Here is a 72,089-nt window from a genome sequence, read left to right on the forward strand (position 1 = left end):
GGGCTCAGCACACAAGGTAAAGGAGCTGTGTACCTGGGAGCATTTTATTAAGTCCACTGCAGTGCCCCCTAGGGTGCCCCGATTGCTGTCCTGGCATATCAGGGGGACCAGTCTACTAAAAATGCTGGCTTCTCCCATGTCCCAATGGCTTGACTTTGGACGTTTTAGACTTGGACATCTTTTTTTTCAAAAATGGCCAAAAATCAAAAACATCCAAATCGTAGGACGTTCATGGTATTTTCGAACACAAAAGATGGACGTCCATCTTTTTCGAAAATGACCTTATCTCCACTTCAGAATTTGGACGTCTTTGTAAAACGTCCAAATTCTGACTTAGACGTTTCTTTCAAAAATACCCCTCATGGACTCCTAGCAGCTGATGGCAGGTAGTCCAGATTATTGGTTATTAAATAGAATCTTTGCCTTATTAATCTCTGGGCTATATGCTCAATCTGATTGATCTTCCCACCAGAAACATGTCTGAAACTTCGCGAAACTACCTCAACCTACATTACCCCAATTGCAAAGGACTCAAGTACAAAACCTATCATGGATCCATCTTCTCCTTCTTAGGCAGCCAACTCTGGAATGCCCTCCCTAGACCTATCCGATCAATCAGCGACTATCTACCCTTCCGGAAATCATTAAAAACCCATCTGTTCAAGCAAGCCTATCCAAATGACCCCATCTAATTCTTTGAACCCATCTACCCAACACATATCCAGAAGACAGCGACAATGACTCAGACTACATCTCCCACTAAACTTCCCTATGCTTTTCCCGTGTCCCTTTCCCTCTCCCGCCTCCTCTACCCCTCCTCCAATGTTCATCTACCCCTTGCTCCTACCTCTCCTACTCCCTTCACTCTTCCCATCTCTACCTACCTATCTTTTCTATTATTCTAATATGATTAACCTATATTTTCTCTTTCAATATTCTGTATTCCATATTATTAATGTAAGCCGCATTGAACCTGCTTTGAGTGGGAAAGTGCGGGGAACAAATGTAATAATAAATAAATAAATAGAAATTAGCTCGGGTCAAATTTCCTCACCAATAAACGAAGCTGTGGCCTGTTTTCACTCCACCTACTTGTCTAATTCTTAAGTAATGGCATATATATATATATAATTACAAGGGCAAGTGCTGTTTATCTATTCTTTGTTTGGCTATGGACCTGAGGGGGTGAATTGTCTCATACCCCCCTCCCCCATTAAATTTTGTGCATGGAAGAGGCCACTACAAAGTCACCTGACAGACTAGCAAGATTCCAAAAACTGTGGAAACCTATTCTAGACACACCCCACCTGCTGTAGGACAGAGGTGCTGAACAGAGAAAGAGATTTTAGAGAATGGCACCCCTCCCCCTCCCCAACTGGTACAGACTCAATATATATAGCCTAGGCATACGTTGTTAGCTACGAGAGTAGATAACATATAGGTCCCCCGTGTGAAAATGAAGGGTTATGTACAACAGCAATATAACAAAAACTGTAGAATTTGTTGCCAGAGAATGTGGTAAAGGTGGTTAGCTTAGTGGGGTTTAAAAAAGGTTTGGATGCCTTCCTAAAGGAAAAGTCCATAGACCATTATTAAAATGGACTTGGGGAAAATCCACTGATTATTTCTGGGATAAACAGCATAAAATGTTTTGCACTTTTTTGAGATCTTCCCAGGTATTTGTGACTTGGATTGGCCACTGTTGGAAACAGGTTGCTGGGCTTGATGGACCTTTGGTCTGTCCCAGTATGGCAATACTTATGTATGAACCATGCCCCCTTTTTGAACTTGCATATAAAATTTAGGCACAGATCCCACACCTAAATTTACACATATATATTCCAATTAAATGTAATTAGCACCAATAATTGCTTGTTAGCAAGCCAATTATCAGTGCTAATTAGCTTGTTATTCAATTAACATATACCCAAATTTGCACAAGCAATTTTAGCTACTTTTATAGAATAATGGGGTTAGTGCCTAAGTTTTAACACTCTTTACTGAATTGAGCCTTATGTGATTTACTGCCTTCTGGTGACTGCACCCCAGCTCACTGCTGTTAATTTTTGTGGGTGTTTTCTTCTCTCACCCCACAAACAGTGTTTCTGCTCCTTGCTCTGTTCTGACAGGATGACATTACTGATTCTGCAGAAATGGAAAGTTTGTAGTTTAAAACTTCAGAAGAGGAACCAATCTTCTGGGAGCAGTTAGATTCTTTTTTCAGCAAGAGAAAACTCTTATTTTCAGCATGAATCTAGACTCTGTGGTTTGCAGACAGAAGCTTGTTTTGATAGTTTTCCTGCATTTCTAGGCATGAACACTTTACAGTTTTCTGTTTAAATGACCCATTTCTGAGAGCGGGAAGCAGTGACCAGTAAGCGCTCCAGCCCCTCTGGATGCATCCGGAGTTTACACACCATCCCCACCGATCCGTGGTAGTTAATGGACACTTCTGCTACTCAGGGGGGCTAGAAAACTGTTCCAGGTGACTACCATCCTGGTCTGGAGGCAACTTCAGTCTCCAGAGGTTGAGAAGACACGTGAGGATGAACTCCATGTTTCTCTTGCACAATGACATTGATGAATGAAAGAATACATTCACTTCCTGCTGTGGAGCAATGCAGAGTTTAGACAGTCTGCTGGGAATTATCTGTTCAAGAAAGGACCTTAGTACCAATGTCTGCATTAGGTAAATCATGATTTGTTTATTAGACTAATCAGAGATCAACCTGACCTGACTGGAGCGTGGTCTAAGTGACGCCGATTTTTAAAAAGGGCTCCAGGGGTGATCCGGGAAATTACAGACCGGCAGTGGCGTAGCCACAGGTGGGTCTGGGTGGGCCGGGGCCCACCCACATAGGGCTCAGGCCCACCCAACAGTAGTATACGTTTAGCAGTAGCTAGTGGGGATCCCAATCTCTGCCAGCTGAAGACTTCCCCCCCGATGGTAACGAAAATGCTGCTCTCCACGATACTGGCACCTACGCATGCTCAGTTTTCAGTTCATGTCTGCTGCAGACCACCAAGGTGGAGAGATGCATTTTTCCACCAGCTGAGATATTTTTTTGGTGGGGTGGAGAACACTTGGTGCCCACCCACTTCTTGCCTAGGCCCACCCAAAATCTGCTGTCTGGCTACACCCCTGCAGACCGGTAAGCCTGACTTCAGTTCCGGGCAAAATAGCGGAAACTATTATAAGAATAAAATTACGGGACATGTAGACAAACATGGTTTAATGGGACAGAGTCAACATGGATTCAGCCAAGGGAGGCCTTGCCTCAACAATTCGCTTCATGTCTTTGAAGGTGTGAATAAACATGTCGATAAAGGTGAAACGGCTGATGTAGTGTATCTAGATTTTCAGGAAGCTTTTGACAAAGTACCTCACGAGAGTCTCCTGAGAAAATTAAAAAGTCATGGTATAGGAGGCAATGTCCTTCTGTGGATTAAGAATTGGTTATTGGACAGAAAAACAGAGGGTAGGGTTCAGTGGCATAGCCAAGGGTGGGCTTGGTGGGCCCAGGCCCACCCACTTTGAGCTCAGGCCCACCAGTAGCAGCACACCTATGATGTGGCCGGCAGAGATTCCCAAGCTGAAAACTCCCAACAACTGTCCCTCCTGCATACCTTATAAATAGCAGATCTTCGCCTGCAGGAAGCAGCGATTGATACATACTGCTTACACCAGCCCCACAGCCTTCCCTCTGACGTATTCCTGCCTATGCAGAAACAGGAAGCTGCATCAGTGGGAAGGATGTGGGGCCTACATGAGTAGTGTGTATTAGTTGCGCCTCACTGAGAATCTGAAATTTAAAAGGTGTGCAGAAGAGGAGGGACATTTGAGAGACCATATGGCATGCAGGCGAGAAGAAAGACCAAATCACCTATGGGATGGGGTGGGGTTCTTCTGCCCACCCATCTTGGGCCCAGGCCCACCCAAAATTGGGTGTCTGGCTACGCCCCTGGTAGGGTTAAATGGCCATTTTTCTCAATGGAGGAGGATGAATAGTGGAGTGCCGCAGGGATTTGTACTGGGACCAGTGCTATTTAAGATATTTATAAATGATCTGAAAATCAGAACAATGAGTGAGGTGATTCAATTTGTTACATTCTATAACCAGCACCCAGATTTAGGCGTGATTTATAGAATATGCCTAGTGAGTTTATAGAATACGCCTAGCGGTCATGCCTGCGTCTAACTCTAGGAGCATCGATTTACGCCAAGTAAAACTTGGTGTAAATACCAGCACCTAAGTTAGATGCAGAGCAGGTGTAGTCTACAACCCTGTGTGTAAATTTTCGGAATGTCCACGACCCGCCCATGCCATGCGCCCTTTTTGGCAGCGCGCATTAGAAGTTACATACACCACTTTACAGAATAAACTTAGTAAGTTGTGTGCATAAATTCTAATTAATGCCAATTAGTATTAATAATTGTTTGTTAAGTGGCAATTATTGGCGCTGATTAGCTTGTTAAATAATTAAATTGCACGCTGCAAGTCCGCTAAGTTAACCGCCTTAACCACCTTTTCGGGCAGCAAATTCCAGAGTTTAACTACGCGTTGAGTGAAGAAAAATTCCCTCTGATTCGTTTTAAATTTACCACACTGCAGCTTCATTGCATGCTCCCTTGTTCTAGTATTTTTGGAAAGCGTAAACAGACGCTCCACATTGACCCGTTCCATTCCACTCATTATCTTATAGACCTCTATCATATCTCCCCTCAGCTGTCTTTTCTGAGGGGAGATATGATAGAGGTCTATAATGAGTGGAATGGAACGGGTCAATGTGGAGCATCTGTTTACGCTGTCCAAAAATACTAGGACAAGGGGGCATGCGATGAAGCTGCAGTGTGGTAAATTTAAAACGAATCAGAGGGAATTTTTCTTCACTCAACGCGTAGTTAAACTCTGGAATTTGCTGCCCGAAAAGGTGGTTAAGGCGGTTAACTTAGCGGACTTCAAAAAAGGGTTGGACGGCTTCCTGGAGGAAAAAGCCATAGAACGTTATTGAATGGACGAGGGAATAATACAGTATTTCTAGGATGGGCGGGACAAATTGCTTGTTCTTTTGGCCGCTGTCGGTGACAGGGTGCTGGGCTCGATAGACCCTTGGTCTGTCCCTGCATGGCGATGCTTATGCACTTATGTACTTACGCCTGCCAAAAGCTGTTATAAATGCTTGCACCCAACTGATGGCAGTTAGGCGCAGAAATGCAGGTATTCTGTAAGTTCATGCCTAATTTCTGGGAACGTCCCTGACCCACCCATGTCTTTCCCATGGCCATGTCCCCTTTGGAGAGCGTGCTATGAAATTGAGGTACACATGTTCTAAGGACATAAGCGTTGCCATACTAGGACAGACTGAAAGTCCATCAAGCCCAGTATCCTGTTTCCCAGCAGTGGCCAATCCAGGTCACAAGTACCTGGCAAGATCCCAGAACAGTAAAACAGATTTTATGCTACTTATCCCAGAAATAAGCAGTGGTGTAGGGCAGATGCCTGTGTAACTCCTAATTACCGCCAATTAAGTGCTTGTTAATGCCAATAATTGATTGTTAGCAGCTAATTAATTATTTACGTGTGGAACTGGGATCCATGCCCAAATCTGGGTGGCCTATACATAATCTGGGGGGGGGAAATTGCATGTGTGTTGACTTGTACGTTAATGTACAGTAAACCAATTTTGTGCTTGCTAAGGGTTTCATTTGCTAAAGTGTCATAAGGTTTTGCAGTTACCTTGATTTAGTTGCAATATTAAAGCACAGTAACTGCAAAGCCTGCACTGTAGCTGCTAGGGGAGTGGCCAGCATATGCCCATGCAGTTACTACATGTTACTACATGCATTTCTGATAGCGTGGTTGTATCCGTGCTCTCAGCAATGCACTAAGTGCCCTTATTCGATAAAGGTTATGCTCCTAAATTTATGCTGCTAAATTACGAGCATAATCTATTTTGGAGTATAGAGTATGCTCGTAATTTAGAGCATAAATTTTAGGAGCGTAAATTTAGTAGCATAACCTTTATAGAATAAGGCCCTAAGGGGCCAAGAAGCCAAATAGAATCCCCCAACAGTCCCCGGACATGCCTCCAAGTGCTCTACCACCTCCCAATGGCTCCACAGCATTCTTCAATTACTATCCCATTCTCGATAACCCCTGGCACTCTTTCAAGTATGCTCCCACCTCCTGCTGACATTCCTTCAAGTATCCTTCCACTCCCTTGATAGCCCTTCGCCCCATCTCTTACGGGGGGGAGGGGGGGTCCCATTAATAAGCCTGCTGCTATAGGTCCTATTTACTAAAGTGCAATATAATTTTGCAGCTACCAAATATTGATTGCAAAAATGAATGCCTGGTAACTGCAAAGCTTCCACGTTCCTTATCAGGGACCTGCCCGGTATCTGTGAAGTCTTTCTACACCAAGGAAGTCCTGGGACTCAGTTCTCCTTTCAATTTGCTACATGCATGACCTCACTGGTCTAAGGCAAACATGATGCATTTAGGTTTTGGACCCTACCTCCTCTCACACCCAGTCATCTGCTTGTATTCTCACTCTCTCTTGGACTCCAATCCGTCTCCCTCTGTTGGTTGTGAAAGGAGTGGAGGAGTGGCCCAGCGGTTAGGGTGGTGGACTTTGGTCCTGGGGAACTGATGAACTGAGTTCGATTCCCACTTCAGGCACAGGCAGCTCCTTGTGACTCTGGGCAAGTCACTTAACCCTCCATTGCCCCATGTAAGCCGCATTGAGCCTGCCATGAGTGGGAAAGCGCAGGGTACAAATGTAACAAAAATAAAATAGATACTATTGAAGATTCTACATGGAATGTTGCTATTCCACTAGCAACATTCCATGTAGAAGCCTGCGCGGCCACATTGGTGATCTGCAAGGGCCGACTTCTACATGGAATGTTGCTAGTGGAATAGCTCAAATAGTAGCAACAGTGGAGGAGTGGCCTAGTGGTTAGGGTGGTGGACTTTGGTCCTGGGGAACTGAGTTCAATTCCCACTTCAGGCACGGGCAGCTCCTTGTGACTCTGGGCAAGTCACTTAACCCTCCATTGCCCCATGTAAGCCGCATTTAGCCTGCCTTGAGTGGGAAAGCGCAGGGTACAAATGTAACACACAAAATAAAGCAGCTTTACCCTACTACTTCAGCAGGATCTTCCCTCCTGATCCCATTTCTCCTTAGCTTAGGCTCAAGTATAAACCCCTTATGTCCACATTCCACTATGATGGGAAACAACAGACATTCCAAGTTACCCAGTACTAGGCTGGTGACTTTGTGGCCATTTCTCAAATTGAACTTGCACCCCAAAGCAGTATGGGATTTGTAGTGTCCGATACTGCCCATTGAAATCAGTTGTGCAAGTCTCATAATTCACCAGGGTGGTGTGGTCTGAAATCCAGGACTGTCTCAAAATCTCCAGTCTGGAACTGGGTAACTTGGCATTTCTGAAACAGGCCCTGCTCCTGGCCTTTCCTCTTATCCTCTCCCTTGGCCTCTGAGGTAGAAGACCAAGGTCCTTCAAGGATTCCTGAATGAGAAGCTCACTACTTCTCCTCATACATTTTAACCGAACACTGAAAATCAGTGTGTACCTTCTGCTCAGTGTGCTGCTGCGGCTCGGAAAGTGAATAGAATGTTGGGTAATATTAGAAAAGGTATGGAAAACAGGTGTGAGGATGTTATAATGCCGTTATATCGCTCCATGGTGTGACCGCACCTCGAGTATTGTGTTCAATTCTGGTTGCCGCATCTCAAGAAAGATATAGTGGAATTGGAAAAGGTGCAGTGAAGGGCGACTAAAATGATAGTGGGGATGGGACGACTTCCCTATGAAGAAAGACTAAGGAGGCTAGGGTTTTTCAGCTTGGAGAAGAGACGGCTGAGGGGAGACATGATAGAAGTATATAAAATAATGAGTGGAGTGGAAAAGGTGGGTGTGAAGCGTCTGTTCACGCTTTCCAAAAATACTAGGACTAGGGGGCATGCGATGAAACTACAGTGTAGTAAATTTAAAACAAATCGGAGAAAATTGTTCTTCACCCAACGCGTAATTAAACTCTGGAATTCGTTGCCGGAGAACGTGGTGAAGGCGGTTCGCATGGCAGAGTTTAAAAAGGGGTTAGACGGTTTCCTAAAGGACAAGTCCATAAACCGCTACTAAATGGACTTGGGAAAAATCCACAATTCCAGGAATAACATGTATAGAATGTTTGTACGTTTGGGAAGCTTGCCAGATGCCCTTGGCCTGGATTGGCCGCTTTCATGGACAGGATGCTGGGCTCAATGGACCCTTGGTCTTTTCCCAATGTGGCATTACTTATGTACTTATGTTTGAGCTCAGACATTCCCTGAGCTAATTTTCAAAGTGGAAGCGCAAGTACAGTATATTCTTGTTTTGAAAATTACCCAGTACCTGCGCAGGGAAAGAAATGCAAGTACTATCAACACTGGAACTGAATTCCAGTATTAGTCCCTTGGGTTTTTAAGGATCCTGGGCTGCTGATATTGAACAAATATCTCGAAAAAAACCCAGCATGTTTTTGCTGTTCTGCAGTTTCAAGGGAAAGAGAAGATCTTTAGGAAATCCTGTCTCTTTCTTTCAGCTGTTGGAGAATGAAATCAAAATGGTTGGATGGATATGTTGATATGTTTCCATATTCACCAGATCTCAGGGGCCTAAAGGAAATTCTTGTGGTATGGTTGAACTTCTCATTAATTGGTGAATGCTCTCCACGGAGCTGAAGAAATGTAACAAAAATTGCAGTGATTGCTTGACTTTGCCAAAAGCAAACACAGCAAATTCCTTCGGATTCTTTTTTCTTTTTTTTCAGGTAGAATTCTGTTTTTAATTCCCCCCCCCCCCCCCCCCCCCCCCCCCACTAATAATGCTTAGTTCAGCTTCTTGCAGCACTGGCTTCTATGGTTCAGCTAGAGGAATAAAAACAGATTTTTAAGGAGAAAAGCACTGAGGGCACATCTCATGATTAGGTCAGCTGTTTAAATTCTTTTTCCAAGTCCTGAACGTCTCCAGTTGCTGCATGAAATAAGTTGTTTTCCTGTGTATTTCCACTACAGATGTGGACAGGTAAAAAAAAAAAAGTTTTGTTTCATTTTGGGATTTTTCGGAATTTTTCCTGATCTGGGGCTGTTTCTTTAGTTTGGTTGAGACATTTACTTTATGAATATTTTTTATGTACGTTGGAACTTTTTAATGTGTGCAAATTTACTACTACTACTGCTACTACTATTTAGCATTTCTATAGCGCTACAAGGCGTACGCAGCGCTGCACAAACATAGAAGAAAGACAGTCCCTGCTCAAAGAGCTTACAATCTAATAGACAAGAAATAAAGTAAGCAAATCAAATCAATTAATGTGTACGGGAAGGAGGAGAGGAGGGTAGGCGGAGGCGAGTGGTTACGAGTCAAAAGCAATGTTAAAGAGGTGGGCTTTCAGTCTAGATTTAAAGGTGGCCAAGGATAGGGCAAGACGTAGGGGCTCAGGAAGTTTATTCCAGGCGTAGGGTGCAGCGAGACAGAAGGCGCAAAGTCTGGAGTTGGCAGTACATAAGTACATAAGTACATAAGTAGTGCCATACTGGGAAAGACCAAAGGTCCATCTAGCCCAGCATCCTGTCACCGACAGTGGCCAATCCAGGTCAAGGGCACCTGGCACGCTCCCCAAACGTAAAAACATTCCAGACAAGTTATACCTAAAAATGAGGAATTTTTCCAGTCCATTTAATAGCGGTCTATGGACTTGTCCTTTAGGAATCTATCTAACCCCTTTTTAAACTCCGTCAAGCTAACCGCCCGTACCACGTTCTCCGGCAATGAATTCCAGAGTCTAATTACACGTTGGGTGAAGAAAAATTTTCTCCGATTCGTTTTAAATTTACCACACTGTAGCTTCAACTCATGCCCTCTAGTCCTAGTATTTTTGGATAGCGTGAACAGTCGCTTCACATCCACCCGATCCATTCCACTCATTATTTTATACACTTCTATCATATCTCCCCTCAGCCGTCTCTTCTCCAAGCTGAAAAGCCCTAGCCTTCTCAGCCTCTCTTCATAGGAAAGTCGTCCCATCCCCACTATCATTTTCGTTGCCCTTCGCTGTACCTTTTCCAATTCTACTATATCTTTTTGAGATACGGAGACCAGTACTGAACACAATACTCCAGGTGCGGTCGCACCATGGAGCGATACAACGGCATTATAACATCCGCACACCTGGACTCCATACCCTTCTTAATAACACCCAACATTCTATTCGCTTTCCTAGCCGCAGCAGCACACTGAGCAGAAGGTTTCAGCGTATCATCGACGACGACACCCAGATCCCTTTCTTGATCCGTAACTCCTAACGCGGAACCTTGCAAGACGTAGCTATAATTCGGGTTCCTCTTACCCACATGCATCACTTTGCACTTGTCAACATTGAACTTCATCTGCCACTTGCACGCCCATTCTCCCAGTCTCGCAAGGTCCTCCTGTAATCGTTCACATTCCTCCTGCGACTTGACGACCCTGAATAATTTTGTGTCATCGGCGAATTTAATTACCTCACTAGTTATTCCCATCTCTAGGTCATTTATAAATACATTAAAAAGCAACGGACCCAGCACAGACCCCTGCGGGACCCCACTAACTACCCTCCTCCACTGAGAATACTGGCCACGCAATCCTACTCTCTGCTTCCTATCTTTCAACCAGTTCTTAATCCATAATAATACCCTACCTCCGATTCCATGACTCTGCAATTTCTTCAGGAGTCTTTCGTGCGGCACTTTGTCAAACGCCTTCTGAAAATCCAGATATACAATATCAACCGGCTCCCCATTGTCCACATGTTTGCTTACCCCCTCAAAAAAATGCATTAGATTGGTGAGGCAAGACTTCCCTTCACTAAATCCGTGCTGACTTTGTCTCATCAGTCCATGTTTTTGTATATGCTCTGCAATTTTATTCTTAATAATAGCCTCCACCATCTTGCCCGGCACCGACGTCAGACTCACCGGTCTATAATTTCCCGGATCTCCTCTGGAACCTTTCTTAAAAATCGGAGTAACATTGGCTACCCTCCAGTCTTCCGGTATTACACTCGATTTTAGGGACAGATTGCATATTTCTAACAGTAGCTCCGCAAGTTCATTTTTTAGTTCTATTAATACTCTGGGATGAATACCATCAGGTCCCGGTGATTTACTACTCTTCAGCTTGCTGAACTGACCCATTACATCCTCCAAGGTTACAGAGAATTTGTTTAGTTTCTCCGACTAGTGGAGAAGGGAACAGATAAGAAGGATTTATCCATGGAGCGGAGTGCACGGGAAGGGGTGTAGGGAAGGACGAGTGTGGAGAGATACTGGGGAGCAGCAGAGTGAGTACATTTATAGGTTAGTAGAAGAAGTTTGAACAGGATGCGAAAACAGATAGGGAGCCAGTGAAGCGACTTGAGGAGAGGGGTAGTATGAGTAAAGCGACCCTGGCGGAAGATGAGACAGGCAGCAGAGTATTTGGACTCATTTATAGTTTAATGACGTGTCCAGTCATCTTTGTATGCACTAAGAAGCCCTTTTACTAAAGCTTAGCATGCGCTAACCCTCGGGTTCTATATAGCATGACTTAAGTTGCACGTGAAAATCTAGGGGACCTTTTACTAAGGCGTGCCTAAAAGTGACCTGCGCTGGAGTATGCGCGTGTTTTGGACGTGCGCAGGTCAATTTTTCAGCACACCTGGAAAACAGGCATATTTTTGTGCACTGAAAATGAATGTGTGGCAAAATTAAAATCAGCGCGCGTCCATTTTTGGCCTGAGACCTTACTGCCACCCACTGACTTAGAAGTAAGGTCTCGCACGCTAACCGGGCGGTAAGCGGCCAGCACACATAAACTGCTGATTACCGCCGGGTAAGCGCTGCATGGTCGAAAATAGAAAATATTTCTTACCGCGTGTTTTGGGCGCACGCAAAAAATGGTATCACCACTAACAATCAACGATTGGCGTTAGTTGGCAATGATTTAGATTTATGTGTGCATCTTGGAAGTGCTATTCTATAAAGATGAACGTGTAAATTTTTTAACATAGAAATGAAAAGAGGGTGTGGCCATGGGAGGGGCAGTCACTAAAGACGCATGCAGTACTCTAGAATTTGGGCGACCTGCACCTAATTTACATGCAAGGACACCAGGTTTCAGTTGGTGTCAATCCTTGTGCCAAAAGTTATAGAATAGCGCTCAGTGCGTATTTTGTTCAGTGCCCAAATCTGGGCCAATCCTAAGCCTTTTTATTAAGGTGCGGTAGGCCTAACGTGGCCCTACCATGTGCTAAAATGGCACCTACTGCTCGATGCACTAAGGCACCCCCCCCCCCCCCCTGGCAGTTTTCCACTCAGTGCACGCTAACCCCGCGCTGGAAAATATTCTTTATTTTCCAGTGCCAGACGCACGCCCATGGGCAGAGCGTAGGCATGCCTGTGCTAATTTGGTAGCGCAGGCACATTACCGTGTGCTACCCGATTAGGGTAGGAGTAGCGCAGGAGCCCTTACCACCTCCTAAATAGCTGGCGGTAAGGGGCTTCCATGATAATGGCCAAGGGAAATTGGAGTGTGTCGCCATTACAAAAAAAATATGGCAAGGCAGAAATTTTACCAACACGCTAAAAGTGGCCGCAGTGCACAGAAAACCCATGCACTGACACCAGTGCCGGACACGTTTAGCACAGTTTGGTAAAAGGACCTCTTAATGCAGTATTTCGCAGGGCATTTCTTTATCTATCTATTGTAATAACCTAGTCGCAATCCCTCTGGCGTGGTGGCCGGCTCGCCAGTAATCCTCCCTTCTGAGTTTCCAAAACTCCAGGATTTTCAGCAATCCCATTCCTCCCTCCAGTAGTCCATGCATCCAGTCTTTCCAGGCAACACAGTTTTTAGTTCAAGTTTGTTTATTATTATTATTATTATTATTACATTTGTACCCCGCACATTCCCACTCAAAGCAGGTTCAATGCAGCTTACATAGTAAAAGGAATACAGAATATTATTAGAGGGTAAAAGTAAAATATATCAGAATAAAAGGCTAGATGAATAGGTAGAAATAGGCAATGGAGAGGGGAGTCAGGTGGGAGATATAGTTAGGGTTAATGTCGTTATCATGGGGTATGTTTAGGTAGATGGTTCATTAGATTAATCAGGATCATTTGGATAGGCTTGCTTGAATAAATGGGTTTTTAGTGCTTTCCGGAAGGGTAGGTAGTCGCAGATTGATCGGATAGATCTGGGGAGAGCATTCCAGAGTCGGCTGCCTAGGAATGAGAAGTTAGATCCATAATAGGTCTTGTATTTCTTCTCTTCTCCTTCCCTACCACAGCTCCATTCACTTAGGCAATATCCTAGGCAGTTTGAAAAAGAAAAAGAAACCAAAGCAAAAGCCAACCCCCACCCCCCCTATAAATCCCAGTCCAGAGTTCAGTTCTCCTGGTTTTGTTTTTTTTAAGTCTTTTCTTTTGAGTGGTTGCAGGATGGCAGTACACCTCCCTCTACACAGCTACATGGCTCCTGTGACCACCCACTGCCCTCAAACCTCTGCAACCCTCCATCAGAGTACAATCACAGATGACACCCCCCCTCCTAAAAATATTTTCAAAAAAATAGGTAACACACAAGATGCCACAGGCAATGGATTAGCACCCTTTAGTAAAAGGTTGCCTCAATGTAATGTACATTGGGATAAGCAGTATAGAATGTTTTGTACTTTTTTGGGATCTTGCCAGGTACTTATGACCTGAATTGGCCACTGTTAGAAACAGGATACTGGGCTTGATGGACCTTCGGTCTGTCCCAGTATGGCAATACTTATGTACTTAAATTCTACATTAGGCAGATGATGACTCTAGTTTAGGGAAAGCTTGCTCTGGGCTCCCTGATTCCTTACCTGCATGGATTTTGGGGGGCGGGGGCTGTGGGGGGGTGGTGGTTTCTATACCTGCCTTCTCCAGGTGCCGAAAGGACTCCATTGTTGGCATACCAAAGTATGGCAACGCTCTGGAAAGTGCAAAAGAAATTCCCAGCGGAGTCTGGAAATATCCAGTCATTTAAATTAAATGTGAGCCTTCTAGAAGACAAAGCCGGCCGTGTTCTGCAGAGCTGGCCCTGGTGACAGGCTGAATATTTATTAGGGTGCAGGTAGTTTAAGAAAACAGAGGTGCTCTACGGGAGAGGTGGATCTTCTGTGTCGCTGGGAGCCTAGACTGAGAAAGTTCAGCCACTAATTAAATCTTCACTTGAACCCTATTCCATAAAGGGCAGATTGTAACTGTAATATGGATTTTAAATATTTATTATAACTGAGGTAGGTTATAAAAACAGACATCCTTCCTTTCAACACTGTATAATGTCAGATTTAGAGGCTCGTCTCTGGCCATGAGTGATTTTCCAGCAGCTGTCACGGACTGGAGGGCAATTTATCAGCCTCCCACTGAGGGATTCAGCTGGACAGTGAAAGATGAGATGGGTGATTTATGAAGCACAAGTTAAAAAAATGTTGTGGCTTTTTTTTTAACTGGTGTCTGGGTGCTGATTTTCACACACCTGTTACTTAATGTAGTAAAGTGATTTCAGTCTTTCAGGAGGGACTCTCTGTGAAACAGTTAAATCATATAAGTTCTGGTTGCAGGAGCGCTGACCCTCAGCGATAGGCCTGGATGGGAGGTCGAACATTGGCCGGTGCACCTTCGGAGATGCTGGAGCCGTTAATAACCTAAAGCTCAGGATCTTGTTTTCTTTTAAAAATTTGTGGGTCTTTTGCAACACTTTGCTTGTTGCTTAGAATTGATTAATTTTTTTCCCTGAGTTGAGTTTGGTTTGTAGGGGTGGGGGCGGGTGGAGGAAGGAGGAGGGAGGTCCATATGCAGAAGTTTGGAAGATGGAAACAGAGGGGCCCTTTTACTAAGCCGCGTAACCAGTGGTGTGCTGGAGCAGGCTCTCACAGGCTCTCGAGAGCCGTTTGTTAAGTTTTTAAGAATTTTGGGAGCCAGTTTTCCATGGCTACTTTAACAAATGGATCCCAAAATGTGGGCTTGGGCCCCTCCTGAATTCTCTTTTACTTTGCTGGCAAGAGAGAGCCCCCTGTTAACAATTTACCAGCACACCCCTGCGCATAACCATCTATGCGCGCCCAACGCACGCCAAAATAGAGTTACCGCCTGGCTACCACATGGCTCTTGCGGTAATTTCATTTTTGGCACGCGTCTGAAAATTTTTTTTTTTAATTTTTGGATGCACGCATTGGGCGCGCGCCAAGTGGCATTTGAAGTGCGTAGGTCATTACCGTGTGAGACTTTACCGCTCAGCCCTCTCCTGAAATCACTTCACTGGCTCCCTATCTGTTTCCGTATACAATTCAAGCTCCTCTTGTTGGCCTATAAGTGCATTCACTCTGCAGCCCCTCACTACCTCTCCACCCTCATCTCTCCCTACACTCCTTCCCTAGAACTCCGTTCACTAGGCAAATCTCTCCTAATTGCACCCTTCTCCTCCATCGCTAACTCCAGACTCCGCTCCTTCTATCTCGCTGCACCTTATGCCTGGAATAGGCTTCCTGAGCCATTACGTCTAGCTCCATCCCTGGCTGCGTTCAAATCCGGGCTAAAGGCCTACCTGTTTGGTGCTACTTTCGACTCCTGACTTATAACTTTTATCTTATCCTTATGTGTCCTTCTGTCTGTCCTTCCCTTGTCCTTTTTGGTCCTGTCTGTTTGTCCTGATTTAGATTGTAAGCTCTTTTGAGCAGGGACTGTCTTCTTCATGTTCAATTGTAAAGCACTGCGTACGACTGGTAGCGCTATAGAACTGATTTATAGTAGTAGTAGTAGTAGGTCAATGGCTGGCGGTAAAGTCTAAGACCCAAAATGGACGCGCAGCAATTTTCATTTTGCCGCACGTCCATTTTCGGCAAAAAATTTTAAAAAGGCATTTTTTTTGCAGGTGCGCTGAAAAATGATTCAGCGCACACCCAAAACACATGTCTACACTACCACAGGCCATTTTTCAGCACACCTTAGTAAAAGGACCCCAGAGTTGGAAAGGAACTGGATTCTAGGAGCAAGCATGCCTATTTTTCTTCATGTATTAATCTTATGAGCTCCAGAAGGAATCTATCTTTCGTTGGCATAATGCAGATGTTGAGAAAGGCGGTAGCAGTAACATTGAAAGGCTGAAACTGTGATGTATGTACCAGGAGTTCCTGCTGTGCCAGTGCTGTCTCTTCAAATAATGCTGGCTAATCCAGAATTAGTGCCAATTTAAATTTTCACCACACAGCAAAAAAAAAAAGTATCAGCTTCTTGATTGGTGAGCATCATTTTGTAGCATTGCAAATATGAAATATGGGGCTGACCTCAGACCAACCTCACATTACATTACATTACATCAGACACTTAAATCCCGCACAAGCCTCATGAGTTCAGTGCGGTTAACAAAAGAAAAATGAGGCATTCCCAGGATGATCACATTGTATCACCAAAATATATTCAATTCATCGATCCATGACAAATTTGTGAAATAAGAAAGATTTTAACAACCTTCTAAATAATTTACAATTTGTTGTTTGTCTCAGAAACATTGGTAGACACCTACGCGGCTTAGTAAAAGGACCCCTATATTGACTAAGGGGGCCTTTTACTAAGATTAGCTCGAGTTATCTGCAGCAGGGCCCATAGGAATAAAATGGACCCTGCTGCAGATAACTCGAGCCAATCTTAAGTAAAAACCCCTTAAGTTAGGAGTGAAACAGGTATATTCTGCTAAACATCATTGGTAGTACAGGAGCCACTGTGGATCACACCTGTCTCATGAATACCTTCAAATGGGGGAAGAGACGGAATAGGAGGAGGGAAAAACAGCTAATCAGAAGTCCTAAATTTTGTTTTTTTAATTTAATGAATTAAACAAAGAAATAGAATGGACAGTTATGTGACAGACGGGATATTTAAAGAGATTTTCCCGCCACGCAGCTATGCGCATGTGTGGGCGTTTTGAGAGCTTGGCCCAAGGTCAGTAACAGGTTTTGAAAATATGTAAGTTTAGGTGTTTAAGATCTTTAAAGATATGTATGAATGTGGTAAGAGGTGATGTAACAATTGTATTTTAAATTACACAGACCCCTGAAGACGCTCTTTTCGAGCGAAACACGGCACCGTGTAGGGTCAAACGAGTGATAAGGAATACAATTATCAGAAGAATTGCATAAGCGGTTGAATACAACTAGAACTCACGCAGACACGGTACTGGTGAAATTTTTCAAGAGACACAGAACGCTAACGCCATTGACTTTTAGACTGTTTATGAGAACAGCGACATATAAAGGAAGCGGTAACGCTTTGGCAATAGACTGCTATTAACTCTCTATGAAGCAGGGGCGTAGCCAGATTTCGACGGGAGGGGGGTCCAGAGCCCGAGGTGAGGGGGCACATTTTAGCCCCCTCTGGCGCCATCGACCCCCCATTTTTAACCCCCCCACCACCATTTTGACCTCCCCACCACCACCACCACCTTTGAACCTCCCCCCAGCGCCAACCCTTTCGACCCCCTCTTCCCTCCGCTGCCAACCCTCCCCCGCCGCCATGTACCTTTGCTGGCAGGGGTCCCCAACCCCCGCCAGCCGAAGTCCTCTTCTCCGGCGTGGCTGCGTTGCTGATCTACAAGGGCAGGCTTCTGTTTCTGTGAGTCTGACGTCCTCATATGTTAATATCGGGTACTAAATGACATAGCACACAATAAAATGAACTATAGCACACTGAAGCAAAAATGCATACCCCTATTTTCCTTGGATTACCTATGTGTGCTGTAAAGATTTGCACCACAGCAGAGGTCCTGGGCAGCCAATTCAGATTTAAGGTGCATTCTAAGTAAAAGATAAGTGGAGCTCAATTATATACCTTGAACCACAAAGGTTTTTGATTTGTATGAGCAGAGCTGCAGTCTCTGTGACCAAACCTTCCTGTTCACCCTGTTCAAAATGTTTCTGGCATATTCATTTGTGAATGGTTTCAGATTTGCACAAGACTTTCAGGTATTGAAAGATTTTCACTCTCTCTCTCTGAATACTCTAATTAACATACACAGAGATCTACAAAAGTCAATTAAATAAGGATCTAAAAATAAATAATCAGAGTCAGATTTGAAGTACGTTGAAGTTGACTTAGAGTAATCCATTAATGTAAAAATGAAAAGATCGGAACCCGGATTCATACCAGCCTTGGAGAAGGTTCACCCATCTCTAATATTAACTGAACTGTGCTGGTACCAACAGGATGAAGGGATCAGACCTCAGACTACTTCCTTTAAAGCCTTTCGACTTGAACTTTTCCTTCTCTGGTCTCCCCATTCAGAGATGCTGTTGAAAGACAGCAAGGTCTCCATCTGTGTGATGGAGGCCTAGGGTCTAACACACCATCCTCTCTTCCCAGCACACCCTGCAACTCATCCAGAACCAGGCTTGTTATCGCTTAGTGGTTTCGATGATGACATATAGTAAGCTGCGTTCTGAGGCACAGACATAACCAGCTTGGCTGGGCTCCATCAATTAAAGGAGACAGTCCCAGTGCCTGGTTTAGTTGTTATTTAGAGCAGGGACAAAGTGAAGACAGGAACTGTTCACCAGAGTAAGAAAGTGATTTAAATCAAAAGCCTTCACCTTTGGATTTCACAGGGGTCTCTGGAAGTTGAAAGTCCTGTTTTCAGAACAAATGAACTTAAAAAAAAAAAGGGGGGTGCAATTTATGGGCTTCCTGTGTGCATTCTAAAGGCAGCAGGGTTCTAAAATAACAGGGAAGCTCCCAGCTAATCAGCCAGAGGAGGAGAAAACAGCCTGCAGGTGGAGTTTATGGCTTGGACCAGCATTGGTTCTCAGGAGTCCATCTCTGTGTGAAGTCTTTGAAAAAGAACATGGGGCTCATTGCTGACAACCTTCTTGAGAAGATCTCACCCTGCCTGGTGTAATATGTCAGGCCCCATTAATCCAGAGTGAAGCTAAGATCTATGGGATGAACAAGGGCTCTAGGGAAAATGAGGAGGATGCCATTCTAAAGGAAAGAATTCTATTGAAACGCAGGAATGCTGAAGACCTCCCATGTGCCCAAATAATGAGTCCTCATCCCTCTAGAGCAGGGGTTCTCAACCCACCCAGTCAGTCAGGTTCTCAGTATACTCATAATAAATAGGCATGAGGTAGATCTGCATACAATGGAGGTAGTGCATGCAAATTTAGCTCATGCATATTTATTTATTTATTTATTTAGATTTTGCCCACACCTTTTTCAGTAGTAGCTCAAGGTGAGTTACAGTCAGGTACATTGGATATTTCTCTGTCCCAGGAGGGCTCCCAATCTAAATTTGTACCTGAGGCAATGGAGGGCTAAGTGACTTGCCCAAGATCACAAGGAGCAGCAGTGGGATTTGAACTGGCCACCTCTGGACTGCAAGACCGGTTCTCTAAACACTAGGCCACTCCTCCACTCCGTTTGTACCCCAAAGACTGGGTTGAGAACCCCTGCTCTAGAGCAATGCTGGAGGCGCACCTAGTCAGTTGGGTTTTCAGGATTACCACAATGAATATGCATGAGATTAATTTGCCTATATGGGAGACATGTATAGAAATCTCTGTCATGCATATTCATTGTGGTAATCCTAAAAACTCAACTAGCCATGTATGGTGCCTCCAGGAGAGGGTTGAGAAGCACTGCAGTAGAAAATCTCACCACCAGATGTCTTCCTTTTTGCAAAGGTTGTTATTGATAAAAACAAATCTAGACGATAGACAAACATGTTCCCTCTTAGAAGGTTTAATTATGTATCTTTTTCATAAATTTCAAAGCAAGACCTGAACAAGTTAATTTAAGAGCCCAGTCCTCAAAGTTAGCAGCCTGAACTCTCTGAAAATCGATCCCAGAGAGAAGACAAGAAGAAATGAAGAGAGATGCAGTCAAATTCAACAACCAAGAGTGGTCCTAAAGGATGGGCAGAGAGTAACTCCATGACAGAGATATAACACACCTATAGCATCTTACTGTCTCAGTAGATGAAAGGAAAGAAGAAGCAGTTACCCTCAATCCCTCTAAGTCGTAAAACTCCCTATCTCCCCATCTCTAAAAATACAAAACAGTCAAACATTTTAACAATTGGAAGGAAGGCCTAAAGCAATAATTTATATCTCAATTCTAGAGCTGTCCCTGGAAATCTACAATTATTATTATTATTAACATTTGTGTAGCGCTACCAGACACACGCAGCGCTGAACACCTGACACAGAGAGACAGTCCCTGCTCGATAGAGCTTACAATCTAAAAATACAGACAGACAAGATAATTAAGGCGAGGGAAGTACTGGGTGAGAAGGAACAAGGTGGGTTTTCAGCATAGATTTGAAAACAGGTCGAGATGGAGCTTGGATACCCTGTGTTCCAGTATATCTCATGCATATTCATCACAGATATCCAGAAAAACAGGCCTGTTAATTCATGCTCTAGAATCAAACTGAGAAACATTGGTCTAAACAGTAATTCAGCTGATCTGTGAACCAACGCCAACGCCAACAATACATCAGGCTCTTCAAACCACTTACATTTCATACCTATGATAATCATTAACAAAATAAATTTCATAATTAAAATAATAGTTTTTGAGGAAAGCCTAAATGTCCTAATTATATGCGGTGCCAGAATTGCCTTTTTGGACGTAAATTGACCATTCTCATTTTCTTGTCTTCCCTCCTTGGTTCTCTTGCTAATAGTCACTGATCCACTGAGCAATGAGAAAACTCTTTAATTTCGAAATTATATTAGGTGTCTCTAATGACACGAGCTGCCTGTGATGTTCCTGCTTGAGTGCAAGTGCAAGCAGAGGTCACATGTGGCTGTATGTGCTGTGAATCCATATAGGGTCAGGAAGCTACCTGCCCCATCCTAGAATCCTGACAATTTGCCTGCATATAATTACAGTAGTTAAAATATTCAAACAACAGTACAAAGTACGGCATAATATGCTACATTATAATGTCAACACAATACACAATAAAACATTTTAATAGACAGCATAGGGTGTAAGCAAAGATAAGACAGATTAACTGAACTAAGGGGCCCTTTTACAGAGCAGCGGTAAGCCCAACGCGGGCTTACCACTTGCTCTTTTGGGACTACTGCTGGCCCAATGCGGTCACCAGTGGTAGTCCCACCCCGAGCACGTGCCATTTCCGGGGGAAAAAGAAACCCCCCAGAAATGGCTTGCATGGCGATAACCCGGCTGTAATCGGGGCATCGTCAAATGCTGCCTGGTTACCACCGGGTTACTACTACTACTACTATTTAGCATTTCTATAGCGCTACAAGGCGTACGCAGCGCTGCACAAACATAGAAGAAAGACAGTCCCTGCTCAAAGAGCTTACAATCTAATAGACAAAAAATAAAGTAAGCAAATCAAATCAATTAATGTGTACAGGTTAGCGCAGGAGCCCTTATTGCCACCTCACAATGGGTGGTGGAAAGGACTTCCTGTCACATGGCCATGAGGTAAGAGTTCTCTTATTGTATGGCCATGTGTGCCTGAGGTTTTTTTTTACCCGCTGCGATAAAAAGGGACCTGGCGCAAGGGAAAAACGGCCACCGCCTCCAGCGCAGGGCCCTTTTTCCCGCAGCTTGGTAGAAGGGTCCCTAAGGTACTAATTTAAAGAAAGTTGCAAATGAGGTCAGAAAGGTGCTTGAACATTATCTTAGCTAGGGTAGGAGTGGATAAACATGCCCTGCTATAGTATGTGCAACCGGTGTCTGCCTGGCACTGACTTAATTTTCTTATCCTGGCATTAAAGCCCTCTCCAGCCCAACATCTTCCTTTTGTCTCCCTATTCCCCATGCCCAAGTCCAGCATCTCCACATTCTTTTCCTTCCCCCCCCCCCCCACCCTACCCCACTCCACTCCATGGTTCTACATCTCTTTTTCTTCCTTCTCTTCCTACCCCATGGTGCAAAATCTCTCTATTCTCTTTTCTCTCCTCCCCCGTTACCACCTTTACCCTACTCCACTCCATAGTCTATCATCTCCCTTTTCTCTTCCTCCTCCAGACCTCCCCCCCCCCCCCGCCCCACTATGGTTCATCCATTTCCATCTTTATTCACTCCAGAGTTTAGCATCATTCCCTCTCTCCCCATCCCATGGTTCAACATCTCTCCTCTTTTTCTTAGCCCCCCCCCCCAAGATAGTCCTGATGCTGCATCTCCCTTTTTTTCTCCCCTCTCTCCCTCCCTCCCTATACCCCTTCAATTAGCACCTCTCCAACCTCCCTCCATTTTAGCATAGTCTGGCCTCTAGTGCACAGGGCTGGCAGCAGCCAAAGTGGCAAAGGCAGCAATACTAGGAAAGAAACCAGCACCACAGAGCTTCAGTGCTCCAGGGTTCTCAAAGGCCACGCTAGGTTCCCACCTCTTCTGATGCACACATCCTGTTGGGGGTGGGACCCAACTAGACCATTAATCATGCCAGAGCATGAAGTCTCTATAGCACTGATTTCTGTTGTTTCAGCTGCCACCCACCCAGCTTGTTGAAGAGACCGAGGCAGGGGGGAGGGCAGACCTGCTGAGCCCATGAACTTATCCCTGGGTGTCACATACCACCCCCCCTCCTCAGATTAGCACTTGGATCCATAACACCCCCCCCCCCCCAATACACATACACACACACACAGCCCCTTGGTATGCCACTCCATGGGGTATGTCACTATACACCTTTCTTTCTTTCCTCCCTCCAAGTGAATTTCTTTTACCAGTATCATTGCCATTTTTCAATCAAACTCTTATCCAGTTCTCCACCTTGTGATCCATACCCAGCCCTCTCAATTTACTGAAGAGCCTTCTATGTGGAAGAGTACCAAATTCTCTGCTGAAATCCCAGTATACCATATGCCTTTGATCTAATTCTGTATTGATGCAATCAAAGAAATCAATCAGATTCATTTGACATGATATGCTTGTGGTAAAACCATGTTGCTCTCCTATCCTTTCTTCAGCAGTATATCAATTATTTTTTCACCACTGAAGTAAGGATAACAAGTCTGTAGTTTTCCATCTCTTTTCTGGTGCCATGTTGGTAAAGAGAGACCACAGCTGCCCCTCCCCAGTTTCAATGACCTTGAGTTTGTTATCACACCCACAGGGAGAGATCTTGTGCAGCCACCAGTACCTGAGACCTTAACCTGAGGGAAGTATGCCTGCTTCAGGCAGAAGCCCACACCTTCTTCATTCTAGAGGTGGGGATGTCCCAACCTTTGGGTCTTCTTGCCTCATCCTTAAATTTTGGCTAGCTACCTATCCTAAGAGTGGCCTTGTGGTGCAATTGGTAAGTCACTTACCTACTGTGCTCACAACTTGACTTCAGATCCCACACTGGGATTTCTGTCAGGTAGCTGGCCTTAGTCAACTCAGCCATCCATCCACTTTCATCTAGCAAATGGTTGGAAAAAGCAATGGAAAACCACCCTTCCAATAGCCTACAAAAAAAAAAAAACATCACACACATGGCAGCTCCCATGAGCTGTCCACTACTTGGATACAGGGTACTACCTTTACCTTTATCTATACTAAGGCCCCTCCTGAAGAGAATAGTCACATCAAGCTCTAGGCATATGGATCTCACCAAGCTGTCAAGATCCTAGCCACTCAAAGAACATTCCTGGAGGAACTGAACCAGCATTATGATGGAGCAGCAGGAAGAGATCAATGTACTTATTCTGACCTTCATACTGGGGAACTTGCTAAGGTACAGCTGTAAGAACCAGTGTCCACAGCAATACCAGTGCAGCTGTTTAAGGATTTTAGGGTTGAGATTCCCCTGCACTTCACAGAGATGTAGCATCCCCTCATGGGTTTTTGAGTCAATACTCCATCATGTTCACCCTATAGGGATCTTACTTCCATGACTGCAAATCCATGGCAGCCTCATTATCAATCTGCTGAAAGGAGAGGCACTGGCCTGAACATCTCCACTCTGGGAGAAGCAGTATGCTGCTGTGTCAGGCTATGAGGCCTTCAATCACACCTTTAAGTGTGTCTTTAATGACCTAGGCCTCTCAGCTTCAGGTTCCTCCACACCTCTTCAGATAAATAAGGGACTCACACAGGGGGCCAGTACACCCCATGGAGAAGAACTAGAATAATGAGCAGTGGCGTTCCTAGCCTGGATGACACCCGGGGCGGATCGCCGATGCAGCCCCCCCCCCGGGTGCAGCGCGCCCCTCCCTGCAAAATGACACCTCCCCCCCCCGGCAAAATGACACCCCCCCCCCGGTGCATGCCGCTGGGGGGGGGGGTGCCGCGGCGCGCGCCTGTCGGCTCCGAGTTCGCTAACTTCGCTCGCTCGCTGCAGCTCCCTCTGCCCCAGAACAGGAAGTAACCGCCCCCACTGCCCCCCCTTGGTATGCCACTGATAATGAGTCCCCAGTAACAGCTAAGTGTCTACAGATCAGATTAAGGATGATCTGACCTACTAAGACTTGCCTCCAGAAGTGGATGCTTTGATTTATTTTGTGTGCTCAGGTTATAAATTTCAAGTTTATTTACATCTTGATATACCGCCCATGGACAGGCCTTCTGAGCGGTTTATAATATATAGCCACTCCTTTTTTATATGAGCTACATTGGTTACCAATAAGAGATAGAATATCTTTCAAATTATGCATTTTCATTCACCAAATTCTGTTTGGTCAAGCCCCATCATATATGAATAATCTTATTGAATTGCCCCCTTGTAATGCTGTTTCATCATCTAGAGAATATCTTTTTACATTTCCCTATCTGTAAGAATGTGATATATAAAACAATTCATTCTGCTAATTTATCCTATCAAGGCACCAAAATTTGGAATTCTCTTCCTAAAGCAATCAAGTTTACAGAAGATTACCTAACTTTTAGAAGTCTTCTAAAAACACATTTCTTCAGTCTGGTCTTTCTGAATACAAAGAGCTCTATTTGAATTTAACCCACACCCTTTTCTTAATCTCATTTCCCTATCTAGTCCTGCCTAATTACGCTCTCACCTATCCACCCTTAATTATTTGTTTGTCCTTGAGATAGTCTAAATCCCTGGTTACTTACTGCACATGTATTAATTTGCTTCTTGAACTTACTGTAATTTGTGTTATATTCTGTACATTATTATGTTTTATTCACTTTATTGTTTGTTTGTAAGCCACATTGAACTTGAGTCCAGTGGCGTTCCTAGGAGGGCTGACACCCGGAGCAGATCACCGTTGCGCCCCGCCCCCCGGATGCAGCGTGACCCCCTCCCCGCGAAAGGACACCCCCGCAAAAGAACCCCCCGCCCGGGTGCACGCCGCTGGAGGGGTGCCAGGCGCGCCTGTCCGTCATTCGTTCCATGCTCCTTCTGCCACGGAACAGGAACCTGTTCCGGGGCAGAGGGAGCATGGAACGAACGACGGACAGGTGCACATGGCAACCCCCAGCGGAGTGCACTCGGGGCGGACCGCCCCCCCCCCCCCCCCCCCCAGGAACACCACTGCTTGAGTCTATTCCGGGCTAATGTGGGGTATAAATGTCATGAATAAATAAATATATAAAATTAGAAAGAAAATGAACTACAATTGTTGAAAGAAAATATAAGGAAAGATGCTAAAAACAAATTAAAATGAGCCAAAAATTGGCAGAAGGTGGTAGCTGATGTCCTGGTCCTAGGAGAGTGAAGGCGAGAAGGAACCCAAAAGGAGTGATTAAATAATCATATCTTAGGGATGGATGGCATCTTGAAATAAAAAATGTTTTTAATGCACTTTTAAATGATGTGTGAGTGGATTCAGTCCATAGGGAATTTGGCAGTGAATTCCATAAGGCAGGAGCTACAACACTAAAAATCCGTGAATGGATAGTGTCTGGTCTTACCAGCTGAATGGATGGAATAACTAACTGATTTTGAGATGAGGACCTGAGTGGTCGTGGCAGGGTATACGATATCAGAAACCAAGAAATATAAAGTGGTTGAATGGAGTGGTATATTTGTAAGTGTCAAAATATTATGTTATCCTATATGTGATGGGCAGCCAATGCTCCTGATATAAAAACATAGAAACATGACGGCAGATAAAGGCCATATGACCCATCCAGTCTGCCCATCCTCTGTAACCCCTAAGCGATCCCACATGCTTATCCCATGCCTTTTTACATTCTGGAACAGTCCTCGACTCTACCACCTCCACCGGGAGGCCATTCCATGCCTCCACCACCCTTTCTGTGAAATAATACTTCCTTAGGTTATTCCTAAGCCTATTCCCATTATGACATCACAATATGAGCTCTGGTTACCAGAGACTGAAACTCTTCACACTAAGGGGGGAAAGTAAGCCAAGAATAGGACAATTGAGCCATTGTGACATCACTGATGAGGTTGGCTCTTAGGCATTGGTGGAATAGAAACATAGAAACTTGAAGGCAAATAAAAAGCCATATGACCCATCCAGTCTGCCCATCCTCTGTAACCCCTAAGCGATCCCACATGCTTATCCCATGCCTTTTTACATTCTGGAACAGTCCTCGACTCTACCACCTCCACCGGGAGGCCATTCCATGCCTCCACCACCCTTTCTGTGAAATAATACTTCCTTAGGTTACTCCTAAGCCTATTCCTTCTATATACATATGATATAATAGAGGGGTTACATGACTGAATTTCCACGAGTTGGTGAGAAGCTTTACTGCTGAGTTCTGTACAATCTGCAAACGCTGTAGATCAGAGGATCGAGTGCCATGTAAAACAGCATTACAGTAATCCTTCTTACTAATGACAAAAGCATGACTCAGTACACGAAGGGCTCCTTGTTGAAATAGATGTCGAACTGAATATAACATACATAATTTGAAAAAGCAAGAATGGAAAACTGCAGAGATGTGAGGTTGAAAAGTTAAATGTTGATCCAAAGTGGCTCCTAAGACCTTAACTGTTGACTGGAGGACGATGGTAGATCCAGCGACACTAATGGGGACTGACAGTTTGCAACTGAATACTCGTATCTAGGAACTCCAATCAGAGTTCCAGCCTCTGCTTCTAACTCCATTCTCTTGCCTACTCATCTCATTTCAGGCTGAGGAATCTATGGGTTGTATTGGACTTAGACTGTTCTAAAGGAAGAAATACCAAAGGAGAAAGCTGAACTTGTGTCATTCCTGTGCCAGATAAGGGAAAGGGAAATGGGACTTGATATACTGCCTTTCTGAGGTTTTTGCAACTACATTCAAAGCAGTTTACATATATTCAGGTACTTATTTTGTACCTGGGGCAATGGAGGGTTAAGTGACTTGCCCAGAGTCACAAGGGGCTGCAGTGGGAATCGAACTCAGTTCCCCAGGATCAAAGTCTGCTGCACTAACCACTAGGCTACACCTTCACTCATTCCACCAATAAGAGCCAACCTCATCAGTGATGTCACAATGGCTTGATTGCCCGATATTTGGCTCACTTCTGATATTGTGATGTCATAAGGGAAAGGGGGAAAGGGAAATGGGACTTGATATACTGCCTTTCTGAGGTTTTTGCAACTACATTCAAAGCGGTTTACATATATTCAGGTACTTATTTGTACCAGGGGCAATGGAGGGTTAAGTGACTTGCCCAGAGTCACAAGGAGCTGCAGTGGGAATTGAACTCAGTTCCCCAGGATCAAAGTCCACTGCACTAACCACTAGGCCAGGGGCGTAGCCACACTTCGGCAGGAGGGGGGTCCAGAGCCCGAGGTGAGGGGGCACATTTTAGCTCCCCCAGGCACTGCCGACCCCCCGCCATTGCTGAACCCCCCCGCCACCAACTTTGACCCCCCCCTGCCGATGACCCTCTCGACCCCCCTCCCGCCACCAACCCGCCGTTTCCTACCTTTGCTGGTGGGGGACCCCAACCCCTGCCAGCTGAGGTCCTCTTCTTCCCAATCCCACGCAAGCCAATGACCCTCTCGACCCCCCCTCCCGCTGTCAACCTGCTGTCGCCTACCTTTGCTGGTGGGGGACCCCAACCCCCGCCAGCCAAGCCGAGGTCCTCTTCTTCCCAATCCCACGCAAGCCGACGACCCTCTCGATCCCCTCTCCCACCGCCAACCCACCGTCGCCTACCTTTGCTGGTGGGGGACCCCAACCCCCGCCAGCTGAGCCGAGGTCCTCTTCTTCCCAATCCCGCGCAAGGGGAAGAAGAGGATCTCGGCTCGGCTGGCGGGGGTTGGGGTCCCCCGCCAGCAAAGGTAGGGAACAGCGGGTTGGTGGCGGGAGGGGGGTTGAGAGGGTCATCAGCAGGGGGGTCCAGGGGCAAATCTATGGGGGCCCAGGCCCCCGTGGCCCCATACTGGCTACGCCACTGCACTCGGCTACTCCTCCACTCCTGAGGGCACTTTACTGTGAAAAGCTCTTGTAAACTTAATCTGATAAATACCCAAAGTTCACCCTTTATATCTCGTCACCATTCCCTTGAATCATGAAGATCAGTGCCTCTCTGTTAGTGCACTGGCCTTCGGGTTCCAAGGAACTGCAGATTTAATTGACTTGGGAGCTGCTTGGAACTTAACTAGCCAAAATTTCATTCACTTGTATAGGATACCCCTAGCTCAGGGGTTCTCAAGTCAGTCCTCAGGACATACCTAGCCAGTCAGGTTTCAGGATACCCACAATGAATATGCATGAGAAAATCTGCATACATTGGAGGTAGTGACTGCAAACCTATCTCATCATATTCATAGTGGGTGTCTTGAAAACCCGAGCAGCTGTGTCTCGAGGGCTGTGCTGAGAACTACTTTTTTAGCTGATTCCCATTGTGGAGACTGATGGTAAGCAACTTGGTCACAATGGATGTGAGTTTAATTATGGGCACCTGGCATTCAAAGACCATTTCTTTCTGAATCATAAGTACATAAGTATTGCCATACTGGGAAAGACCAAAGGTCCATCAAGCCCAGCATCCTGTTTCCAACAGTGGCCAATCCAGATCACAAATACCTGGCAAGATCCCAAAAAAGTACAAAACATTTTATACTGCTTATCCCAGAAATAGTGGATTTTCCCTAAGTCCATTTAATAACGGTCTATGGACTTTTCCTTCAGGAAGCCGTCCAAACCTTTTTTAAACTCCGCTAAGCTAATGGCCTTTACCACATTCTCTGGCAACGAATTCCAGAGTTTAATTACACGTTGAGTGAAGAAACATTTTCTCTGATTCGTTTTAAATTTACTACATTGTAGCTTCATCGCATGCCCCCTAGTCCTAGTATTTTTGGAGAGCGTGAACAGACACTTCACATCTACCCGTTCAACTCCACTCATTATTTTAGAGACCTCTATCATATCTCCCCTCAGCCGCCTTTACTCCAAGCTAAAGAGCCCCAGCCGCTAGGCTCTATTTTATGCATTCCTGTTAGGGACACCTTTGCTTTAATGACTGGCGTCAGGGACAAATCATTTCCTCATCTCTCTTTTGTTTTTCACCTTGTTTTCCTGCTCCTAGATCCATGGATCCCATTCTTATAACTTCCAATTTGGAGACAGCCCCAAAGCTCCTGGCAGAGTACCAGTCATTTGCCAATTTTTTCAATAAGAATCAGGCTGAGACCCTTATCAGGCCACATGAGCATGACAGCATCATTCACGTGCACCCTGCAAGGATGCTGCCTCATGGTTTTAAATGTCGGTTATCTGCACCTGAAACTAAGGTCATGTCAGAATACATGGAGGAGAACCTAGCATGGGACTCTGTTTACTCCTGCTGGGTCAGGTTTTGGGGTTTTGTTTTTGTACAAATGAAAAATAGGTTTCTCAGGCCTTGTTTCAACTATTAAGGCCTTAATAAAAATTATTATTGAGGACAGGTATCTCTTGCCATTATACTGGAGCTTTTTGATAAGTTCCAAGATATCAAGAAATTTACTAAGCTGGATTTTCATGGGCCCTACAACCATCTTCAGACCAGAGAGGACAATGAAATGAAAAAGTCCTTTAATACTACATGGCATATATGCATAGGAGGCAAGTCCCTTTCAATTAAAAGGAAGAAGCTCTGGAATGAAGGGGCATAGGATGAAGGTGAAAAGGGATAGACTCAGAAGTAACCTGAGGACAGTGGCGTTCCTAGGGGGGCTGACACCCGGGGCGGATCGCCTATGCGCCCTGCCCCCCTGGGTGCAGCGCCCCCCCCAGCGAAAGACCCCCGATCCCCCGGCGAAAGAACCCCCCCCCCGGGTGCACGCCGCTGGGGGGGGGGGGGGTCGCGCGCCTGCCGGCTCTTCGTTTTCATGCTCCCTCTGCCCCGGAACGAAGAGCCGACAGGCGCGCGGCACCCCCCCCAGCAGCGTGCACCTGGGGCGGACCACCCCCACCGCCCCCCCCCCTTGGTACGCCACTGCCTGAGGAAATACTTCTTCACGGAAAGGGTGGTGAATTCATGGAATGGCCTCCTGGTGAGGTGAAAACTATATCTGAGCTCAAGAAAGCTTGGGACAAGCATATAGGATCTCTAAGGGAATGAAAGGGAGAGTAGATGGCATAGATGAGGAAACCGGATAGGCCATATGGTCTTTATCTGCCTTCATTTTTCTATAGTTTTATTTATTTTTTTGTTACATTTGTACCCCGCGCTTTCCCCACTCATGGCAGGCTCAATGCGGCTTACATGGGGCAATGGAGGGTTGAGTGACTTGCCCAGAATCACAAGGAGCTGCCTGTGACGGGAATCGAACTCAGTTCCTCAGGACCAAAGTCCACCACCCTAACCACTAGGCCACTCCTCCACTGTTGCTACTATTTGAGATTCTACATGGAATGTTGCTATTCCACTAGCAACATTCCATGTAGAAGTCGGCCCTTGCAGATCACCAATGTGGCCGCGCAGGCTTCTGCTTCTGTGAGTCTGACGTCCTGCACGTACGTGCAGGACGTCAGACTCACAGAAACAGAAGCCTGCGCAGCCTTCTACATGGAATGTTGCTAGTGGAATAGCAACATTCCATGTAGAATCTCCAATAGTATCTATTTTATTTTTGTTACATTTGTACCCTGCGCTTTCCCACTCATGGCAGGCTCAATGCGGCTTACATGGGGCAATGGAGGGTTAAGTGACTTGCCCAGAGTCACAAGGAGCTGCCTGTGACGGGAATCGAACTCAGTTCCTCAGGACCAAAGTCCACCACCCTAACCACTAGGCCACTCCGCCATTATAGTTCTATGCAATACTAGGGATGGACACTAAATATATGGCTTTTGCCATCTTCCAAGCCTTCATTAATCATATTTTTCTGGGACTTTTTTTTCACAATACATGATGACCCGTTTTGATGATATCCTGATTTTCTCTCCAGACTTGACCACGCATAGACTGCATGTTTGCGAAGTGCTTTGCTGATTATGCCAGCACTAACACTGAAAAACCCATTTATGAGCAGACACAAGTCTGTTTTCTACTACTACTATAAATCGTTTCTATAGCGCTACCAGTCGTACGCAGCGCTTCACAATTTAACATGAAGAAAAGACAGTCCCTGCTCAAAAGAGCTTACAATCTAAACCAGGACAGACAGACAGGACCAATAAGGGTAGGACAGACAGATAGGACACATAGGAATGATTCTAAATGGAATGTTGCTACTATTGGAGATTCTGTTGCTACTATTTGAGATTCTACATGGAATGTTAATGTTGCTATTCCGCTAGCAGCATTCCATGTAGAAGCCTGCCCTTGCAGATCAGCAACACAGCCGCGCAGGCTTCTGTTTCTGTGAGTCTGACGTCCTGCACGTACGTGCAGGACGTCAGACTCACAGAAACAGAAGCCTGCGCGGCTGTGTTGCTGATCTGCAAGGGCAGGCTTCTACTACTACTACTACTATAAATCATTTCTATAGCGCTACCAGTCGTACGCAGTGCTTCACAATTGAACATGAAGAAAAGACAGTCCCTGCTCAAAAGAGCTTACAATCTAAATCAGGACAGACAGACAGGACCAATAAGGGATAAGGGTAGGACAGACAGATAGGACATATGGGGAAAGGGACTATTGAAGAGAGGAAGACAAGATAAAGGTTACGAGCAGGTGACAAGTTAGGAGTCAAAAGCAGCATCAAACAGGTAGGCCTTTAGCCCGGATTTGAAGGCGGCCAGGGATGGAGCTTGAAGTAAAGGCTCAGGGAGTCTATTCCAGGCATAAGGTGCGTTTTCTGGGTTATATTTTCTTGGACAAAGGCTCTGAAATGGATTCCAGTGAAGTAGTTGCTGTGTTCAGCTGGCTGGTTCTTCTGGGGCTTAAGGCTCTTCAGAATTTTTTAAGGTTCCACAATTACTATAGATGACTTATCCAACACTTCCATAGGACGGTGGCTCAACTTACAGCCTTGACTCAAAAGGATATTCCTAGAAACACGTCGAATCAAGAGGACCAGGAGGCCTTCAAGAAACTGAAACAACTTTTTACCTTTGTGCTACTGCTAAACAACTGTAATCTATCAAAGTCATTTATCCTGGAGGTGGATGCGTTGGAAATTGGAGCCAGAAAAGGTTTTATCAGAAAGACCAGATCCTAATTCTCAGCTTCACCCATGTGGCTACTTCAGAGAGAAGGGAAAACATTTAACTTCTGTCCTTTTCACTTTGCCTCAACGCGAGTTACGTTCAAGTACAGACTAGGTAATTTTTGGTCACCCCAGGGTTTACAAACTAAGGGCCCTGTTTACTAAGGTACGCTAGCGTTTTTAGAGTGTGATAAAAATGAGCGTGCACTAACTGTGTAGACGCCCATAGAAATATTAGGGGTACCTACACAGTTAGCATGCGCTAATGCTTATAGCATGCTAAAGACAGTAGTTCACCTCTAGATCGTCTTAGTAAGCAGGGCCTTAAATTTGTACCTGAGGCAATGGAGGGTCAAGTGACATACAGTACCCAAGGTCACAAGGAGCCACACTGGGATCCGAGCTGGGCCTCCACTCCATAGAGGAAGAGCACACCATGAGTTTCGCATTTATGTTCACTTTGGGACAAGATCGATGGTATCACCGTTATGAAACTACCTCAGAGAGATAACCTAGAGGGTTTGCCTGTACATTGTCCTGTGTCAATGGAGGATTTCTGGGGCCTGTCTCATATCCAGAGGAGAGGACGTGAGGACAGATTTTCGATGCATGTAATCTCTTGTAAAGCATCGGTGATCCAGGCTTCCTACGGTAAAGGATCAGCAGTGACTTCTAGGGCTTCCTTCCCTGACATCCTTTCTTGGAAGGCGGCCAGTTCACTATGCGTTCCTCTTTGCTCATCAATCTTTTTACCAAAACACTGTGATATATACTGATCAGTGTCCCCATGGGCTCTGGAGACGGTGTACAAATTACTAGATTATTTGAGAATTTTACTCGTCCAATGGGAATTCAAGGCTTTGACTGCAAATGTGAAATCAGCTACTTCCTAAAACTTCAAACAGTGAGCTGTTAACAAGTCAGGTAAATTAAACAGCAGACTCACTCCACTAACAGGCAAACTGTCAGAACAAGACAGATGTGTGTAATCAGCGCAGAGCACAGAAGGACTCCGCAGGATCCCAGCGTCCCCTGTCTCTGATTCAAGCAAGATATCAAGATGCAGCTCAGAGTCTGATGGCTTTGAAAAGAATTCTACACGTAGGGCAATCTTGGAGATGAGAATGGGGTTCAGGATGGATATGGGGGGGAGGGGGGCATTAGTAAGTGAATGATTCATTGTTCTAGGGAATGGAAAAGTGGTGTGGTTGCCATGTTAAAGATTACTACTACTACTACTATTTAGCATTTCTATAGCGCTAAAAGGCGTACGCAGCGCTGCACAAACATAGAAGAAAGACAGTCCCTGTCCCCAGAATATATTGGAAAAGAGATGCAACCTTATGACCCAAACTAGAACTGGTTATTACATGGGTGTAACTCAGGGAACACTAACACACTATGCAAAAACACTCCATACCCAGAAGGAAGCATCACCTTTAGACCACTGCACAGATCCTACACCATCCAGGCCCAGATTCAGGCCATTTTGAGGACACCAAAACCTGATCTGTGCAGAAGCCTGGTTCTGCTTGCTTTAGAACTGTGCCCTGCGATCCCTAGAGGAGAAACCTCCCCTCCCCACTCCTCTCCAGTACTGCCTATGGGGGCCAACTAGGGCTGCACCAAATTTTTGTATTCGATTTGGCCCCAAATACATTTATTTATTTAGATTTTTGCTCACACCTTTTTCAGTAGTAGGGAAAGGGAACTGGGACTTGATATACCGCCTTTCTGAGGTCTTTGCAACTACATTCAAAGCAGTTTACATATATTCAGGTACTTATTTCGTACCATGGGCAATGGAGGGTTAAGTGACTTGCCTAGAGTCACAAGGAGATACAGTGGGAAGTGAACTCAGTTCCCCAGGGTCAAAGTCCACTGCATTAACCACTAGGTTACTCCTCCACTAGCAACATTCCATGTAGAAGCCTGCCCTTGCAGATCAGCAAGGCGGCCGCGCAGGCTTCTGTTTCTGTGAGTCTGCGTGCAGGACGTCAGACTCACAGAAACAGAAGCCTGCGCGGCTGCGTTACTGATCTGCAAGGGCAGGCTTCTACATGGATGTTGCTAGTGGAATAGCAACATTCCATGTAGAATCTCAAATAGTAGCAACATTCCATGTAGAATCTCAAATAGGGAAAGGGAAATGGGACTTGATATTCTGCCTTTCTGAGGTTTTTGCAACTACATTCAAAGCAGTTTACATATATTCAGGTACCAGGGGTAATGGAGGGTTAAGTGACATGCCCTGAGTCACAAGGAGCTGCAGTGGGAATTGAACTCAGTTCCCCAGGATCAAAGTCCACTGCACTAACCACTAGGCTACTCCCCCAAATGTAGCTCAAGGTGAGTTACATTCAGGTACACTGGATATTTCTCTGTCCCAGGAGGGCTCACAATCTAAGTTTGTACCTGAGGCAATGGAGGGTTAAGTGACTTGCCCAAGATCACAGGGAGCAGCAGTGGGATTTGAACCGGCCACCTCTGGATTGCAGAACTGGTGCTCTAACCATTAGGCCACTCCTCCACATTATTTGTATTCTGCCGACTAGTGATTTAAATTTAAATACGAATAATCTAGAGCTCTACTGTGCTAAATCCTACTGAAATAAAACACTTGGGAGCCCTTTTACCAAGCTATGTAGGCACCTACATGTGCCAGTTCGCAGTTACTGCCTGGCTACCACTTTTTATGCCCATCCGCTATGCGCGCCAGAAAATATATTTTATTTTCTGGCACACGGCGAAAATTGGGCGGTAACTCCGACTTGATGCACATTGGCAATTACCGCACAATTAAGAGACTTCACCGCTGTCAATGGCTGGCAGACCCAAAATGGACACGCACCGATTTTTATTTTGCCGCACATGCATTTTCGGCAAAAATTTTAAAAAGGCATTTTTTGCAGGCACGCTGAAAAATAGATCTGTGTGTGCTCAAAACCTGCGCCTACACTACCGCAGGCCATTTTTCAGCGCACCTTAGTAAAAGGACCCCTTGATCTCTGATTTCATGTTGCTTTTTTTATTTATTTTGTATGTTAAAGCGCAGTGCCCATTATTTGTATTCATTATTCGTATTCGGCCGAAATACGCTATTCGGTACAACTCTAGTGTCAGCATCTGAAATTCAGCCCTGAAACCCTCACCATTATTAGTTATCATCTTCAAGGTGAAAGTTGGTGACTATGGTGCACCAGTTCTCTCTGTGCCATCATATTTCCAGATTGCTCTTTGCTTTCTTCGGTTTCCTTTGCCTTCTATCTTACTCTCTAGTACTGTATGAGCTAATTTGCTACCAGAACATCTGAGTACTAGCAAATCTCATTCCTCTTTTATTTATTTGTTGCATTTGTACCCCACATTTTCCCACCTATTTGCAGGCTCAATGTGGCTTGCATAGTACCGTCAAAGGCGTTGCCCAGTCGGTGGATAACAAATACAAAGTTGTATAGTGATCGTATGAGGTATAAGTGGAGGGTCGGAATGGATGAAGATTGCGTGATGTCCTGTTCGATCATAGTCATGCTGTGTTGGTAGGTGAAGAGGGTTACGTGGGGTCGTTGGGGTAGGCCTTTTTGAATAGTGGCCAGGTTTTCTAGCAGTGTTTATCCACCGCCTACCGTCTCTTGTGCCAATTCATTTGAGGTCATGTCCTTTCTGCTAGTGTTCAGAACAGGAAGCTTTGCTGCAACGGAAGAGAGGACCTCAGTTGGCGGGGGTTGGGGTCCCCCGCCAGCAAAGATAGGCGACGGCGGGTTGGTGGTGGGAGGGGGTGGAGAGGGTCATCGGCAGGGGGGTCCAGGGCCAAATCTATGGGGGCCCAGGCCCCCGTGGCCCCACGCAGATACGCCCCTGATGTAGAGAAAAACACACCTGATTCCATTTCCAGTTTTCTTATTAATGGCCATGTGTTAATTTCCCCATTAGCTTGTGGCCATTAATCCATTAGTGCCCAATGTTCCCATATGGGATTTTATTATGGGAACATTGGACACTAATGGGTTAATGTGTGAGCCCTTACTGCCACCTATTTTGAGGGCGGTAAGAGCTCACTCGCTAACAAAGATTAGTTGATTAGCGCAGAACACACCTACTCTCCACCCCAGACACACCCCCAGTGCTAAAAAATAAATTCTATTTTCTAGCTTATGGGTAGAGTATGGTGATCCCAAAACTATTGCAGGGCACTAAGGTGCCCCGCGGCAGTGTTTTTTTAACCACCAGTAAGCAGGTGTTAGTGCTTACCACAGTTTAGTAAAAGGACCCCTTAATATACTGGCCACGGAGTGGTCAACATATAACTCCCAGATAATATTCAGCAACTGAAATAATTATATGTCTGGATATATCTGGATAACAAGGGGCAGGGTTGGGAAGGAGCAGAGGTGGCACCAAGACTTGGGAGGAGTAGCCTAGTGGTTAGTGTCGCATCCTAAGAACCTGAGGAACTGGGTTTTTAATTTCCACTGCAGCTCTTTATGACTTTGGGCAAGTCACTTAACCATCCCTTGCCTCAGATATGCCTGTATATAATACATAAACTATTTTGATTGTAACCACAGAAAGGTAGTATATCAAGTCCCATCCCTTTTCCCTTATCTAGATACAGACAATATTCAGCCACTGTCCAGATAAGATTCAGGCTTTTCAATAGCAGGCCTTAATCTATCTGGATAATGTTGGTGTAGTCATCACTTAGCATACACATTCAGTGATGCTAATTAAGCTGACAGTGGTACTGAATAAACATATTGTGTTAAGTGCTGATGTTTAACTTGATCCGCTGACCATGCTAGCTTGGGAAAGGACATTAATTAGAGGCCCACTTTCTGCAAAGGCCATTCTTGTAACCATTAGGCCATTTGCCTACCCAATACAAACAGTGGGGAATCAGATGACCTTGATAGAGATATTCATTTTTTTTTCATCTTCATACCTAATCTTTCACTGCTCTTGACCACTCCAAAAAATTCTTCACAGAGCTTTATTATTTAAAATTTGGTCTATGATGACTGGAGTTTGTTCTGAAACTGCTATGTAAGTTCATCATTGTGGTAACTAATCTATAGAATATGGCAGGATCAGGAGTATAAAGTGGGATCTTTAGGACATAACAAATAGAGGTGATTAGGGTAATATTGTGAAGGTAGTGGAGGAAAACCCTGTAAGTAGCCTATTCTGGTAGACATCATCAGCCCTGGACAGTTTCCTGGAGGGAAAATAAAGCTACAAGAGAAATTCCAGCTTAGAATTGGAAAGACATTTACGGAACCTTTTTTGAATGATGTTGAGGTCAAGAAATGCCACCAAGTCATTATACCATAAAGATCAAGTGGATCAACAGCCATTTCAACCTGTACTTTACAATCAGGAACCAATAATGATGACAGAAAAAGTCAAAGAAGCATTGAAAGCTTTATCAAAGAACTAAGCACCAGACATAGATGGTATTCCCAATGAAGTATTCCAGCAATCAGATACAGTTGTTATAATACCCACAAGACTCTGTCAGGAAATCTGGAAAACAACCATAGCTGACTGACTGGAAAGCATCTGTTTTCAACCAATACTAAAGAAAGGTGAAAATTATCACACAATTACTCTGATCCCACATGCCAGCATGATTTTATTCAAGATCATTTAGTAGAGGCTACAACCATGCCTGGAACAAGAACTGTCTGATGTGCAAGCAGGGTTCAGGAAAGGATGAGGAAGAAGAGAGATCAAGACAGATGAAAAGACAAAAGAATGCCAAAATGATATCTATATGTGTTTCATTAACTACAACAGTAAGGCCTTTGACTGCATAAATCATGAAAAACGGAGTCACATTAAGGAGCATGGACATATCATATAGTTCTTACGCACAACCTTTACATTGATCAAGAAGCAACAATTCAGATGGAATAAGGAGAAGCAGAATGGTTTAAAATCAGCAAAGGTATATGACAAGGTTGCGTACTTTCCTTACACCTGTCCAATTTATAGGCAGAACAAATAATCAGAGAAGCAAGATTGTATGAAGAAACCTGAGGTGCAAAAATTGGCAGAAGATTTATAAATAACCTTCTCTACGATAATGATACTGAAAATGAGAAGATCTGAAACATCTGTGTTTCAAGCTCAAGGAACACAGTTTCAGAATGGACCTATACCTTACGGTGACAAAGACAAAGATTCTGATGACTAGTAAAATCAATCATTTCATCCTTGATGGAGAATTAATAGAAATAATGGGCAACTTTAAACTGCTTGGATCAATAATCAGTAATGAAACGATAAGCAGTCAAGAAATCCAATAATGTATCACTCTGGGCACTATGGCTATGAAAGAAGTAGACAAAATCTTACAGCGATGTATCTCTGCATACAAAAATTTGGACTTGTCCAAGCTATGGTATTTTCAACAACATATTTGAATGCAAAAGTTGGACAGTGAAGGAGCAAGGAAGGAATAAAATCGATGACTTTGAATTATGGTGCTGGTGACGATACTGCGTAGTCTGCCCAAAGAACTAATCAATGAGTATTGGAGGAGATCAAACCTGAGCTTTCCTTGGAAGCTCAAATAACAAGACTTTGACTTCCAATCGTTGGATACATCATATGAAGAGAAAGATCATTAGAAAATCATTAGAGAAAGGCATCATACTTAGCAAAGTTGAAGATCAACTCAAAAGAGGAAGACCAGCAATGTGATGGACTGATACAACAATAAAAGCTATGGATGCCACTTTATCAACAATTATCCAACTGACTGAAGACCCATCATAGTTCAGGGCATAGAGCTACCAGGAGCTGAAATTGACTCAGCAGAATGTAACAACAACCATGGGAAAAAACAAACAAACTTATGTCGTGTACTCTGGTGACATCATCAACTCTGGATGCTTTCGTGGAGGAAAAGTCCATAAACCATTTTAAAGATAGAATTAGGGAAATCCACTGCTTATCCCTGGGGGTAAGCAGCATGGACTCTAGCTATTTTTTGGATCTTATGAGATAATTGTAACCTGGATTGGTTACTGCTTGAAACAGGATATTAGATGGACCTTTAGTCTGAACCTGTATTGCATTCCTTATAAAAAAAAACAACCTAGCTGCCAAAGATGGGTCGCCCCAGAAGGAATATTTCAAAGGGGACCATCCTTTGGACAGCCCTTTAGGGAACAGGTGGATGTGAAGCGTCTGTTCACGCTTTCCAAAAATACTAGGACTAGGGGGCATGCGATGAAACTACAGTGTAATACATTTAAAACAAATAGGACAACATTTTTCTTCACCCAACGCATAATTAAACTCTGGAATTTGTTGCCGGAGAATGTGGTGAAGGTGGTTAGCTTGGCAGAGTTTAAAAAGGGTTTGGACGGTTTCCTAAAGGACAAGTCCATAGACCGCTACTAAGTGGACTTGGGAAAAATCCACAATTTTGGGAATAACATGTATAGAATGTTTGTACATTTGGGAAGCTGCCAGGTGCCCTTGACCTGGATTGGCTGTTGTCGGGGACAGGATGCTGGGCTTGATGGGCCTTTGGTCTTTTCCCAGTATGGCATTACTTATGTACTTATATGTACTTATGACTGAGAGTGGCAAGGTTAAAAGGATTTTAGAATGACGTTGATGGGTTTATTTAAATTCTGGTGTGCCACTGTTTTCGAATCACTTATGCGGTCAATGAAAGCACCAACTGCACGTTCAATTTTTTAAATGGAGGCATAAAAATACAGCTTCGGCCACTGAAATCACTAAAGAGTGAAATAAAATAGGGTTTGATTTGGGAACGGCCAAGGATGGTCTAAAATGTTTTATGCTGAGCAATGAAATTCAACCACCAAACAGATAAAGCATCTGTCCAAGTCTGGATACATTATTAACAGGAATAACCTTAAAGGATAAATTTCCATCCAGAAGGATGCTTGGGTGCATAGAGAGAGGAATGGCCAGCAGGAAAAAAAGAAGTGATAGTGCCCTTGTATAAGTCTCTGGTGAGGCCCCATTTAGAAGACCGTGTGCAATTCTGGAGACCGCACCTTCAAAAAGATACAAACAGGATGGAGTCTATCCAGAGGGTAACTGCAAAACTGGTCAGTAGTCTATGTCCTAAAGTATATGGGAACAGACTTATAGACCTCAATATGCATATTCTGAAAGAAAAGTGAGAGAGAGGGGATATGGTAGAGATGTTTAAATATCTCAGTGGCATTAATGTACAGAAGGTGAGCCTTTTCCAAATGAAGGAAAACTCTAGAATCAGAAGACTTAGGATGACGTTAAGGGGTTATAAGCTCAAGAGTAATCTAAGGAAATACTTTTTTATGGAAAGGGCGGTGGATGCATGGAATAGCCTCCCAGTGGAGGTGGTCGAGATGAGGACTGTGTCTGAATTCAAGAAAGTGTGAGGCAGTGGTCAGTGCGTCAGCCTGAGAACCAGGTTCAAATCCTACTGCAACTCCTTGTGACTCTGGGCAAGTCAATTAACCCTCCATTACCCCAGTGGCGATCCTAGGTCAGCTGCCACCCGGGGCAGATCGCCGCTGTGCACCCCTCCCCCCCCGGGTGCAGCGGCGTCTATCCCCCCAGGGTGCACCACAACACTCCCCCAGCGCATCTGTTGGAATGTAATTGTATTTTACATGCATTGCCTGTCACCTATTATTTCTCTGTGATTACTCTGTGACCTCTGATGTGAATTACTTAGAGAGGTCACATAGCTATGCAACTTCCTGTGGGGGTTAGACACAGCACATGCAGCACATGGAGCACATGGAGCTCATGATCTCTCCTAACCTGAGAGGATCTATGGTGGTGTGAGCATCCATTACCATCTAAGCACATGGAAGGAGCTGATAATACAAATGTATAGTAATATGTATATATAAGCCTGTCTGATTATAATCTAACTGCAAACTGTGAGTAAACAGATGTTTGTTACTTCAACTTTAAAGTGACTCAGCAGTGAATTATTCAGGGGTGAATGAGAGAGAGATGAAGAAAGAAATTAACATTCTAAAGCTGAAGCTGTGTGTACTAAAATCTGCTAATTATTTACTACAAATAATCCAACAAAAGGGTTATGGGCCCAGGGTCAGGAATTGAAAAAGAAGAGAAATATTACCAGGCAGAAAAAAAGGCCACATTTTTCTCTTAAGTTTTAAAGGAAAGATTCAGTCTGTCTCTCTCTCCCCCCACACAGCAGACAGAAGGCTAAGAAAATGGCTGAGGGAAGAAATTCACCATTTTTCTATTCTCTCAAGGTGCCTAAATTAACTGAGTTTAATTATCGGCAGTGGGAACTAAGATTCATATGTCTCCTTCGAGCAAAAAGATTAAATATATGCTTAGACCAAGACAGAACAGCTGAAAATATGGCTGAATGGGACAGTGCAAACTATTATGTGAAGTGCATGCTTTTGGAAGCTCTCTCAGAGAAACAAGCCATATTAGTGGAGGGAAAAGATACACCAAAGGACATTTTATATAAACTGAGAACTATGTATGCAACTACATATGCAAAGCAGCAACCAATTTGGTTGGCAGAGTTGAATGAAACCAAATTAAGGGATAAAAGTAAATGTAATGATCACATTATGCATCTTATGTCTTCATTTCAAAAGTTAGAACTTTCAGGAATTCCCATGTGTGATGCATTGAAAAGAGCATTTCTTTTTACCTCACTATCAAAGAAGTTTGATGTTTTTAGGTCTGTAAATGAGGCCATTGAAGGGCAATCTTTTGAACAGGCAACATCAAAACTAAGGCAGGAATGCATAATAAATGATTCTGAGGAGATGTGTTCTCAAAGTCAGTCAGAGAGAAATGAAACAAATTTCTTGGCAAAGAACAGAGGAAGGCGGAGCTATGGGAAAACTCCACCCAAGGGCAAGCTGATTTGCTACTCATGTGGAAAGGAGGGACATGTATCTAAATGGTGTAAGGAAACACAAAACACTCCCTCTAGCTCACCTAAGCCAATGGAACTAAAGAATTTTCAAACCAGGAAATGTATGAAGGACAAAGATAAACACAAGGGCTATCTAATGGCAGAAAAATCTTGACTATGGTAAATAATAATTCAAATGAAAGTACTTGGATTTTGGATTCAGGGAGCACATGCCATTTAACCAATTGTAAAGATTTCTTTCAGGAAATGTGTCCAGAGGAAGGTATTCTTAAAACTGCAAACGCAGGGACTGCTAAGATCCAAGCAAAAGGTATTGGATTCTTAAAATGCAAAGTGTCTAATGAAGTTAAAGAAATTCCTGTAAGTGATGTCTTGTATATTCCCCAAGCAGTTTGTAATATGCTTAGTGTATCTACATTAGATAAGAAGGGATTTGTGATTCATTTTGAAAACAGTAAGTGCACAATCTCTAAAAATGATGAAGTGTATGCTGAAGCTTTTATGCATAATGATGTTTATAAACTGAGCATTTCAGGTGAAGCCTCACATATGGCGCAAGTAAGGAAGAATGATGGTAAATGTAGTCTGGAAATCTGGCACCGCCGCCTGGGACATCGTGATTCTAAGGTGATCCAGGATCTTTACAGTAGGCAACTGGCCACCGGCATTCAGATAAGTGCAGATGCTGGTAAAATGGAGAAATGCATAGACTGTGTTACTCAAAAAGGTGTAAGACCCTCATTTCCTGCATACACAGGAAATAGGAGTAATAAAGTACTGGACTTAATACACAGTGACTTATGTGGACCGTTTTAATATCCCATCATTGGGAAATAACAGATTTGTGCTAATATTCTTGGATGATTTCTCTAGATATTGTGTGGCCTATTTGCTGAAAGAAAAAAGTCAAGTCACAGACATGCTGAAGAAATACGTAGCCATGGTGAGCAATAAATTTGAAAGAAAACCAAAGGTTCTTCAGACCGACAATGGTGGTGAGTTCACTTCACAAAGCATGCGCACATTTCTAGAACAAGAAGGCATTCAGCATATCACAACAGTAGCTTATACACCAGAGCAAAATTCTGTTGCAGAGAGAAAATTTAGGTCACTTGTGGAAATGACCAGATGTATGCTGTCAGATAGCAATCTCCCTAAAGACTATGGGGGGAAGCCATTCTCACAGCAGTGTACCTACAAAACAGAATGCCAACTAAAGGCGCTGAGCGCACACCACATGAGACATGGCATGGTAGGAAGCCAAACCTGTCACACATAAGAACATTTGGAAGTACAGCATATGCTCATGAACCAAAGCAAAGAAGGCATAAGCTGGATTCCACAACAGAAAGGGGCATTTTAGTTGGCTATGCTCCAGGACACAAAGGATATAGAATTTTGAATCTGAAAACTGGCATTGTTGGCATAAGACATGTTACATATTTTGATGAAAACAAAAGGGTTGATAAAGGCTGGATTATCCCAGATGAGCCTTATCATCCAGAATATGAAACTAGAACCATAATAGACATGCCAGTGTATATAAATGCCATACCAAGGCAGATGTCTGAAAGCAACTCACCTGTATCTAACGAGGAACAGGCAGAGGAAGCAGACACAGAAAGGATCATTGAAGAAGACAGTACAGTTGGAGAAGGGGAATCAATTGGAGAAGGACTCTCAGATATAGAGGATGCAGAAAGGTCAGACCAACCTGTTGTCAGACGCTCATCCAGGGAAAACAAAGGTGTTCCACCCCCAAGACTGTCTTACCTAACAAAGTCAGCAGAAGCTCAAGAGCCCTTAACATGGGATGAGATTGAGAAAATGCCAGCAGAAGAAGCTGCTGAATGGCATAAAGCTGCACAAGAAGAAATTGATGCATTGGATAAAAATAATACTTGGATTCTTACAAAATTACCTCCTGGCAAGAAAGCTATAGGATGCAAATGGGTATTCAAGTTAAAAAGGAATGCACAAGGAAAAGTGGAAAGGTATAAAGCCAGATTAGTGGCAAAGGGATATCTTCAAAAATATGGAGAAGATTTTGATGAAGTGTTTGCACCTGTAGTGAAACACACGACAATCAGAACACTTCTGAGCATTGCAGTCTCAAAAGGCATGCAAGTCAAACACATTGATGTGAAAACAGCGTTTCTTCACGGAGATATAACTGAAGACTTGTACATGGAACAACCAACAGGTTTCATAAATACAAAACAAAGACAGCTAGTGTGTAAATTAAACAAAGGTCTTTATGGATTAAAGCAAAGTGCAGAATGTTGGAATGATAAATTGCATGAAATATTGACAAATTTAGGATTTAAGCAAGGTGAAGCAGATAAATGCTTGTACACTAGGTGCACAAATGGACAATATGCATACATTTTAGCTTTTGTTGATGATCTGCTCATTGCAAGCGAAAGTGAGCAAGAGTACAAGGACATTGTAAAGTGTTTAAACCACAATGTTGAGATAAAAGAACTTGGTAATGTGTCATACTATCTTGGTATAGAAATTGAGAAACAAAATGATGGTTCTTATCTTCTAAGCCAGAAGCAGAAAATAAATGAGCTTATTGAAAGTTTAGGTATGCAAGATGCCCAAGTTGTAAGCACTCCCATGATCACTGATTTTCTGAAGGATGAAACAGTAAGAGAACCTTTACCAGATAACATCCAATATAGATCAGCCATAGGTAAGCTTTTATATCTAGCTACCACATACAGGGCTGATATAGCAAATGCAGTAGGAATTTTGAGCAGAAGGGTCAGCTCACCTACCAAATCAGATTGGACTGCAGTTAAAAGGATGGTAAGGTATTTAAAGGGTACCATTGATTGTAAATTAAAGATTTCAGCCAATAGTAATCCAAAACTAATATGTTACTGTGATTCAGATTGGGCAGGGGATCATTCTGATTATAAATCCACAAGTGGATATGTGTTTATGTATGGAAATGTACAAATTTCATGGGCCAGTCATAAACAAAGTATTGTGAGTTTGTCTTCTACAGAAGCTGAATACGTGGCCGTATCGGAAGCGTGCAGAGAACTGATGTGGATTGAAAAACTTTTGCTGGATTTTGGAATAGCTGAAAAGAGACCAATCCAGTTAATGGAAGATAATCAGAGCTGCATCCGACTGTCACAGAATGACAAGGTTCAGTCACGCACCAAGCACATCGCAACGAAATACCACAACGTGCGAGAGTTGGCAAAAGAAGGGGTCATCAGTCTACACTATTGTCACACCAGTGAGATGACAGCTGACATCATGACCAAACCGTTACCCAGAGAACATTTTGTGAATCTGCGTATAAAGCTTGGACTTTGTATGAATAAATAATTGCATGACAGTTATGCATGAGAAGGGGTTTGTTGGAATGTAATTGTATTTTACATGCATTGCCTGTCACCTATTATTTCTCTGTGATTACTCTGTGACCTCTGATGTGAATTACTTAGAGAGGTCACATAGCTATGCAACTTCCTGTGGGGGTTAGACACAGCACATGCAGCACATGGAGCACATGGAGCTCATGATCTCTCCTAACCTGAGAGGATCTATGGTGGTGTGAGCATCCATTACCATCTAAGCACATGGAAGGAGCTGATAATACAAATGTATAGTAATATGTATATATAAGCCTGTCTGATTATAATCTAACTGCAAACTGTGAGTAAACAGATGTTTTGTTACTTCAACTTTAAAGTGACTCAGCAGTGAATTATTCAGGGGTGAATGAGAGAGAGATGAAGAAAGAAATTAACATTTCTAAAGCTGAAGCTGTGTGTACTAAAATCTGCTAATTATTTACTACAAATAATCCAACAGCATCAACCCCCCCCCCTCGGCGCATCCCCCCTCCTCTGGCGCATCAACACCCCCCCCCCCCCGGGTGCCTTCTTGGCTGCTGGGAGCAGCCGCACGCCTGTCGGCTCCGCTGACTCCCTGTTCCTCTGCCCTGGAACAGGAAGTAACCTGTTCCGGGGCAGAGACAGCAGGGAACCAGCGGAGCCGACAGGCACGCAGCATCCCCCCCCCAATAGTGTGCACCCGGGGCGGACCACCCCCCCCCCCCTTGCTACGCCACTGCATTACCCCAGGTACAAAATAAGTACCTGAATATAATATGTAAACCACTTTGATTGTAACCTCAGAAAGGCGATATATCTTAGAGAGAGGAGGAGGCTGTGGATGGGCCACTTGGCTTTTATTTGCAGTCATATTTCTATATCCAGCAGTGACACACATTTAATTCTACTTAATGTATGTATAGCTATAGCTATAAACAGATAGTGGGTTATATTCAGCCAATCTTTCTTTAAATGATGACTGTGGCTAGCTAGATTAGACCGGGATATTCAGTTAGTTTGTTGAGATGTTATATACTGGCTTTCCGGAAGGATCACAGCAGTGTACAATAAAAATACAAACATCAGAAAATAAAAAGAAAGGGAATCCAAAATTGATAAGACAGAAATAAGCATTCATTCAACACACATAACTACAGTAAAGAGACATTAAAAAAAACATATACCAATACAAAAAAAGCATACAAAAAACCCCACCAGGACAAGGTCAGAGGGAGCCTTAACAACCCGGAATTTGGTCTTCAAAGGTTAACCAGAAAAAATGTTGTCGCACTGAGGGTGCAATTACCGCCAGGCTGCTGCAATAGCCTGGCGGTAGTTTCGGATTGGTACACGGCAAACCTATAAAAGGGCCCCGTAGTTTCCTTAAAACTTCCAATTTCCTCCACACAAAGTTATACCTGCTCTAAGGTGAGTGTAAATTTGTGTATTTATTTGCTGGTATGAATTGATGTCTCTACGTATCTACTATAATAAAACGCAGCCTCAACGTTCTGAGGACACTGACGTCACTGAAGTCACTCACACACCGGTTCGTGGTTTCATGGTGGTGAAGCCACCACAACATCTTCATGCCCTGCCCTCGCGTCACACGTGATGACGTCGAGGGCAGAACATGAAAACAAATTAACGCACGGGGAGCAGTAGGGAAACACGCGGAGCGTGTTTCCCTACTCCTCCCCTTCCAACAAATCCCAGCCGCCGCTGACGTGCACATGAACCCCACCCCTTTCGCCACATAGCCCCGTCCACGGTACCACACTCTTAACATCACCAACCTCCCTCCCTCCCTGTCACCTCCCCTCCCCTTACGCGTGTCTCCCTGGTGGTCTAGAGGTACCTGTTCCGTCGGCCCAGGAAAGAAAGAGCCCCCTCTTTCCTCCCGTAGCGGTGGCTTCCTTGCTGCATGGTGTGGGAGTCCGGCTCTCGGCATTTCAAAATGGCCACCGAGAGTTCAAGCTGCCTCGCGAGACTTCAACTCTCGGTGGCCATTTTGAAATGCCGAGAGCCGGACTCCCACACCATGCAGCAAGGAAGCCACCGCTACAGGAGGAAAGAGGGGACTCTTTCTTTCCTGGGCCGACGGAACAGGTACTGGAAGGGGAGGGAAAGGGAGTCCCGTGCCCGCTAGCGCCAGTTTCATCGGCGCCAGAAACGGGCCATTTTTACTAGTATTCTATAAAATAAAGCTGCAGCTTTGAAAATCCACGGCCAGATCTATGTTGACACTTGAATGAAGGGAGAGTGATCAGGCCCTAGAGGGAGCTAGGTGCTTAAAATGCTTCTATTTTATAAGGGCAGAGAAATGCACACGTTTCCCTTCTAAAACAGACTTAAGCACCTGCATGAGGGGCACAGTCAGGCAGCTATATTTATAACTGCTTCGGAGCAGGTGTAAATCTAGGCACAGAGGTTTGCTTGTTTCTGTGTGCATGTTTTATAAATGAAAAATATGCATGTATATCACAACCTCTACCTACGTCTGGCCCTAGGAACATTTTCTTTTCAGATGCACAATGATCTGTGCACCTTACTATGGGCGTCTTTTACTAAGGCACGCTTAGAGTGCGCTAAAATTGGGCATGTGTTACACATTAGAGACGCCCATAGGAATGCATTGGTGTCTCTAACGTTTAGCGTGCGCCTATTTTTAGCGAGCGCTAAAAATGTGAGTGCGCCTTAAGTAAAAGACGCCCTGTGTCTGCACAACGTTGGAGGTAATTTTATAAATGCCCATTTCTGTGTCTAAAATAGTGTTTTAGGTGCTGAAATCCTTTACACAATTACTCCTCATAACTTATACATTCTGATCCAAGATGGTACAGGTTGCTTGACGCTGTTGCTGGGAGCTCCGCTGCATTTGAATCTACCATTGTTTCTTCAAACTATCTTTCTCTGTCAGGTTGGTGAAGAAAAGGGGGAAAACTAAAGCTTTACCTAAGGCTCCTCCTCAATCGTCACAGCCTCCAATTTCACAGCTGGTTGGGCTTTCAAAGGCAACAGTAGCTTCGCTGGGTGCGGTCCTTGCTGTCGAATCTCTTGGAGGAGAGGAAACTCGTCTTGAGGCTACATTGAGCTCCAACTGGTTGGGAGACAGGGCTAGTGCTGGGCAGACTTCTACGGTCTGTGCCCTGAAAATGGCAGATAGAAATCAAGGTCAGGTATACATATAAAGTAGCACACATGAGTTTATCTTGTTGGGCAGACTGGATGGACCATACAGGTCTTTTTCTGCCATCACCTACTATGTTACTATATGTTACTATGACTGCTGGGAACCCCCTCCTCAACCAGGAAGTGAACATCTTTCAGAAGCAGGTCCACTGGATGTTACCATGGGGTGAAGATTTGATGGACACCGGGACTGTGGCAAGTTCCTCTGACCCCAGAACTATGTCCAGTTCTCTACCTGGTCAGTGTCAGCAGGGGGAGGGAGTATGCATGCTGCCAGGAGCAGAGACAAAAAACTTGGGCATTTTCCATTCTACTCCATAAGAACCCCCCTGCTACCCAGTCCTTGCTAGAACTGGTGAAACGCGCAGTTCTGACTTTGGATGCTATATGGACTGCTTGGTAACTTTGGAGAAAACTGTTAGTGGCAAAGGAAACAATATGGAAGGGGCCACTGAGCGGCTGGATGACCACTTTAGCACCTTCGAGGGGAATGTTCTAGGTCAGTGATGGCGAACCTATGGCATGCTTGCCAGAGCCCTCTCTGTTGGCAAGCGCGCCCAGCCACTTTCCCAGTGTCAGTACAGTAAGCACACTGCCCTCGGCGGCCCGGAAACTTTCCCTCTGTTACAGTTTCCTGTCCCGCATAGGCGGGATGCTGCAACAGAGGGAGAGCTTCGGGAGCCGCCGAAGGCAGTGCGCTTACTGCACTGACACTGCCGGCGGCCCGGAAGATTGAAGAAGCGCAGAGTGCGAGCCAGAGTATGAGCCAAGGTTAGACAAGTTATCAGCATGCATGCAAAAGCAAAAATCACACTAATTATTCAAAAGTATACCAAATGCTTTTAAAGTTCTTTTAGTCAGGTTAAATTGCCCTGTTGGCACTTTTGTGATAAGTTAGATTTTGGGTTGCTGTTTGGGCACTTGGTTTCTGAAAGGTTCGCCATCACTGTTCTAGGTCATAGTAATCAAATAAAGGAGTTGGGACAAACAGATAACAGAAATGTATCCAAGAGACAACGGCAGCGATAATTACATGGAATAGACTGGAGATACTGGACAATAGGACAAGGAATTTGAATTTATATAATATGTAAGCCGCATTGAGCCTGCCATGAGTGGGAAAGCGCGGGGTACAAATGTAACAAAAATAAAATAGATACTATTAGAGATTCTACATGGAATGTTGCTACTATTGGAGATTCGACATGGATTGTTGCTATTCCACTAGCAACATTCTATGTAGAAGGCTGCGCAGGCTTCTGTTTCTGTTTCAAATAGTAGCAACAGTGGAGGAGTGGAGTGGCCTAGTGGTTAGGGCGATGGATTTTGGTCCTGAGGAACTGAGTTTGATTCCCACTTCAGGCACAGGCAGCTCCTTGTGACTCTGGGCAAGTCACTTAACCCTCCATTGCCCATGTAAGCTGCATTGAGCCTGCCATGAGTGGGAAAGCGCGGGGTACAAATGTAACAAAAATAAAATAGATACTATTGGAGATTCTACATGGAATGTTGCTACTATTAGAGATTCTACATGGAATGTTGCTATTCCACTAGCAACATTCTATGTAGAAGGCTGCGCAGGCTTCTGTTTCTGTGAGTCTGACGTCCTGCACGTACATGCAGGATGTCAGACTCACAGAAGCAGAAGCCTGCGTGGCCACATTGGTGATCTGCAAGGGCCGACTTCTACATGGAATGTTGCTACTAGCAACATTCCATGTAGAATCTCAAATAGTAGCAACAGTGGAGGAGTGGAGTGGCCTAGTGGTTAGGGCGATGGACTTTGGTCCTGAGGAACTGAGTTTGATTCCCACTTCAGGCACAGGCAGCTCCTTGTGACTCTGGGCAAGTCACCTAACCCTCCATTGCCCCATGTAAGCTGCATTGAGCCTGCCATGAGTGGGGAAGCACGGGGTACAAATGTAACAAAAAATAAAAGAAAAATTTAAGGATCCTAAACTTTGCACTGTCTCTTTCATTTTCTCAAAAGAACTTTTCAAGAGATTCCTATGGGAAAACCTTGGATTACCAGAGAGGGCACTTCCTCCCTTTCAAAAGGTTTTTTTTTTAAACTTCTCCTTTACAAAAGATGCAACTCCAGCGTCCTTGTAGATCCCTTTATTGTCACTGCTGTGAGTAAGGGTGGTGTGCAGCTAAGGGGTAAGGGGAAGACATCTTGACTGGTTGAATTCTGTCAGTAATACCTGAGGATAATATACGGTTATAACCAAATCATGGATCACCAGTTTCAGGTTGTATTTCCTAAATCTCCAAAATGTCATTCAGAAAACCTAATAAGTCAGAGTTCACCATGCAGAGGGTTCTCAGATTCCCCAGTACGTCATCACTGTTAGACCCTTAGCTCTATGTCTTCATAAACTTTTTGTTTCAAATAATGTTTTCTTACAGAACCAGGACTGATCTTACAGAACCAGGACTGGACTAAGTTCCTGTAAGAGCAGAGCCGGGAAGGAGGGCCACAGTGGACCTCGTGAAAACTCCTTCGTTCTAAATTTCAGGAGAGAAAATTGAGAGAGAGGAGAGACAAAGAAGGATGCAAATTAATTATTGGCTGTCACGTCAGGGTAAGGTTGAAGGCAGAAGACCACTGCAGGAACAGTGAAAGGCACTAGGGTGGGGTCATGGCATATCTGATGTTCACATGGCCAGAAGAAGGGATGTGCTGTTTACTGCACCTGGTTGTGTTTAACTCCAACAGCCACAACATCAGTAAAAAAGAAAAGTTACAAACTGGCAAGAAATCAATTTGTTCTAGAGGCAAAGATTAAAAAACATTTGTGAAGTACCAGGACTGGTGGGAATGAGAAGGGCGGGCAGAGAGTTTTGTTTACCCTTGGAGGTTCCCACCATTAAGCAAAGGTGGTGAGGGCTGTTTTCATTAAAGCAGCATGAATTCATCTGTTTGTAATCAGTGCTGTTCCCTAAGAGAAAGAGTCTGGGCACAGCCTCCCTCTGCAGAGCTCCAGAACCTGGTGGCAAAGAGGACGAGCAAAGGCCCCACCATCATGACAGACAGCAGCAGCTGGACAGGGATCATGATAAATTTACCTATCAGAAAGTCATCCATTATTTGCTGGTTCATGCTTATTTAATCTATTTCACTTAAAAAAAAAAAATTTACACACGCTACTCTTCCATGCTTTCTCGTTCCATAAACAGAAGACGGGTGAATGGCTTTTTTTGTTCCGTTGCTCCAATTCCTGCATGCACCTTAAAATCCAAAAGGAAAACAGCAGCAACGAAGGTTCTCTCGACGCTACGTTGTCGACAAAAACCAGTGATGAAAACTAGGAGAAAAGAATAACCAGTAGAATGCAAACCAATAAGCTCTGTGATAAGAATGCATACCAATAAGATAAATAGAAGGGTCAGATTAAAGTTTGGGGTAAACAGTATGAGAAAAAAATGCTTCTAGTAGTCACTGATAAATGAATAAGTCCTCCATCCATTAATTTTCACAGCACTTTCTAGATAAATGTTCTGCAACTACCCGGATAATGTGGTTAGCTTGGCAGAGCTGCGTTGCTGATCTGCAAGGGCAGGCTTCTAGATGGAATGTTGCTAGTGGAGGAGAAGCCTAGTGGTTAGTGCAGTGGAACTCGGGATGTTGTTACTATTTGAGATTCTGGAATGTTGCTATTACATGAGATTCTACATGGAATGTTGCTACTATTTGAGATTCTACATGGAATGTTGCTACTATTGGAGATTCTGTTGCTACTATTTGAGATTCTACACGGAATGTTGCTATTCCACTAGCAACATTCCATATTTAGATTGTGAGCTCTTTGAGCAGGGACTGTCTTTTCATGTATGGTGTACAGCGCTGCGAATGCCTTGTAGCGCTATAGAAGTGATAAGTAGTAGTAGTAGTAGTAGTTTAAAAAGGGGTTAGACGGTTTCCTAAAAGACAAGCCCATAAACCGCTACTAAATGGACTTGGGAAAAATCCACAATTCCAGGAATACCATGTATAGAATGTTTGTACGTTTGGGAAGCTTGCCAGGTGCCCTTGGCCTGGATTGGCCGCTGTCGTGGACAGGATGCTGGGCTCGATGGACCCTTGGTCTTTTCCCAGTGTGGCATTACTTATGTACTTATAAAGTGAAGCACGGCATTCCCACTAACTATACACATAATAACAGTATTCATCAGCTGGCCATGTAGCTAAGTGGTTTAATTTAGGCTAGAGAAAGAGCTGTCTTAAACTGCTTAGCTATATATATAATGGTATCGGGGCGATTCTGTAAAGTACGTGCACAAAATTGCATGACGATTAAGTGCATATGTATGCACTTATGTGAATATTTGACAAAGTACACTGTCTTTATGGAACTCGGTACCCACTACCATTAACAAACGATTCCATAAAAATGTGAAAACCTGGGTTTTTGAAAATGCCTTCAGAAATTTCTAAGTTCTGTAATATCTTGAAGATTTGGATCAGGAAGTGTATTATATTTTAGAGTTGTATGTAGACATGTTTTTGATTGTTTTTTAGATCATAAGATGTATATTTAAAGTGTACATTATTTAGTTCTAAACTACTTCAATACTAATTATCAAAACATGGTAGCATAGTAAATGATGGCAGATAAATACTTGTACGGTCCTTACAGTCTGCCCAACAAGATAAACTCATTTTTCTTGGCATGCGATACTTTATATGTATACCTGAGTTTGATTTGTCCTTGCCATTTTCAGGGCACAGACTGTAGAAGTCTGCCCATTACCGGTTTTGTTACTAATTACCAGTGTTGTCACCTAATCTCCACTAAGATTCTGTGGATCCATTCCTTCTAAACAGGATTCCTTTGTGTTTATCCCACGCATGTTTGAATTCCATTACTATTTTCATCTCCACCACTTCCCACAGGAAGGCATTCTATGTATCCACCACCCTCTCCGTGAAAAAATACTTCCTGACATTACTCTTGAATCTGCCCCCCTCTTCAACCTCAATTTATATCCTCTAGCTCTACCGCCTTCCTGTCTCCAGAAAAGGTCTGTTTGCGGATTAATACCTTTCAAATATTTGAACGTCTGTATCATGTCACCCCTGTTTCTCCTTTCCTCCAAGGTATACATGTTCAGGTCGTCAAGTCTCTCCTCGTACGGTTTGCAGCGCAAATCCCATACCATTTTCGTAGCTTTTCTTTGCACCGCTTCCAGTCTTTTTACATCTTTAGCAAGATACGGCCTCCAAAACTGAACACAATACTCTGTGGGGCCTCACCAAAGGCTTGTAGAGGGGCATCAACACCTCCTTTCTTGTGCTGGTTATATCCCTCTTTATGCAACCTAGCATCCTTCTGGCCCCGGCCGCCGCCTTGTCGCATTGTTTCTTCACCTTCAGATCCTCAGACACCAACACCCCAAGGTCTCTCTTCTGAGTCGAGCTTACTAATCTCTCCCCTCCTATCTGGTATCTCTCTTTTGGGTTTCTGCACCCCAAGTGCATCACTCTGCACTTCTTGGAATTAAATTTTAACTAATTTCATACCAGTTATTCATTTCTAGTTGGGATGAGAGGACAAGACAATGTGTTTTTTCTTTATTGAGTTTTAGTTGAAATGCATTGGCCCATGAGTCCGTGATGTTCAAACTTAGCTCAATTTCGTTGGCGATTTCTGTCAGTTTGGTTTTGTAAGGAATGTAAATTGTGACATCGTCTAATGATATCTAATGATATGAAATCTGTTTTTTTTTACCTCCAAATATCTACGACTTCATTTTCATATTAAGGATATATTTTTGCATCAAAAATTGAAGTCTCTGTAGTTAAAATCATTTATAAAGGAACTGCAAAAGAAGTTGAGTTCATGAGCCTCTTGGGTTCACAGCATATGAACCAGGGGCGTATCTGAGGTTTGGTGGTAGGGGGGGCAGGGGCTAGAGTGAGGGGGCACATTATAGCCCCCTCACCGCCGCCCCCCCCCACCGCAGTCAACCCTCCCCCGCCTACTGCCGGCGCCGTCACCTACCCCCGCCGAGGTCCGCTTCCTCCTGCGGTGCCTTTAAAAATATCACTTCAGCTGGCGGGGGACCCCCAACCCCACCAGCCCAGCCGCGGTCTTGTTTTAAGTTCTTCTTCCTCGTGCTGTTGAAAGCTGCAGCCTGCGTCCCTTCCAGTTTCGGACGGAGTCTGACGTTGCAGCACGTTGACGTCCTGCATGTACAACGTGCTGCGACGTCAGACTCCGTCCGAAACTGGAAGGGATGCAGGCTGCAGGCTGCAGCTTTCAACAGCACGAGGAAGAAGAACTTAAACAAGACCTCGGCTGGGCTGGCGGGGGTTGGGGTCCCCCCCCCCCCCCCCCCCCCGCCAGCTGAAGTAATATTTTTAAAGGCACCGGCAGGAGGAAGCAAACCTCGGCGGGGGTAGGTGACAGCGGGGGAGGGTTGACGGCGGTAGGGGGGTCCAGGGCGAAATCTGCGGGGGCCCAGGCCCCTGTGGCCCCACGCAGATACGCCCCTGATATGAACATTCCAGTTTTCTCCATGACGTTGCATTACATTTTTGATGTATACGCCACTAGAGAATGACACGGGGACAAAGATTTTCCCCATCCCCGCAGGCCCTGTCTCTCTCTCTCTGCCCCATCCACGCAGGTTCTGTCCCTGTTCCCGCCCCGATGGGCTCTGTCCTCATCTGCAGAAGCCTCAAACAATTATGATTTTATATTTAAATCTTTTTATTAAAGTATAAAAAGGAACAATATGCTGTGCAACTATTGTGTATAAATTACAAATAGAAAACAATAACAATGAGCAGCTATAATAACCCTCATTCCCACCACCACCCTCTACCCTTCCAAACCCAACAATAGCTGATTTCTACTACCCCAAGGAATCCTAATCCACCCTGTTAAAATATCCAGGGGTACAAAATACAACCCGTTCTGTAAGCCCCAGAGGGGAGAAAAATGCCCTATGAAGCAATGTTATGATTTTTTAATCTGTGGATGAATAAGAAGTCATCAACAATCTCAGGATTCAGTCTAGCTCTCCTGTCTTCCACAGTCCTTCCCGCAATAGAAGATGTTTTCTTAGAAGATGTGCTGGTAGCAGGATGTACAGGATCCGCCATGCAAATTTTGCTAGTTATGGCCAGCATTTTTGCTTGTTTTTCAAAAAAAAAAATCAAAATATCGTTGTCTGCATCACTCAAACATAAATAACAGTCCAGTTCATGTACAGGCTTCAAAGTAGAAAAGGTCAAGGGGACAAAGTTTGTCCCCGTGGGATCTGTCCCCGCCCCATCCCAGCAAACTCTGTCCCCATCCCTATCCCCACTGATACTGCAGGTCTCCATCCCCATGTCATTCTCTGTACACCACCCTCCTCCAACACAGCAACATAACGACAAAAATACATTAAAAATTACAACAGTGTTTAGCAAAATATAAAGAAATCAGGATTTCAGCACCTCCCAGTACATTTTCTTCTGTGTTCCTTTTCAGGGGCCATAGATTTGGAACATGTACAAGATGAAGTCCAGAGAGAGGAACAGGACTTTTTCTCTGTACACCTGCAACAGGCTCTGACTCAGAAGGTGAAAGTGACAATATCCAGGTAGCGGATTAGTGCTGTTACTATACTTCCTGCACTGAGCTCAGACTTGGAAAGTATAAGAGATGGTGTCCAGGCGGCAGAGCCAGTCTGCTCACTTCAGTCAGCACGGTGTGTGCAGCTTTGAGACCTGGAAGCTTAAAACTACAACATCAGAGTTCCAAACATGGTAGCTGTCGCTTTCTCATACAATGAAAAACAGGAAACTGTCCCACCATAGGTAGGAAAGTGCAGAGATTCTGTTTCTACACCACCATCCTAGGAAACTGCGCAGATGCTGTTTTCACGAAACTGCGCAGATGTTGTTTTCACATCACCGTCCTAGGAAACTGCGCAGATGCTGTTTTCAAATCACCATCCTAGGAAACTGCGCAGATGCTGTTTTCACGAAACTGCGCAGAGGCTGTTTTCACATCACCGTCCTGGGAAACTGTGCAGATGCTGTTTTCACGAAACTGCGCAGATGCTGTTTTCACATCACCGTCCTGGGAAACTGTGCAGATGCTGTTTTCACGAAACTGTGCAGAGGCTGTTTTCACATCACCGTCCTAGGAAACTGCGCAGATGCTGTTTTCATGAAACTGCACAGAGGCTGTTTTCACATCACCGTCCTGGGAAACTGTCCAGATGCTGTTTTCACGAAACTGTGCAGAGGCTGTTTTCACATCACCGTCCTAGGAAACTGCGCAGATGCTGTTTTCACGAAACTGCGCAGAGGCTGTTTTCACATCACCATCCTAGGAAACTGCGCAGATGCTGTTTTCACATCTCAGTCCTAGGAAACCGCGCAGATGCTGTTTTCACATCACCGTCCTAGGAAACTGCGCAGATGCTGTTTTCACGAAACTGCGCAGAGGCTGTTTTCACATCACCGTCCTAGGAAACTGCACAGATGCTGTTTTCACGAAACTGCACAGAGGCTGTTTTCACATCATTGTCCTAGGAAACTGTATAGATACTGTTAACTGGTGAAACACCGCTGATTATCAATGGCCAGTCAGCTCAGTAGGGTTTAACCAGGCAGAAGCCTCTCCTGCCCGGTTAAACCCCTTTGAATATTGACCCATGTTTTTAGTCCAATAGAAAGGTATGGCCTGCAATGTGGTTGTTGACCCTTATTCCACATATCCAAGTGAACTAACATCGTAATCACAGTTGTCTTTCAGGAAAAGAATAATTTCCATTGTGTGTATTATTTATTTACTTTTTATTTATTAATATTTTTATATACCGCCTACTTATTAATAAAAACAATTGAAGTGGTTTACAGATCCAAACGAATTACAAACCTACTACCACCCATTCACTCCCCAACCTTCAAAACAATACAACTAAATAACAGACACTAAAACCAAAAATAAATTAGCGATGTCATCAACAGCAGCAACTAGAATCTAACACAATGCTAAAGCATAGAGCAATTTCTATGAGAATAGCCAGGTTTATAATACCTTACAGAACGGGGCATAACTGTGTTCAGTAGTTGTGTCACGTGCGGCATTTTATTCCACAAAGATCATGAAGCTGCCACTGAGAACACCCTTGACCACCATCGAGCTCACCTCAGCTTCTTCAAAGTTGAAAGTCTCTAACAGAGCATCCTGATTTGAATATAATACCTAGTATATAAGAACTCGACCTCTGCAAAAGATAAAACAGGTCTTCCACAGGCAAGACCCAAAATACTGAACACAACACTTTGAACTTATATGGAAAGAATTCAACTGGGGCATTCGGCACTGCTCATTCGTCCACTCTCCTTTTACCACCAACAGAAGACACAGGACCAGCTGCTTCTTTGACAAATTTGGAATTTATTATGGCCGCAGCCAAGCAGTTTGCATTACATCTCATAAATCGAATTTACTTCTGTTGCCAATTTCATAACTCATAGGAAACCCCTGGGTACACAGCTTGTCATTCGTTTCTTGCTCCTCGCGCAGCCGGTTGTGCCGTAAAAGCACACCCCCAATGATTAGGGTGCCTCCCGTTTAAGGATGCACCCTGCGTAATCTCAGGGCCCCCAGCCGTTTAAGCCAGGTGCCGACACGATCACGCTAAATGAACTTCAACCTGGCCCCTTGCCGGCCGTAAACTTGAACTTGACCTTGAACGTCAGCTATTAGTCCCCGCCCACGAGGAACTATTCTGTGCTGCCATGCTGTGTACCTGCCGTAGGTTTTCCTAATCCCTCTCCCTAACCACCTAGCTGCAACGGTTGTGCCCTACACTGTGGGTGAGTGGGCCGGGTCAGCTCCTCTGGGTTGCTGATTCCTGCTTGAAAGGACCTTTCCTTACCTGCCGACCCCTTTTATGTCTTCCCTCTCCGTCCCGCCCCCCCCTTTCCCTATTTTCCTTAACCCTTTCCTTCCCGCTGGCCTACAGCCCAGTTGTGTCCGGCATCCCTAATTGGTTTGGCCTCCTCCTTTATCATCTTGGCAACAGAGTTTGGTATACTTTGGTGTATAATCTACCCTCAGAAAAATAGGATCTTCGTTATATAAGTCAAACCAATGCTGTCCATCTTCCCCTATAAAAGATTACAGAAACAGTAATGGCACTAGGGTTTCTGGCATCCCCCTGCAACGAATCATGCCCTCCTCTGCACCACCGCAGGAGGATGAAAAAGCAGCTATGCTCCCGTTGAAGGTATTTTGGTACCCTCAAAATATTGGCACACCCCTGACTTGCTAACCTGGTGTACCTTGTTGCAATGATCTGGCTAGGGAGCTATGAGTATCCCGTTTCTCCTTGAAAAGAGAGAAACGAAAAATAACCAAGCCCTGCCTTGGTCCAGTGTGAAGACTGGCTGGAACAGTTTCAGTAGCATAACTGGATAGAAGAGAAAGGAAAGGAAACCCTTGTTATCTGCTGGAGGCTAACTGGGTACACGACAGCAGAGCAAAGGTCATGGAGAGAGCAAAAGGTGAACATGTTGGGAAAGATGTTCCAGTGAGCACAGCTGTAAACAAAATAATAACATCATTCAATATTTTTTCAAGCTTTTCCCCCCTATCCTTAACTTGCCTCTCTTCAATGTACTAAGCCTTTCCCATAGACACCAACCCCTGAATTCTATAAATGGCGTTAAAAAATTGCGTGCAAATTTGGGCAACAACGAGCCAATTAGGGTCAATAATTGGGCTCTAACAATCGATTATCAGTACTAATTGGCATTAATTGAAAATGTACACGTGTAAGTTTACGCAGCCAGATCCATGTGAATCCAAAAAGGGGGTGCAGCCATGGGAGGATCATAGGTGGATGGGGGCTGTCCCATAATTTATGTGCACTATTATAGAATAAAGGGGATCCATGCCTAACTTTGAGCATCGTTTATAGAATAGAACTAAGTGCTATTTTTTTCAGCATTGATATTTTAGGCGCCATGTATTGAATTCAGCCTTGAGGGCTGGATTCAATAAATGGTGCCAAAATTTGGCATAGAAAAAAAATCGGCACCAAATGGTATTCTATAATGTGCATTCCGGTATTGGTGCCCTTTGTAGAATAGTGCTTAAAGCCGATTTCCTTGCCAAACTTTGGTCATGAGGATTTACACCGACTGAAACCTGGTGTAAATCCTCGCGTATAAGTTAGGCATGGATCCTCGGTATTCAGTAATACTGCGCACAGCTTTAGTGAATGCCCCTCCCATGGCCACACCCACTTTAAGTTGCACACCATAAAATTTGAATGCAGATCTCTATAGAAGAGCACATAGCAAGATGCACATATAAATCCAAATTGTTTCCAATTAACGCCAATAATTGATCGGCACTAGTTGGCTCGTTAGCCAATTTAGTTGTGCTTCCATCTCAGGAAAGCTTGCAAATTTCCACGCCATTTAAAGAATCCAGCCCTAAGGAGTAATTCTCAAAAGGAAGCCTAAAGATGGGCGACGGGATAAAACGCACAAAGCATCTACTCTGTAATGGCAATTACACATGTAATTAAATACTAGCATATGTCACCTTTTACATTCATAACTTGAGGCATTTTCACTTTATCCAGCTCAATGGAAATGCTTTCAAAACAAATAGGAGGAAATATTTTTTCACTCAAAGAATAATTAAGCTCTGGAACTTGTTGCTGGAGGATGTGGTAACAGCGATTAGAGTAGCTGATTAAAAAAAGTTTGGACAAGTTCCTGGAGGAAAAGTCCATAGTCTGCTGTTGAGATAGACATAGGGAAGCCACTGCTTGCCCCGGGATTGGTAGCATGGAATGTTGCTACTATTTGAGATTCTGAATGGAATGTTGCTAACCTCTAGGGTTCTACATGGAATCTTGCTATTCTTTGGGATTCTGAATGGAATCTCGCTACTCTTTGGGGTTCTACATGGAATGTTGCTACTTTTTGGGTTTCTGCCAGGTACATGCAATCTGGATTGGCCACTGCTATAAGCAGGTTACTGAACTAGATGGACCATTGGGCTGACCCAGTATGGCTATTCTTATAATCTTAATAAATCCACAAACTCAAGGACAAAATTCAAAAGCAGGGTTTACTCATTCAAATCACAAAGATTAACCTGCAATATTATTCATTCATAAACATCAGAAATGTTACTTAACTGTTCATATAACTCATAGGACAAAATGTTGGCTGGGATCCTCAGATAACCAGCATACTTAGAGTACAATTGACTTCTCTTAGTGCTGAAGTTGCCCTTCTTCACCGGTCCCAGTTTTTATATGAAAACACATCTTAATACAGAAAACTTGCAATGAAGCAATATCATGCTTTCAATTACTTATCTTCAAACTGCTATTCAAATGCTGATCAACACCGTCAGCAATGAAGCTGGACCTGCTGCCAACATGGTATCTTCATCAGGGTAGCAGCCCGGGGTCCATAATAGCAACTCTCTTCATGAGCAGCATTTGAATGAAGATAAGTAATTGAAAGCATGATATTGCTTCATTGTAAGTTTTCTATATTAAGATGTGTTTCATATAAAAACTGGAACCGGTGAAGAAGGGCAACTCTAGCACTGAGAAGTCAGTTGTGTTCTTATTATTCTGGTTATCTGAGGATCCCCAAAAATATTTTCTCCTATGAGTTATATGAGCAGTTAAGTGACATTTCTGATGTTTTATGAATGAGTAATATTGCTGGGTTAATTTTTGTAACTCATATTCTTAATGGCAGGAGTACGTGAACGCACCTAACTGATGTGAGTTATGCATGTAATTAATGGTATTCTGTAACCCGCACATGTCCCTAACCTGCCCATACCCCTCCTAGGTCTACTCCACCTTTCAGTTGGGTGCTCTAGGTTTTGCACGTGCTGTTTGTAGAATACTGACTAAAGGCAGTTACAAGCTTAATGGCTAATTAGCACCAATAACAGCCTACTATTTATTTAGATTTTGCTCACTTTTTCAGTAGTAGCTCAAGGTGAGTTACATTCAGGTACACTGGATATATCTCTGCCCCAGGAGGGCTCACAATCTTAAGTTTGTACCGGGTTAAGTGACTTGCCCAAGATCACAAGGAGCAGCAGTGGGATATGAATCGGCCACCTCTGGATTGCAAGACCGGTGCTCTAACTACTAGGCCACTCCTCCACTAGCAACATTCCGTGTAGAATCTCCAATAGTAGCAACATTCCATGTTCCACTGCACTAACCACTAGGCTACTCCTCCACTAGCAACATTCCATGTAGAAGCCTGCTCTTGCAGATCAGCCACGCAGGCTTCTGCTTCTGTGAGTCTGAGTCTGACGTCCTGCACATACGTGCAGGACGTCAGACTCACAGAAACAGAAGCAAGCCTGTGCGGCCGCGTTGCTGATCTGCAAGGGCAAGCTTCTATGTGGAATGTTGCTAGTGGAATAGCAACATTAACATTCCATGTACAATCTCAAATATTTATTTAGATTTTGCTCACATCTTTTTCAGTAGTAGCTCAAGGTGAGTTACATTCAGGTACTCTGGATATTTCTCTGTCCCAGGAGGGCTCGCAATCTAAGTTTGTACCTGAGGCAATGGAGGGTTAAGTGACTTGCCCAAGATCACAAGGAGCAGCAGCGGGATTTGAACCAGCCACCTCTGGATTCCAAGACCGGTGCTGTAACCACTAGGCCACTCCTCCACTACTGGTTTATAAGGTCAATTAGCATCTAATTAATCAATTAAATTATGTGCATAATGCCCTTATTCTATGACTTGTGTATGTAAGTTTATAGAATCAGGGGAAGAGAATAATTCTATAAAGGGCTGTCTAGTTTTAAGGGCCAAGAACATGGCTATTTGGAGCTTATTCTATAAGGATCCTTAGGCTCCTATTTTTCTATATAGAATACAGGCATCATAGGTCAAAAGGGCACCTATATTTTTAGGCGCAATCACTTCCACTGTTACCTCCAAGCTGAGAAGGATTCCTTCACTTACAGGTCTACCAGTAGGGGGTGCTGTTTCACTATCACATTTTCAACAGTGAGGGTCAGACAACCTCTGCAGGCCTGCGGGGGAACCTGCCTGTCCCTAGCAATTGAAAACACAATATTGAAACACTGCCCCCCACTGGCAGCAATGCAGTTGGACAACTACCGCTCAGGTTAGAGGGAAAATTGCATCAGCTATAGAACTGATGTAAATACTCACACATAGATTGGTAAAGAATGCACATTGATTATAGTATTTTATAATGCTCACATGTAAATGAATGCTCTGTTGATATTCCACCTAAACTTTACCTATATGAACACCCACCTGCAAAGTACACAGCACTGAATATTGGCACATTGTTACAGAATAGGGCAAGCTGGAAAATGGTCATTTATTTATTTATTTTATTTATTAAATTTGTATCCCACATTTTCCCGCATAGCAGTAGGCTCAATGTGGTTTACTGGTTCCGGAGAGGAGAGTACCAACTCCGGGAATATACACAGAGTGGAAAATAGAGTAACAGTAGGTGCAAGGAAGCTGATAAGGTTCCAGAAAAGAGAATACAACTCTGGGATGACTATATAGTAGCATATAGAGAGAAGTAATCCCAATGAGGCTGATAAGTCTCCGGGGATGGGACTACAGCTTCTAGTGAGCAATACAGACTAGGAGAAGGGTAGAAGTACACTTAAATATAACTGGAGTGGCAAAATTCGTACAGTTTGAAGTAATAGGGTTATGTGGAAGGGGTATTGTTCATTTCTTAGTTCGATAGATGTGATGCATTGTTCATGAATTAGTTCGGGTCTGCTGGGTAGGCTTTCTGGAAGAGGTGAGTCTTGAGGTCTTTTTGGAATTTTAGATGGGTGTTCACAGTTCTAATGTTTCTAGGTAATGCGTTCCAGAGCTGGGTGCAAATGTAGGAAAAGCTGGATGTATATGCTGATTTGTATTTTAGTCCTTTACAGTTTGGGTAATGCAGGTTTAAAAACGTTCTTGATGATTCGATGATGTTTCTAGTTGGTAAGTCGATAAGTTTGGTCATGTAGGTTGGGGCCAGACCATGAATTATTTTGTGGACCAGAGTGCAAATTTTGAAGGCTATTAGTTCCTTGATTGGTAGCCAGTGCAGTATTTCACGTAGGGGTTTGGCACTTTCGAATCTTGTCTTTCCGAAAATGAGTCTAGCTGCCGTGTTCTGTGCGGTCTGGAGTTTCCTTAAGATCTGTTCTTTGCATTCCACATATACGGTGTTACAGTCGTCAACATGTGATAATACAATTGTTTGAATTATGTTACGGAAAGTTTCCCTTGGGAAGAATTGTTTGATCCGTTTGAGTTTCCACATTGCATGGAACATTTTCTTCGTGGTGGCAGAGGCTTGGCTCTCCAGGGTTAGGTTGGTGTCAATAGTAATTCCAAGGATCTTCAGTTTGTCCAATATTAGGCGAGTATGTTTCAGGGTTTTTATGGATGAAGGGAGGTTTGTTTTGTGGTGAGAATAAGGCAGTGAGTTTTTTCCTTGTTGAGTTTGAGTTTGAATGCCGATGCCCAGGCATCCATTAAGCTTAAACTAGTCTTTATTGCAACAGTGATTTCTGTTGGATTAGAGTTGAACGGTATGTAAATGGTGACATCATCCGCATACAGAAAAGGATTAAGATTATGCTTGTATAGGGCATGAGCAAGGGAGATCATCATCAGATTAAATAATATGGGTGAGAGAGGTGAACCCTGGGGTACTTCACAATCGATACTCCATGATGGTGATATGTTTGAGTTTGCTTTTACTTGATAAGATCTCGTGGTTAGGAAACCCTTGATCCATTTGAGTATATTCCCTCCTATGCCTATCTTGTCGAGTATTCTTAATTGTATATAGTGGTCAACCATATCGAATGCGCTTGACAAGTCGAATTGCAAGAGGAGTATGTTTTTTCCTAATGTGATTTCCTTTTTGAACTTGGCTAGGAGAGTTACCAGGACGGTTTCCGTACTGTGGAGAGATCTGAAGCCCGACTGTGATTCATGAAGGATTGAGAAATTGTCGATGTATTCAGTAAGTTGTTTAGCTATAATGCTTTCCATCAGTTTGGTTGTAAGTGGGATGGATGCCACAGGTCAGTAGTTGGTGATATCGTTAGTTTTATTTTTGGTGTCTTTTGGTAATGGTGTGAGTAGTATATTACCTTTGTCTTTGGGGAATATGCCATGCTGGAACAAGAAGTTGAGGTGGGAGGTAAGTTCAGTGATGAATTGAGCGGGGGGGGGGGGGGGCGGGGGTTCATTAGATAATTGGGGCAGGTGTCCAATTGACAGTAGGCTGTAGAGATCTTATTGGTTGCTAGTGCTAATGTTTCTTGTGTGATCTGGGCGAAATTTGTCCAAGTTCATTCGGCTGGGTATTCTTCTGAGTGTGGGTCTAGCTTATTAAGGAAGGTATCAAGGTTGGTGTAGTCCTGTGACATATTTTTGCGTAGATGGACAATTTTGCCTTTGAAGTAGTTAGCAAGATCGTCTGCTGTTGGGATTCCTGATTTTGCTGAGGACACTGGTTTTGTGTCTATTAATTTATCCATTTGCTTGTATAACTTTTTCATGTCTTTGTAGTCAGAACCTAGTTGTTCATTATAGTAGTTCCGTTTGGATTATTTGATTTCATATTTGTATTTTCTATGTGATTCTTTCCTAGCGTTTAGATTTTGATCGTTTTTGTTTTTTCTCCAGGCTCATTCGAATTGTCTGGTTCTAGATTTTGTTTCACATTTTCGTTGAACCATGGGGTCCTGTTTGGTTTGTGAATGGTTTTTGTTCGTAAAGGAGCTAATTCATTTAGAATGGTGATACATCTCGATTCCCAATCTGCAAGATAGTTGATGGAATCAGATGGAATAGACCAATTGTTGTCGTAAATTGATTGCCAAAATGCAGTTCTGTCCATTTTTGAGATGCCCATTATTCAGCCAATGTAGGGTCAGATTTAATTTGAAGTGATCTGACCATGGAATTTCCATCCATTTATGGTCAATGACTTTAATGATTTGGTCTGATGCAAATTTATGGGTTAGCAGGTCAAATGTGTTGCCTTTTCTGTGGGTGGCATTCGGATTTGGCCATTCGAAATCCCATAGTTGCTAATAACAACATAAAAGCGTGCAAGCATTGCACTGCAAAGGCCCTATTTCCACACGCGGGTCATATGGTAGGTACCCCGGCCTCTACTCCCTGCAAAGACCGGAGCACTGACAGGCTGCCATCGGGACCTCATTCCTTATCTGTGGTCACCAAAAGCGTCCCGCTCCCGTGCAGGTAGCGCCAGTGAGGTCATGAAGAACTGCACAGGGACGCCAGCGACCCGCACGCGCACAGCCCACAATTCCCAGTATTCCTGCTGTACAAAGCCATGATGTCACTGAAACCCGCCTACCACCTTCTACCTCACTGATGCCTGCGTGGCATGGCGGCGAGTGCAGCAGGGGTAGGGCCTCGTGCTGGTAGCGTGCGGTTGGTCAGTACTGTGTGTAACATACACGGAAGTACATTACGTCAATTCAGGAGATGGATACAGCAGGAGCACGAATGCTTCAAGGCTTCACTTTCTCAGCTTCAGAACGTTGGAGGTGCTTTTTATTATATAGGATATATAGGGGGGACATTATACTACTGTTAAGATGTGTTTTTTTACTGTTAACCCCAGTTATTAGTAACTAGGTCTCATTGCTTAAAAAATGGGACCTGTGCTAAAAAATAGCATGAGTTAGTGGTAAAATAACATGTCTTAAAGGTAGCCCATGTTGATAACTTCCCCCCTTAGTCAGACGAGTTTCTGGTAACCAGAACTGATACTGTGATGTCATAATGCCTCATTCTACCAATGCCTAAGAGCCAATCTCATCAGTGATGTCACAATGTGTTAATTGTCCTGCACTCGGCTCACTTTTATTATATACTAGCCGTTAAGCCCGTTAAAACGGGCGAGATTTCCAGCTACCCTCCTCGCCGCCGCTCCCTCACCCCTCTGTGCTGGGCCCCCTGCACTGACCTGACAGCGTCTCTCACCTCCGTGTGAAAGCTCTGCTGCTGCCTGCACCGTTTCCACATGGAGGTGAGAGGCGCTGTCAGGTCAGTGCGGGGGGGGCCTGATACAGAGGGGGGCGCGGGAGTGGCGGGGGGGGGAGGGTGGAGGTTGGTGCGCTCGATGTTCATTTCCAGGTTCCAGCGGCAGCGTCCGACAGTCTGACTCCGTTTCCCTCTCTGTTCCGCCCTCTGACGTCATCACGTCGACGCGAGGGCGGGACAGAGAGGGAAGTCTGTACTGCGCATTTGCAGGTGAGTCAGTCACTTGCCATTTATATGATTGATAGCAGTGATTTCAATTTGTAAAGACACTTTTCTTTAATTAAGGGGGGGGATAGCTATCGATGTGGGCTATCATTAAGATGTGTTACTTTACTGTTAACCCCAGTTATTTGTAACTGTATAAAAGGGGACCTGTGCTAAAAAGGCATGAGTTAGTGGTAAAATAACAGATCTTAATGGTAGCCCAGATTGATAAGTATGTCCCTTAACAGTAGCCCATGTTGATAACTTCTCCCCCATTTTCTTTTATCACCGAATATAGTCTATGATAAAATTGGTAAGTGGGCTCCTTGTGCTACAATTGGAATAAAACATTTAAGAATTTTATAGAGGGGTAAAGCTGCTCATGTGCACGAATCGCAACATTCCCTGGTGGTGCAGTCACGGTGCTCAGCTGGGCTGATCTGAGTCTTCGAGCAGCAGTGGCTGCAGTGATCTCTGGGGTATAAGGGACAGACCTTGCTTCTCCTAGATTTGGGAGCGCTGCCAGACAGTGAGGGCATCAGAGAGCATCCACAATGCCGATTTTCTTTACAGAAATCAGAGTCTTTTACAATCTTTCATTACAAGCCGATAAAAAGAAGCGCGTGAGTGACAGTGTGTGTGTATATGCATGCACGCGTGTGTATGTGTGTGTGTGTGTGTGTACACATTGCTCTCGCTGCTGGACTGCCTGCGAGAGGAGAGTAAACTCCAGGGCATTGTATAGCAGCCATTCACTGGGTCAGTGTATTAGAACAGACTCAAGTCTATCAGCCAGATGGTGACTTTCGGAAAAAAAAATGACACGCCATTTCAAACTGATTTCACGCAAACTCTCCTGAGAGGAGCCAGTGGGACGCCGACAATCAGATCTGTTGTGAATAAATATTACAAAATTGCCAATTACAGGAGAGATGTTTAAAATGTTTGACTGATTTAAAAGCTCATACATATTTTGGTTTGTGGCTTTTCTGATGAGTCCTATGGTGCTGTTCTCTCTCTCTCTCTTTCTCTCTCTCTCTCTCTCTCAGGAGTCCTCAGATTTAGAATTTTACAGCACAATAAAGTAATACCTCTCTTTAAGTCTCTCTGTGCAAGTGGATTTTTGATAGGGTGGTTAATGGTAAATTTAGCATGCCCTTGCTACTACAAGGGCAGCTTCAGGAGTATGCCATCCCCTCCGGACTCAGAAAGGGGGGAAATGATCGAAAAAGCGGAGCAATAACCATGATAGCAAATAATTGCTTAAGGTATAGAACAGCGTATAATTACTGCTGCAGTGGAGCCATATATTTTAGCTGTAAATATAATTTGGCTATTTTCATTGATAATGCTTCTCCCAACAGATATGTGTTTACAGGAAATAATTGACATCAGATTAATTAAAGCAGATTTTGGATCAGAGAGGGAAAATTAATTTACCGCTTCATTTCTAGTGCAGCAAAATTTCTAAGTGATTTTTATGTTCTGTACTATTTTTATTATTCTGTGCTAGCAATTACTACTACTTAAAATAAGTGATATAATCATTATTATTGCATAGTTATATATTAGACCTTTTATCTGTTGGATAAGCATGTACAGCTTAAGCCGGTTGGACCTTCACCTTCAAAATAATATTTTTAAAATGTTCTTTTAATCTGTTGGCTATACCAACCCTAGCTCAATCATCTCAGCACTTTTCAAGCCATCCATTTGCCTGAATTCGGAGGACTTACTGGTGAGAAAATGTCTCTCGTGGCAGGATTTCTCAGTCAGTGGGAACTTAGGATGCCAATTCCATCATTTGCTTGATTTTTTATAATTGGAAGTCAGAAAATATCAATGCCATCACCAACAGGTTTGGTCCTATCAAGCCTGGAACCACACCAAGAACATGCCTAGCAGGAGATCAGTGGCGTAGCCACAGGTGGGCCTGGGCGGGCCGGGGCCCATCCATTTAGTGCTCAGGCCCACCCAACAGTAGCACACGTTTAGCGATAGCTGATGGGGATCTCAAGCTCGGCCAGCTGAAGACTTCCCCCTGATGGTAACAAAAACGCTGCTCTCCACGATACTGCCACCTGCACACGCTCTGTTTTCAGCGCATGCCCGCTGCATACTGCCAAGGTGGAAAGAAGCATTTTCCCGCCAGCTGAAATATTTTTTTTTTGGTGGTGGTTGGGAGGGGGGAGAACACTTGGTGCCCACCCACTTCTCTTGCCTAGGCCCACCCAAACTTTGTTGTCTGGCTACGCCCCTGCAGGAGAATGGATAGTTTATAGGGGGAAAGAGAACAGGACTTGATGTACATCCTTTTTGTGGTTTTTTACAACTACATTCAAAGCGGTTTACATATATTCAGGTACTTATTTTGTACCAGGGGCAATGGAGAGTTAAGTGACTTGCCCAGAGTCACAAGGAGCTGCAGTGGGAATTGAACCCAGTTCCCCAGAATCAGAGTGTGCTGCACTAACCACTAGGCTACTCCTCCACTAGCAACATTCCATGTAGAAGCTTGCCCTTGCAGATCAGCAACACAGCCGCGCAGGCTTCTGTTTCTGTGAGTCTGACGTCCTGCACATACTGTACGTGCAGGACGTCAGACTCACAAAAACAGAAGCCTGCGTGGCCGCGTTGCTGATCTGCAAGGGCAGGCTTCTACATGAAATGTTGCTAGTGGAATAGCAACATTCCATGTAGAATCTCAAATGGTAGCAACAGAATCTCAATAGTAGCAACATTCCATGTAGAATCTCCAATAGTAGCAACATTCCATTTAGAAACACAAATAGGGAAATGGGACTTGATATACTGCCTTTTTGAGGTTTTTGCAACTACATTCAAAGCGGTTTACATATATTCAGGTACTTATTTTGTACCAGGGGCAATGGAGGATTAAGTGACTTGCCCAGAGTCACAAGGAGCTGCAATGGGAATCAAACCCAGTTCCCCAGGATCAAAGTCCGCTGCACTAACCACTAGGCTACTCCTCCACCTTCACGAACGTCATATCAATTCCTTTTGTGAATAATTTTTTAAGGGTGGACGTGACATCCTACATATTATATAATACAAACAAAGACTGGATGGCATGTCTAAATTGTGATGACTTCAGGTGGGTAACCATAAGTGGCAGCTTTTATACCCAGGATTAAGAGGATGACACCTGAGCCCACATTTTAGCAAACATTAGAGCAGGCAAATGGGGAGGAGCATTGCTATCCCCCACCCCGCCCCGCCCCACCCCACCACCACTACCACTGCTACAATAGAGTTCTAGAGCTTTGTTGTTCAACTTCAGTTTTGAAAGTCAGATGTGAGTCTTCAATGCCCTCAGCTGCTTTTCTAAACCATAAAATCTTGAAAGCAGAGAACCAAACAAGGGTTCAGTTTCACATTTTGGAAGCTCACAAGTTTCGTGTCTTAAAGTTTTCAAAGTATTTCATGCTTTTGGAAATCAGAGAAAATAAAAGACCCCACATTAGAGGAAAATCGATTTTTGAAAGTTGAATACTTCCACTTTCTGAATTTTGTAGCTATATATTTTTTTTTTGGGGGGGGGGGGGAAGTAAAATACTTTCAGGTGACGGCTTGCTGAGATGATTGAGCTGATACTTACATCTGGAGTTACATAGAAATACTTTTAAAACAAATAGGGGGAAATATTTTTTTTTTTCACTCAATGCAGGTTAGGAACAAGAAACGTGTATTATAGGCGTGGCGTTCCTAGGGGGGCTGACATCCGGGGCGGATCGCCGATGCGCCTCGCCCCCTGGGTGCAGTGCCCCCCCTGGAATAGCGCATTACCCCCCCCCCCCCCCGGTGAAAGAACCCCCGATCCCCTGGCGAAAGAACCCCCGGGTGCACGCTGCTGGAGGGGGGGTGGTGCCGTGCGCCTGCCGGCTCTTCGTTTTCATGCTCCCTCTGCATGAAAACGAAGAGCCGACAGGCGCGCGGCACCCCCCCAGCGGCATGCACCCGGGGCGGACCACCCCCTGCCCCCCTTGGTACGCCACTGATTATAGGGTTTCAGCATGCATTAATCGCTCTTTAACATTCACTCTTGCTATGACTTGACTTAATATACCTACCTTTCAGTGGCTTAGTGGAAGATGACAGTTGGGTGCAACTGCTGCAGAGAGAGAGACAGGACATATAGAGAACCGAACATACAAAACTGGATGTAGGAATATTTGGCCCTGTAGTTAAAATGCTGCCTTTTAAATGGCTCAGTTCTGATCCTGCTGCCGATTAAGATTTTTCTAGCGGTTTAGATTATATTATTTATTTATTTTTCAGATAAGCGCTATCCTCGTTTGTTTTGAGCCTACAACTGTATTTTACAACAGCATATTTTACTTACAACACCTATTTTATTAACAACTTTTCCATAGTTGACCCATTGCAAGGCTGCTCTGCTTGTAAATGAGTAAAACGTTTCTGTTAATTCATTATGTTTGCATATCTTTTTATGAGAACACACTGCACATAACATTGTCTCATTATTTATTTATTTAGTGTCTCATAATTTAGGTTTTAAAAGTATTATCTTTGGGGGCCCTTTTACTAAGCCATGTAGGCGACATTTTTGAGCTACCGCCCGACTACCACGTGGCCCTTGTGCTGCTGCGTCCCACCCTCTTTTGATGTTACTTCCCGCTTCCTCAAGGGCAGGATGCAGCAGCGAGGAGACTCTGGGCTTGGCAGCTGAAGGGATACGAA

The sequence above is a fragment of the Microcaecilia unicolor genome, chromosome 8 (assembly GCF_901765095.1).
Source record: "Microcaecilia unicolor chromosome 8, aMicUni1.1, whole genome shotgun sequence".
NCBI classification, from domain to species: Eukaryota; Metazoa; Chordata; class Amphibia; order Gymnophiona; family Siphonopidae; genus Microcaecilia; species Microcaecilia unicolor.